At 36.4% G+C, this 72,089-nt stretch overlaps 1 protein-coding gene, 1 non-coding gene and 1 pseudogene across 6 annotated transcripts; all 3 read right to left on the bottom strand.

Annotated features, from left to right (window-relative positions):
- Nucleotides 1–11,461: 11,461 nt before the first annotated feature.
- LOC132275705 (small nucleolar RNA R71) lies at nucleotides 11,462–11,568 on the bottom strand. The gene has a single exon (XR_009470712.1). It is a non-coding gene; the product is annotated as a small nucleolar RNA R71 (small nucleolar RNA).
- Nucleotides 11,569–20,730: 9,162 nt separating this feature from the next.
- On the bottom strand, nucleotides 20,731–20,829 carry LOC132275633 (small nucleolar RNA R71; annotated as a pseudogene).
- Nucleotides 20,830–33,859: 13,030 nt separating this feature from the next.
- Nucleotides 33,860–53,557, bottom strand: LOC132273626 (protein DETOXIFICATION 16-like). 5 transcript variants are annotated; one of them, XM_059774607.1, is made up of 18 exons: nucleotides 53,303–53,556; nucleotides 51,736–51,987; nucleotides 50,483–51,027; nucleotides 50,157–50,243; nucleotides 49,985–50,041; nucleotides 49,482–49,720; nucleotides 48,988–49,106; nucleotides 48,808–48,894; nucleotides 47,744–48,740; nucleotides 47,487–47,567; nucleotides 46,897–46,964; nucleotides 45,257–45,476; nucleotides 45,044–45,111; nucleotides 38,009–38,216; nucleotides 37,671–37,922; nucleotides 37,049–37,141; nucleotides 36,827–36,976; nucleotides 33,860–34,662 (listed from the first exon to the last, which is right to left on the bottom strand). In XM_059774607.1, the coding sequence occupies exons 2-9, from the start codon at nucleotides 51,934–51,936 to the stop codon at nucleotides 48,672–48,674; spliced, it is 1,404 nt and encodes a 467-aa protein (XP_059630590.1). In that variant the 5' UTR covers nucleotides 51,937–51,987; nucleotides 53,303–53,556; the 3' UTR covers nucleotides 33,860–34,662; nucleotides 36,827–36,976; nucleotides 37,049–37,141; nucleotides 37,671–37,922; nucleotides 38,009–38,216; nucleotides 45,044–45,111; nucleotides 45,257–45,476; nucleotides 46,897–46,964; nucleotides 47,487–47,567; nucleotides 47,744–48,671. The 5 variants fall into 5 exon arrangements, with proteins under 5 accessions (XP_059630590.1, XP_059630588.1, XP_059630591.1 ...); XM_059774605.1 differs by lacking the exon at nucleotides 37,049–37,141; XM_059774608.1 differs by lacking the exon at nucleotides 37,049–37,141 and having other exon boundaries at nucleotides 36,827–36,960.
- Between the last annotated feature and the right edge of the window lie 18,532 nt (nucleotides 53,558–72,089).

Raw genomic sequence — 72,089 nt, 5'->3', positions numbered from 1 at the left:
ATGTCATTTGTATAAAAAAGTTCCCTTCTGGGGCATGTTATGAACTAGTGCCTTATACTGTCATGCTACCTTACTAACAAGTAAGTGTGGGCGGGTTCTGGTTGCTGTTCGTACTGCCTTGTCACTCTTTTCTTTCACCGCGTTTGACGTTTCATTGTCTTGGGATTCTCTCGGTGGTTGACGTTGAGTTAACGTGCCGATTCGTATAAGGTGTTGCCTCAATTCTTGGTTTCGCGTTCCTTCAGTTGATCTTGAGACTTCTGTACTTGTTCTTCTGTGCTTTATGAGCTGTCTTTCGTTTGACCTTTTGTTTGGTCCTTGTCCTGTTCTTCTTCTGGTGTGTTCTGAATTTCGTCCCGGGGATGAAATTCCTTTAAGGAGGGTAGGTTGTAACGACCAGGTCATTTACCTGCCTTTCCTTTTTCCTGAAATTTTACGAATGAATTTTTTTCGTTTAATTTTCCTTTCTAAAACTCTGTTTTTTGTCGCTTAGTGTCGTCTCGAGTGCTTGGAAATGATTTCTGAGACTCTTTTCCGTGGATTGACAACTTCCTTTGAGGACCGAGTCATTTTTGCATTTTTACTTTTTGGACACTATGGGCTATTTCGTCATTTTCCCTATTCTGTCTTATCTCCGTTTGTCACTTGTTTGGTAAAACCTCACTTTTCGTGCTCGGAGTTAGTTTTTGATTTCATGTACCTTCATCTTCAGTGGTTTCCTCGAAATACACATCTTTACTTTTGCAAAAAGTACTTTGGTTGCTCCCGGTGTCCATAGGGGCATAGATGCACAATTCTTCAGAATCTTTTTCACTTCTTGGGGTGTTTTTCAAAAATATCTTTTGAAGATACTTTATTTCAGGGGAATTTAAGAAAATATCTTTTGGAAGATATTTTCATTCTAGGGCAGTTTCGCAGTTAACCCTTTTTGTAGGGGCCATCGTGCAATTAACGAAAGTTATTGCAAAATGTCTCGTCTGGAACCTGGATCCTCGTATGGGATTCATTTTCACATTTTGTTGAGTCATGGACTCTTGGAATTTCTTTCTGGTCGTTTTTTTTTCAGTTTCAGAGTTTCTAGACCCGGTTGCAGCCGAACTTGTTCGGGGTATAACTTTCTGCTCGAGGCTCGGTTTATGACGCTGTTTCTTCTGTTGTTCATCTTTTCTCATTTTGAATCTTTTTTGTTCACGGAGTTTTGCTGTTTGAGCGCGTTTGCTCAAAATCCACTTTTCTTTCAGGGCACTTTTTGAGACTTACTATAAATAGAAAGTCTTAAAGTGAAAAATCACTTTTTCACTCATCTTCTTTACCTCTTGGCTGGAAGCCATGGGGGCTCCTTGGCTGCCACCCTTTCTCCTTCTCCTCCACTTGATCTACTTGGTAGAAATCCTTCGGCCTTTACATTTATTGTTCCCCTCGACGTGTTCTACCATTCTCCCTTATTAGAATTCATTTCTGACCATTTCTTGAGTTTGGGTTTGAAGTCAAGTTGTGATTTTCATAGGGCTTCCTTAGAATTCATGTAGATCGTGTTGTCCCCGACAAAGCCCTTCGGTTTCGGTGAATTCGGAACACTTTTTTTTTTTCAGTGGGGATTTGAGATTTTCATCTCAAATTGAGGTAGGGGGTGTTATAATTTAAATTCTTACTATATTACATGCTTGTGATGCTTATACAACTTGATTACGTGCTTGGATGTAAAATCTAGAGATTTTATTATTTATTTTTCTTGTGAAGGATTTAATTTTTCCAGTTGTCCATACCTTTGTTTAATCATGTGGCATGATAGAATATTATCCCTTAATATGTAGATTGACATATATTAAATCTGGATTATTTGGATAAGTAATGAAGATTTTATTTAATATTTATCTTGAATAAAATATTAAATTATGTGGCTTTATCTAACTTTAAATCAACATGTGATAGCACATTATAATAGGCCTTAGCATGCTCTTCAACATAGATTAATTTGAGAGTAATCGGTGAAGTTTTGATATCTAGTAATATTTAATTAATTAGATTAATTAAATTGCTCCGAGTATACTATTCACTCCACTGGAATTCCGACTTGAAATTCTTGATGTGCATGGCATATACTTTCACATATATTAAATCTAGAATATTTGATTAGGTTTTGAAACTTTTCATTTATTATTTTTCTTGTATTAAAGTTTAATACTCAAGGCTGTAACTTGCATGAAATGTACTTGTATTGTGTTCTTAAATCAAGTTATGACATGTTGTATAACATATGTTAAATTGAGGTCATTTGGAGGACTTTCAAAATCTAGAGATTTTAATTAAATAAAATAATTAAAATCCATTTAATAGTTCTATGCACTTGATTAAGTTTCTAACCTTGTATTCATGATTTCCTTGATAAGTTCCTTCACGTGTATTACATTGAGCATAATCGGATAAGTTTTGAAACTTATATTTATTCATTTCCTTTGTATGGAACTGATCGGTTGGTCAATCATACATCAACCTTCGCAATAGCACGAATCATTGTAAAATAGGGCTATTGGTCGGGTAAGTCGAACCACTGGGACTGCGCTAGTCTAAGGCAACCTAAATGTCTAGAATCGTTCTTAGAATGATGAAGGGGAAATAAGGAGTTGTTTGTTTGTCACTAAATTGAATATGTGAAGTGCATGAAATAGAAACTTACAATAATTGAAGCGAGATAAGATACGAGTAAGAAAAACTAAGGAAGTGAATCCGTCTCCATCCCTATACACATGCTAGGCTAAATTTAAATTCGGGAAATCAACATAAACGATGGTCATGATATATAACAACCCTTGGTTGCTATAATATCCTCAAGAGGGTCATTGAATCAAAAACAAGAATAATCCATCAAAGAAATACATGCTTAAACTACCTAAACTAGGGTGTAGTCTTCAACATGCTCCCTAAGCCAAAGATTATCAAGTCCTTAATTGAATGATAAAAGCACATAAAGTTAGGAATCAAGAATAGACCATCAAAGGGGGAACCTAAGCAATGGACTATCAAATTTCTCTAACTTCATGCCATTAAAACTATTCCATGATCTCACTACCATTGTCACCATGAGAGTGCAAGCACTATGATTAAAAGAATAAACCATCTAAGATAGATAATTAATTCAACAATAATCATTAAAATACATGAAGATCCATTACAAAAAGCAAAATGCTCTAGACCATGAAAAGACCATAGGTTATACATTGAAATCCCAAAATAAAATCTACACTAGAACATGCTTACAAGGGAGGGACTTCATCACCTCCCTAGAAGAAGAGTTAGTTACCCATTGGAGCCTTAGAATGAAGAAGAAGCTTGAAGACCTCCTCCATTTTCGTGCTCCCTTCTTCAAGCTTGGAGAACTCTCTTTCTTGCTCCCTTCTCTCTCCTCTAATCTTGTAGAATATGAAGCTCTTCCCTATTGTGTGGCTCATATCCCTCTTATCTACCACCAAAAGGCCACCAACCAACATCTCCAACCACTTCATTAAAGAGGAAAGCAAAATGAAGAAACCAAGGTGTAAGTGGGCTGAAATGAGCCATTTCTGAAGGGCATTCTGCCCAAAATTCGAGCACTCTAAGCAAGGCCTCGAGCACTCAAATTTAGTGTAAAAATGCCCATGCTTCACTTGCTCCGCCCAGACCTACTTTGGTTAAACAGCCATAACTTTGCGCTCCAAACTCCGAATGATGAACCGTTTGAAGATTTAGAAAGATAATTCAGAGCTCTAAATATTTTATGTTTTGGTGGAGATCCAATTCTCAAGGATGGTTGGTAGAAAATGAAGATCAAGGCAGAATTTCATTGCTGTCAGGCAGTTCTGCACGCCTCTGGTAACAAGGCCATAACTCTCTTCTCTGAGCTCCGAATGACAAACCGTTTGAAGATTTAGAAAGATGATTCAGAGCTCTAAATCTTTCATGTTATGAGGGAAGTCCAGTTCTCGAGTTTAGAAGGTCAAAATGGCGAGCAAAGTCCAGGTTCTACTGCTGCCAGAATTCAGCATTGGCACCTTTTGTTGCTCAAGATTCCACAAGGCCTTATTCTTGTTCCATTTTGGCCAATGAACCTGAAAATGCATAAAAACATATAAATAAAGATAATCTACATAAATTAACATACAACGGACTTTACTAATGCAATTTAGGGCGCTTGAATATACAATATTCGGCGCTTATCAGGAACTTAACTCACATGGTTGTGTCGTGTATGAAATGAACTTGAAACTTGACATTGAACTTGGCCTTGACATGATCCTTGACATAATTTGTTCGTAGAACATTTGGACTTGCTATGTAACCTTGATAATTTAATCCCTTAAGTAAGTTAATTTCCTTTTATGTCTCCCTCGAGTCAATCATGCCTTGATATCATGTATCTAAACTTCTTGTATCTTAGTTTCATTAATGTGCTTAATGAACATGCTCATTTGTTTCGGAATGGTTTATTCACACATGTGTTATTTAGTATACTATTGAATCATGTATCTTATCCTTATGGTATATTTGCTTCGATGGATTCCATGTGTTATTTATCTTGGTTGTGGTCTATATAAATGCACACATTGATTTCTTGACATTTCACATGCCATCATAGTTAAGAACTTAGGACATGACTTGTGTGTTCCAAAATCTTGGTTGTGCATGATATGTGGTTAATGCATTTCTTGTATTTTGATACAATCTTGATTTGCACAACTTGTTGATTTTGGGACTTGGGATATCAATCAAGAATTGACATGGCTAGGACTCGGTTCTAGTAAGGGGGAATGTCCCTCTACACTATAGTGCGCACTAGGGGAAAGGTACCCATGGGTTAGTAGCCCTAAAGTGATCTCAAGAGTACGGTTTTAATCCGGACGATATCCAAGTTTCTATATCGGTTGATTTCACTCTTTAAATTTCAAGTTGTTATCCTTGAAGATTTAAACTTGTCGTGTATGTGAAATGCACCAATTTTGTCTCATTGCATAGATTTTATGCTTCATTCGTGATTTAACTCCTGAAATTTTAAGTGTCATATTCCTTGAAGATTTAAGACTCTTTTCGTGTTATGTGGTAGATTCTACCCATGTTTAAATGCATAGATATTATACCTTGCTCCTGACTCCATGTATCTTCCTTTTCGTTTTTTATGGAATATCCCATCTTTGTTTAATTGCGTAGATATTATGCATTATCCTTGATGTCATGTGTAACTCTTTTCGTGTTATGTGAATGGTTCCAACTTTGTCTAATAGCATAGATATTATGCCATGTTCTTGATTTCGTGTATTAACCCTTTCGTATTAATTGGAATGCTCCAATCATGTTAATTGTATTGATAATGCAATTCATATTAATCTATGTTCTAGTATCCTTTTGTTGTGTTGTATGGAATTATTCCAAGCCTTGCTTAATTGTATTGATAATGCAATTCATGTTAATTTATGTTCAAGTAACCTTCTTGTCATGTTCTTGGATTATCCCAACTTTGACTTGTTTTATATATGTATATATATGTTGATTCTTGTTGCTTATACTCCATGGTAGCTTAGGATGATCCCTGAGTCTAATATTTGACATAGACGTTAGGTGGAATGATCCCTTTTGAACTATATCATGTTAGTCGTAAAAATCTCTAAAGAAATCGAGTCGATGCATGCTCATCCCCTATGAATAAACTTGTTAGTCTTGTTTATTCACCCCGAAGTTACTGGTTGTTTTGCAGGTAAAGAAGCTTTGTTGTGGAATACACAACACTTTTAGACATGCTAGAAGTCTTGAAGTATTTTTGATGACATTGAATATGCACATGTTATCATATCATGTTTGCTTTTGTTTATTTTGACAAAGCTTGTATCTTTTAATTCCATGTATGTAATGTGTACCTAAGTACAGTCTTTACAATGTATTTGATATGTATGAGACAAGGCCAGAGGCCATTGACATGTATATTGAATTCTATGTATATTTTAACTTCATGAAATATTATGAAAACATTGAAAAATGCCAAGTCATTGTCTCACCATGGTTGCATCGGGTGTGGGATTCCATTTTCATTCTTTTATAGGGTCTCATAAATCATGTTTGAAGTGTGGCCAAGGGCCAAATGGTAATTTGAAATCATTTGTTAATTTTGGTTTTCATTTTTCCCATTTCAAGTCCAATTTTGTCTTTTTGGCCGTTGGGGGTTCGGATTTTGCATCGGTGGTATTTTTGAGCCGTGGACCACTGTAGCACGTCCAAATAGGTAAGTTACGTTTGCGTGCATGATCGTTTTCATGAAAAATCTCATCCTTGGTGATTTGAGCCTCTTGTGGACTTATTTTTCAACTTTGTTGCATAATCTGATTTTAGGGCATCCTGGGGTCTTCCTTCGAGAAATAAATTCCGGTCTTTACATGGTCGCTTAGAAAACGTGATTTTAGGGGGGGGGGGGGGTTTCTTCTTTGTGTTTTTAAAGAAAATGTTGTCTTGGTGCTGGAAATCCATCGTAAAGTTCAGCTTCTAGTTTTCATTTAGCTACTTTTTGGACTCTCATGATCAGATTTCTTGGAGGGGCATTTTGGGCATCTATCAGTGAGTTTTTTTTTTTATTTTCTCTCACTAGGTTGGGTAGAAAACTTAATTTTAGGGAGGGTTTCTTTTTTGTGTTTTTCCAAAAAAATTCGTTTGGCAGCCTGTTTTCGCTCTCAGTTGTGGGTAGATTCTGAAAAAATTCATGTAGTAGTTTTTTGGGTCCATATTGACCTATGCTGTTCAAGGGGCATTTTATGGACTTTACATCGTGTTTTTTTTTTGGTTTCTTCCATGCTGTAGGGTAGAAAAAGTGATTTTAAGGGGGGTTTCTTCTTCGTGTTTTTCCAGAAAAACTCGTTTAAGGGTCCGTTCTTAGCCTCAGTTCTGGGAAAAAAATCAAATGTTGCTTGCTGTAAAAAAACTATTCCTGCCCAAATTTCTTACCCGGAAAATAAGTTGATTTTTTTTATTATAAAACTTTGAGGCTTCATATCTTCATCATCTGGACTCCAAATCAAGTGATTTTTGAGTCTAAGTTTATTAATTTTTGCTTGTCTATCCAACGGTATGTACGATTACATTCAATTCTCTCTGGAAAGTCCATTTTACCCCTCGCCAAGTACCCTTGCCGTATTGATTTGAAACCCAAAAGTCTAGTTTTTTTGTAACTTTGACGTTTCATATCTTCTTCATCCAGACTCCAAATCAAGAGATTCTTGAGTCTAGATTTATTAGTTTTTCCTTGTCTATCTAATGGTATTCTCAGTTGGATCTGGTTTTGTCTAAAAATACTAGTTTACCCCTTGTAAAGTACCATTGCCGCACTTGTTTTAAAAACCCAAAAGTTTGATTTTATGAAACTTTGGAGTTTTATATCTTCTTCAACCGGACCCCAAATCATGTGACTCTTGAGTCCATCTTAGTTAGTTTTTTGTTGTCTTTCCAGTGGTGTGCTCGGTGGCACCGGAATCCATACTTTTAAAAATGACTATTTTGCCCCTGGGGGCTTAGTTGTCATATTTTTGATCTTTTGCTTCTACATCAGTTCTCATTGAGTTCCACAACCTCATGGAAGGTCACTTTGACTTCTTAGAGTCTTGTTTTCTGTTTTTGCTTCCACATATCGGATCCATTATCGGGTCAATCTTCGGTTCATCATAAGACACGCTGGCCCAAAAAACCAGGGTCGTCATAGTGGGAGCAAAAGGAAGCAAGTGGTGGAAATTCAGTAAGTTCGATCGATCTCCGGAAATAGTCGATCGATCGAAAGTTCATTGATCTAGATATTTCAAGATGGATCCAAGCTATTTTGTCCTTATCCAAAGATCCTACAAAGTTCGATCGGTCTAACTTTCTTTCGATCGATCGAAAAGATTCCATCTTATCCAGTTGTACTACCCTACCTACCACTTTTGTCTCATTCCCTAAAATATCTCAGATTTGTCTTTATCCAAAAAGGCACCGCCATAGAGGATCGATCCAGCTTAAATTCGATATATCTCAGCCATGATCGATCAATCTCACCACAAGTTCGATCGATCGAACTTCCCCAAGTGCAAGAAAATTTAATTTCTAGCTCATTAAAAGTTGTCTCATATCAATCATTGGGGGGAATATTGGTGTACGAGCCCAGGTCATTAGGGGTGACATTTAACCTACCTATATAAGGAATATGAGCCATTCTTGAGATATACACATATATACACTAGAGACACAAGCTTGGAGTTCTTCCATCAACTAAGAAGAGGAGCAATCTCTACCATGGAGTTAGCCCTTGAGGGTTGGAGGACGCCATCTATGAGTGGTGATGAGCACTGAAAAATGCGTGTTTAAACCCATTAAGCTTAGGTATTCTAGTACCTTTATCTATCTTACTTTACCGTTTTAGATTGATTTCGTGTTATTTCCATTTTTAGGCACTTATCCCGAAAATAAGCTAACTCAGCCAAATAAGAGCAGAAATGAAGCAATTCTGGGATGAATCAAAGAAAGGAGTCAAGTGGAAGCAAAAGGAAGCAAAATGTGGAAATCAACATCTTCGATCGATCTCAGATCAAAGTTCGATCGATCCAACATGATCGATCTTAGCACTTCAAGATGGATCAGAGCCATGATGACATTTTTAGAGATCTCAAAAGTTTGATCGATCCAACATCATTCTTCGATTGATCGAACTACCTTATCCTTATCCAAATGATTGATCTTATCCAGTTGTACCACCCTACCAACCACTTTTGTCCTTTTCCCAAAAATATCTTCGAAATATCTCAAATTTGTTTTTATCCAAAAAGGCGCCGCCATTGAGGATCGATCCAACTTTAGTTCGGTAGATCTCAACTATGTTCGATCGATCCAAGTCCAAGGTTCGATCGATCGAACTTCCTTCAGTGGGAAAAAGTTTAATTTCCAGCTCATAAAAGTTGTCCTTTATCCAATCATTGGGGAATATTTTGTGCACGACCCAAGCTCATTTTTTGTGTCACTTGACCTACCTATATATAGAATATGATACACTTTTTGAGAATGATCCATTTGTCACAATAGAGGTTATTCTTAGGGAGGAAGAAAAGAGGAGAAGGCTAGAGACACAAGCTTGGGAGCTCTTCATCAACCAAGGAGTAGATTTCTTCCATGGAGTTTACCCTTGAGGGTTGGAGAAGCATTACCATGAGTGGCTAGACATCCTCTTGCGCCCCAAGCATGCTTTCTACATCTTGATTTTGTGTATTATTGAGGGATTAGTGTTGTAATACATGTTTTGACACTTTTATATATATAGATCTTGTTTATTCAATGATTTATGTGGTTTAATGCTTCCAATTGATCATTTCATTCTATCCATATATCTATGTATGCTAGATTTGATGTTTATATGTTTGTCTCTATTTCTTGTGTTATTGATGCATGTCTATGTGTATTAATGTCATAAATCTAGAGATTGTCAAAACATAGTGCTTAATAGAATGCTCTTGTAATTTTCTTGATGGTTCATGCTCATTGCTTGATGGATTGTGCCTCTCCCTTAGTTTAATTAGTTTAATTTCATGTCATTAGCTTAATTGTAGTGTAGTGGTAATATAGTTGTTAGATGGGAGGATAATCCATGCTTGTTGTTTGATGTTCCATACTTTTGAATACAAGTAGCATATGTCTCTAACCTTATGGTGTATTTGGCTTGTGAGCTTAATGAAATGATTAATGACTTGCTAGATATATTGTGCTTTTCACATGCTATTTAGACAATATATACTTAATTGTTAGATATATTGTGCTTTTCACATGTTGCTTAGACAATATATACTTAATTGGTCATCCTTGCTAATTGAATCAACCAAACACACACACACATTAATATTGCAACACACATTTCCCTCATTAGTCACTTGTTAAGGGTGTAGAAAAGTATTGTTTGGTGGTGACCTCTAAACCCCAAGATCTCTCTCTCTTATTTACTCTTTATTGCATTCAATTATTTAGTTTAATTTGCTCTCTAGTTTAATCAACCAACTATTTGTTTGATCACTCGACCTACTAACCCTAATTATGATTCCTCAAGCTAGTACGACAACTCAATCCCTTAGGACGATCCCTTCTCACTCATACTACATAGCATAGGTGTTAAGCAGTTTATAAATTTAAATTATGGTGTCCACTTGACATTAATTTCCAAACTCAAAGTTTTATGCATTGTTTTGTGCGATCACCGACAAAGCCACCATAGTTTTTGGCACCGTTGCCGGGGATTGATTGATTGGCAACGTCGTATTTGTGGAATCAATTAGGAATTAGTACTCTTTTGATCGTGTCTTTACTTTGTTTTCAATTTTTGTTACTTATTGTATTTGTTCATCTTTGACGAAGTGCATTGAGCTAGGAGGTAAGCAAAGGAGCTACCAAGCAAAGCAAAAAAGGAGAAAGCTAAAAAAAAAAAAAAAAAATTGCTAAGCTAAGCTAAATTTGGCGTTGAAGTGCTAAAGGACCTTTGTGAGACTTTCTTTACTCAATCCCTTAGTTAAATCGTCGGCCCACGTGGAGGCTTGTTTTTAAATTCTTAGATAAATCGTGTGCCCACATGAAGGCATTCTTAATTGTTCTTTGCATCATTGTTGTTAAAGCATAGGAGTATGGGTTAAGTGTTTGTGGAGGAAGTTTCATTGAATTGTTGTGAAGTCGAAGTGTTTATTCATTCATTGTGCTTGTGTGTTTTACATTGTGCATGCATGGTCGTAGATCACTAAGACCAACTTTTGTCCCTCTTGATTTACATCTTGAATCCATAGTTATAAATCCTAGGGGAAGAGGAAATTCTAGTTCCAACCAATCCATTACATCAATGGAAGGCCTTAATGAAGAGCATGTAGAGGACCTTGGTCACATCGACCAACAAGGTATCCTCCATCCAAATGTGCATCATGAGAACATTCAAGTACCATTAGATATGCCTAGGCCATTCATTCACCAACCACAACAACAACAAGGCCAAGTTCCATTTGGAATGCCAAGGCCAATGTATGCTCCACAACCTCCCATCATTCAAGGAAATCAAAATCAAGGTGTCCATGTTGCACCTCAAATTGCTAATCCTCCACTTGCTTTAAGAGATCACTATGTGCCCAATGAATATAATACACCCATATGCATTCAATTGCCACCATTTAGAGCACACCACTATGAAATCAAGCCGTAAACTATTCAAATGCTTCCTAACTATCATGGACTTCCAAGTGAAGAACCCTATAAGCATTTGGATGAGTTTCTTGAAATATGTTCCACTGTAAAATATACGGACATGCCGGAAGAGGTCTTAAGGCTTAAACTTTTATCATTTACCCTTAAAGACAAGGAAAAATACTGGTTTAACAATCTTAGGCCTTTTTTAATAACTTCTTGGGCGAAAATGCAACAAGAGTTCTTAAAGAAGTACTATCCGGTTTCTAAGACAAATGCCATGAGAACCTCAATTCGAGAATTTTCACATGGGGATGGAGAAACATTTTATGAGGCATGGGAACGCTTTAATGAATTACTTAGGAAGTGTCCACATCACCACATGCCCAAATGACAATTAGTTCAATATTTCTTTGAGAGCTTATCGGACAATTACAAAGGCATGGTTGATGCTTCCATGGGTGGCTCTTGCATTGATAGGCATGAGGATGACGTGTGGCATCTTTATGAGAGCATGAGTGAAAATTCTTTGCATAGAACATTATCATCCAAAAATGGTAGAAATTCACAAGGTAGGAAGAGTGTTGGGTTACATCAAGTCAACCATTCAAATGAAATAGCCGCCGAAATGAAGTCTTTATCTAAAAGGTTTGATCAATTTTTGATTAACCAAAACTCGGCAAACCAAGTGTCTTCCTTCCCTAACCATTCTCATCGTGCATCGAATGAATCATGTATGACTTGTTCTAGTGTTCTTCATTCTACTTCTCATTGTCCTCACGGACAAGTGCAAAATAAACCTAATGAACAAGTCAATGCAGCTTTTGTGAACCAAGGGAACAATCCTTATGGTACTCATTATAATCCAAGTTGGAGAAATCATCCGAACTTCTCTTGGAAAAACAAAGGAGAGGGCTTAAACCCTTCCCAAGGCAGTTTTCAAGGGAAGTACATTCCACCTCCACTTCAAAGCCAAGGATCCCAAGGTTATAGATCTTATCAATCACAAGGGAATCAATTTGCTAACTTTCATTTTCCCAACCAATCTTATTCCCAAGGAAATGCTCGAAGTCCCGCCTTTGAAGAAAAAGTTTTGAATGCTTTAGGCACTCTTGAGGCAAACACACAATTGCTTCATTCCCACTCTCAATCTATTGCGAAGCTAAAAACCCAAGTAGGACAAATAACAAGCACTCTAAATGCAAGAGAGAAGGGAAAGATGCCTATGAATGCCCCACCTAAGCAACAATGTGTTGTGGAAACCCATTCCTTATTGAAAGGCCATACCATTGAGCATCTTAATGCAGTGACTACCTTGAGAAGTGAAAAGATTGTGGACAACCAAGTGGGTATATCCAATGAAAAGAGTGAACCGGTGCAATCACGAGTTGACACCCGTCCTGTTTCATATCATATTCTCCTTCATTGTATGTGCATGACCATATAAATGAGAATATGTTGAAAAGTGATTTTGAAAAGAAAGATGTGCAAAATGATTTGAAAACTTCTTGTATTGAAGAGACTTCAAAGAAAAATTCTGAAAAAGGTTTTTGAACCAAAAACTCCATTTTCAGATGCCTTAAAAGGATCCATTTCAAATGACAAGCAAAATGCCAAAGTCAATGAAATCATGGACGTGTTTAGGCAAGTAAAAGTTAATCTTCTACTTTTGGATGCAATCAAGCAAATTTCGGCTTATGCCAAATTCTTGAAAGACTTGTACACCTAAAAGCGGAAGAACAAAAGCTAAGCGCCTAGAAAAGTGGTCTTAACCGAGCAAGCGAGCTCAATTTTGCAGCATAACACTCTCCCTAAGTTTAAGGACCCTGGTTCACCTACTACTGCATACATCATTGGTGATCATGTCATTAATCGGGCTCTTCTTGACCTAGGAGCTAGTGTTAATCTTCTTCCATACTCGATTTATGTCAAATTAGGCTTAGGAGACTTAAAACCAACATCGGTAGTTTTACAACTTGCCGACCGATCAATCAAAAAGCCTAGGGGTATCATCGAGGATGTATTGATTAAAATTGATAAATTCTTCTTTCTCGTTGATTTCGTTATCATTGACACGGAACCGGTCCCAAATCCTAAGAGTCAAATTCCCGTTATCCTTGGCCGTCCTTTCTTGGCAACCGTGAATGCCAAAATCAATTGTAGGACGGGGATAATGAAAATCTCATTTGGTCATATGAAGGTAAAGTTGAATAATTTTAATCCAACCCCCAATTCATTTGACAAGCATGAAGAGATTAATATTGTAGAGAAATGTCATGACCTTAAAAGTGAAGGAATTGAGTTTTTGTGTGAGACCAAGGTTTCAAAAATTTCATCTTCAACCTTAAAATCAAAGAAAGTTGTTTCAAAATCCTATTTTGAAAGGACATGGAAGCCCAAAGATTGCATTGACCAAGGACCGAAAACATCTTTTGAGCTTAATCCAACAAGTTCCTTAAAGAACCATTTGTTGGGTGGAGTTCAAAGCACTTATCACTCCATTAAGGAGAGGATGCACTACAAGATGTTTGATCCAGGCTAAAAAAGCCCAACATCTTGCTAGAGACGTTAAAGACTAGCAAGACATTTCGTAGGGTGTCAAAACCCTATTCCTCCCTCATTTCTATCTTTAATTTCATTTCTTGAGAAGTCTAGATACTTGTTTTTGGTTTATATGCATTGCTAGGAACTGTGATTAGGATTGCTTGCACTTTTATTTTAAATTGAGCATTTTGCATAAGTTCGATCGATCTCAAATGAGAGTTCGATCGATCGAACTTCTACTTGCATCCAACACTTAGAAATTTTTTTGACCTGCATCCACCGGCATCCAAATCACCTCTTTGTCCCATCGTTCGAATTTGTTCTCAGATCAATCATAACTTTTTCGATCGATCCAAACCTCAAGTTCGATCGATCTTGAGTTTCAATACTTAGCCAAATTTCTGAACCCAAAAACCTGCATACTTTTGCTCTTTGTCAGATCGATCGAACATTTTGTTTAGATCAATCTCTGTTCTTCATCTCACCATCTTTGACTCTATTTGACTTTTTAATTTTCAAAAATCCAAAAATATTTTTATTTTATTTTAAAAAAAATCCCCAAAATATTCTTCTTTTATTTTATTCTATTTTATTTTATTTTCAAAAAAATCCCCAAAATATTCTTCTTTTCTTTTCTTTTCTTTTCTTTTATTTCCTTTTATCTTATTTCCAAAAAAAATATATATATTTTTCAGTTCGATCGATTTGAGGTTTCAGTTCGATCGATCGAACTGGTTTGGGAAAGTTTTTAAAAAATGAAACCGAGGGTTTCAAGATTGATTTCAAAGATCGATCCAACCCTCTTCCAAACCCTATCCCTTGTCGCCACTGTGCACTCATCCATCTTCTCCATCTCTGGCGAATCTCCAGCGAGATCCAGTGAGCGTTGACTTCTCTCTTCTCTCGGATCTCTTACCGCTTTGCATCTCATCTTTTCTCCTCGATTTTGGGTAAGATTCGAGATCCACTTTGTGATTTGAGCTTCGAATTGATGCATAAATGTTTTACATGCTTGATTTAGGTTGCTTAGATGCTTAATACCTCCATTGATGAAGCTTGAAGCATGTTATATATATGTGTATATAGATTTGTATATATGTGTATATATTTTATGTTTTGATTCGATTTGTGGGAGTATGGGCTTTGTAAAGTGAATAGGATTGTTGATTTGTTGTGTTGATGGGCCCACGACCATGTCGTGAAGGCCCCGTGCCATCCACGTCACAGATCTGTGACTTTTCGATTTTCACATTGCAGAGTTCGATCGATCGAACATATTTCTCAGATCGATCTAGTGAGATCGATCGAACTTAGTTTCTCAATTTCTCAGATTGATCGAGTGAGATCGATCTCACAATTTTTGTGATCGATTGAACTTCACAGATTTCATACACACATTCCATGCATCTTATCTTGTGTCCATGCTATCTCATTCATGCCCAATGCCTGTGATTTTCCACATTGGATGCATTTTACACTTATACTGCTTAGCATGTTCACCTCCTATCACTTGTATAGATTCATGTCATATATGTTTTGTCTATCTTATTTGACATGCATGTTTCTATTTTGTGCTTTCAATTCTTTATTCTGGCACTGACTCCCCTTGCAAGTTTTAAATTATTTTTCAGGCCATGCTTAGGACAAAGACTGTTGCCAGGAGGCGACACGGGCCTCAGAGACATATCAGACCTAGGATAGAGGAGCCAGCAAAGCCCTCTCATATATAGGATGAGCCAGTAGAGACTAGTCCACCTTAGTCACATTCTCATGAGGCTGAGGCTGATCATATTCCATCTACTTCATAGGCTCAGGCTGCGTTTACTCCATCTCCATCACAGGATGAGGCTGCGGTTGAGCATTCACCATCACTATCTCCACCACACCAGCCACCTCAGCCAGCTTGAGAGTGTGACAGGCCATTGCCTAGATATACACAGATAATAGTGGCTCATGAGTCAGTTTTTGATGTCGACTTCTTCTCCAAATCGGTGCTGACCCGATCCGCTTATGATGACATTATCCGGAGGGGCCTTGTAGCTATTCTTGCGCCAGTTACTAGCCCTGTGTATCCGAGGCTCGTACGGGTGTTCTTCCAGAACCTCTGACCATCCCCGCGTACCACGGCAGAGATGATTACCACCATTGATGGCCACCAGATCTCTATTACTGTAGACACATTATCCCGATCATGCCATTGTCCACATCGATGCCCTCTGGAGCTTCAGGAGATATATCCGAGGCTATACAGGCCTTCTTATGCCAACATGGCAGTATTTCTGACAGGTCACTATGCCGCTGGCGAGACCTTCGCCACCTGCACTTATTTTCCAGATGACCTGTGGTTCATTGACTCTGTCTTGTTTCGTAACATATACATGGCCGGGCACAAGATTCAGAGGCGAGGAGATTATCTGACAGTCCTATACGCATTCTATACAGGGCACTGGGTGTCTATCCCCATGCTCATCTGGAGCGTGATGAGGAAGCTCTACGATGAGTATATCAGCAAGGACAGGCCCAAAAGGGCTAAGTCTCTCCTATTTGGCCACCTCATCACCCAGATCCTGCTAGACCAGCGATATCCTTTCTATCCTTGGGAGCACTCTGAGAGAGGATCCTGTCATTTCCTGAAGAAGGATTGGGATAAGAGATATAATGCTATTATTGCAGGATTACAGGAGGACGCCGCACAGGCGGCAGAGGATTTAGAGGCTAAGGGGCCAGCAGTAGCAGGGGCAGACCCGGCAGCGGACGACGCACCAGTTGATCCGGTTGTCGAGCGTATGGACATTGATTTAGAGTGACCTGCAGATGACACAGAGTAGCACTCTCCAACTGGATCACCCATTCATGCAGATGAGCAGACTTAGGATCTTTCTTCTGATTTATCTGTACCTGAGGCTCCTAGTCAGATCCCCAGCTTTGGAGAGCATCTTCAGGCTCTGGAGGATGCAATGGTTGCTATCAGAGCTGATACTGCTGCCATTCGAGCCGATACTGTGGCCCACCGAGCTGATTTTGCTACATTCCACACGGATGTCATGACTGCACTTCGAGACTTATCTCACGATGTCCGCGGAGCTCGCCCTGCCAGTCTTGCCCCACCTACCTGAGATTCTCACTACTTCTATCTCTCTATACTCTATCTCTCTGATTCATATTTGTTACTTTCATCACTGTATATTATTTGTAGCCGGATATGTCGGCTTTAATCTTTGATGTACTCTATACTTTATTTTATATATATATGTTTTTGCTATGGATATCATCTATTATATTCTCATATCTGTCTGTTTGACTCCATCCGGTGCATTACAGTGACTTCAGTGAGAGAGAGTGCTGCCCAATTTTCAGGACCACCCTTATACCTCTCTCACTGCTTTATTTCATTTACACTTGCATGTCCACTGTGCACTGATTATCCCGTTTTGTTATTTGATAAGTTTATCCAAGTGCCATCTTTTCAGGACCACATTTAATCCCAAGTTTGGGGGGGCCATGCCACCCAATTTGGATACTTCTGTCTCGATCATTCTTGCTACTTGCACTGGTATACTCTTTCCCTTTATTCTTTTTGCACATTGAGGACACTATGCCGTTTAAGTTTGGGGGTAATGGTGCTTTGCAGTGTTTGTTTTTAAATTCAAAATTTTGAACATGACTGGTGTATTTGAGAGATTTTATATGATTGGTCCATGATAGCGATGATTTGGATCTTTTGAGGACTATATTGCTTAAAATTAAAAAATTACATGACTTGAGAGTCCAATACTCCTTGTATGCCTTGTGGATGCCATTTATGAGTAAATTTTTTAAAAGATTGATATCTTGCTTGCATTTGTGGTCCACATCATCTTGATTTTGTGATTGTTTTGAGATTCATTCTAGGATTCTACATTACCATAGGCACACACTAGCATTCATTTGTAGGTACATGCTTTGTTGATTATTGAATTGGTTATATCCCAATTGGGCTAGTAGTGCATTGAAAGTTTTCATTCTTAATAAAGGTGGATAACAACCCTTTTTCACTAAGTAGCCAGGATTCTAGCCTCATCAAGCACTGAACTTCTCACGCCGAAAGGTGGAGGGCCCAAACTCTAGGTTAATAATGAACTTAAAAAAAAAAAAAAAAAAGTTGTTGCAAAAGCAAATAAAAAAGTTAGGACTTCTCCCAAAAGGTGAGAAGTGGGAAATGATTAGATGGAGGTTGTTTTGATTTGTAGCCTAGTTGATTCGAGCTTGTAAGTCCGTAGGGGTGTTTGAATGCCTAATGCCTTAAAGCCGTCTGGTTTGGGAGTCATTGACCTAATGCTCGACCTCATGAATCATTAGAAAGCTTAATAGATCAACACATTGCACCATGCTTCCATCTTTGATCCTATAAAAAAAAAAAAAAAAAAATTCGAGTGAAAAGAATAAGTGCACCTAGAACAATAAAGCTTCAATAAAAGGTCCACTTTTTGTCTTAATGATCGATACTAGATTTGTGTGCTAGTTTGAGGGTAAGGATGTGATTAATTCTTTAGTTGGCTTAGATAGCAACACATTTGATGCCGGTCCACTCATAAGGATTCTAGAGTTGTTTTGATTTGCATGATCATTTTCTTGATGTGTGGAGGACCATATTTGTTTGCTTAATGTTGAAATTTTGGGAGATTGCTCGAAAATGTTTGAAAAATTACATACTTGAGGTAGTTTTCTCTTAATGCTTGTTTGCAATATTGGTGCCTCTTTAGAAAGAATAAGCTTAATGTTTGTGGGTATCATTTCTGGAAACCCTCACGAGACTTCACTCGTCCACTAGGGGTAATCTAGGGGTTTAAAAGGCTTGTTGCATATGTTTAATGTAATCGTGTTTCCTACGAAAGTGGCGTTATCCATTTATTACTTTCTAGTACATAGTTGTATAGTTGTTCATTTCATTCCTTTACTTTCTAGTTCATTATTAGGGACTAGCAATATTTAAGTTTGGGGGTGTGATGAGTGTTGAAAAGTGCGTGTTTAAACCCCTTAAGCTTAGGTATTATAGTACCTTTATCTATCTTACTTTATCGTTTTAAATTGATTTCGTGTTATTTCCATTTTCAGGCACTTATCCCGAAAATAAGCTAACTCAGCCAAATAAGAGCAGAAATGAAGCAATTCTAGGATGAATCAAAGAAAGGAGTCAAGTGGAAGCAAAAGGTGGAATTCATCATCTTCGATCGATCTCAGATCAAAGTTCGATCGATCTAACATGATTGATCTCAGCACTTCAAGATGGATCTGAGCCATGATGACATTTTCAGAGATCTCAAAAGTTCAATCGATCCAACATCATTCTTCGATTGATCAAACTACCATGTCCTTATCTAAATGATTGATCTTATCCAGTTGTATCACCCTACCAACCACTTTTGTCCTTCTCCCAAAAATATCTTCGAAATATCTCAGATTTGTTTTCATCCAAAAAGGCGCCGCCATTGAGGATTGTGCGCCGCCATTGAGGATTGATCTAACTTTAGTTCGATAGATCTCAGCTATGTTTGATCGATCCAAGTCCAAGGTTCGATCGATCGAACTTCCTCCAGTGCGAAAAAGTTTAATTTCCAGCTCACAAAAGTTGTCTTTTATCCAATCATTGGGGAATATTTTGTACACGACCCCAGCTCATTTTATGTGTCACTTGACCTACCTATATATAGAATATGATACACTTTTGGAGAGGCTCCATCTATCATAATAGAGGCTATTCTTAGGGAGGAAGAAAGGAGGAGAAGGCTAGAGACACAAGCTTGTGAGCTCTTCATCAACCAAGGAGTAGATTTCTTCCATGGAGTTTGCCCTTGAGGGTTGGAGAAGCATTACCATGAGTGGCTAGACATCCTCTTGGAGCTAGAGTTAGCCCCAAGCATGCTTTTTACATCTTGACTTTGTGTATTATTGAGGGATTAGTGTTGTAATACATGTTTTGGCACTTTTGTATATATATATCTTGTTTATTCAATGATTTATGTGGTTTAATGCTTCCAATTGATCATTTCATTCTATCCATATGTCTATGTATGCTAGAATAGATGTTCATATGTTTGTCTCTATTTCTTGTGTTATTGATGCATGTCTATGTGTATTAATGCCATAGATCTAGAGATTGTCAAAACATAGTACTTAATGGAATGCTCTTGTAATTTTCTTGATGGTTTATGCTCATTGCTTGATGGATTGTGCCTTTCCCTTAGTTTAATTAGTTTAATTTCATGTCATTAGCTTAATTGTAATGTAGTGTTGCATTGTGCATGCATGGTCGTAGATCATTGAGACCTACTCTTGTCCCTTTAAATTTTCATCTTGAATCCATTGTTCGAAACCCTAGGGGGAGAGGTAGTTCTAGTTAATCCATTTCATCAATGGAAGGACACAATGAGGACCATGTGGAGGACCTTGGTCACATAGACCAACAAGGCATCCTCCACCCCAATGTGCATCATGATAACATGCAAGTTCCATTAGGCATGCCAAGGCCATATGTTCATCCACCACAACAACAAGGCCAAGTTCCATTGGGAATGCCAAGGCCAATCTATGCTCCACCACCTCCCATCGTTCAAGGCAACCAAGGTGCCCATGTTGCACCTCCAATTACTAATCCTCCCCTTGCTTTACGAGATCACTATGTGCCTAATGAATATCATGCACCCACATGCATTCAATTGCCACCATTTAGAGCACACCACTATGAAATTAAGCCACAAACCATTCAAATGCTTCCTAACTATCATGGACTTCCAAGTGAAGAACCTTACAAGCATTTGGATGAGTTTCATGAATAGGTTCCACTATAAAATATACGAACATGCTGGAAGAGGTCTTAAGGCTTAAACTTTATCCATTTACCCTTAAAGACAAGGCAAAATATTGGTTTAACAATCTTATGCCTTTTTCAATAACTTTTTGGGTAGAAATGCAACAAGAGTTCTTGAAGAAGTACTATCCGGTTTTTAAGACCAATGCCATGAGAACCTCAATTCGAGAATTTTCACATGGGGATGGAGAAACATTTCATGAGGCATGGGAACGCTTTAATGAATTGCTTAGGAAGTGTCCACATCATGACATGCCCATATGGTAATTAGTTCAATATTTCTTTGAGAGCTTATCGGACAATTACAAAGGCATGGTTGATGCTTCCATGGGTGGCTCTTACATTGATAGGCATGAGGATGACGTGTGGCATCTTTATGAGAGTATGAGTGAAAATTCTTTGCATCGTACTTTATCTTTGAAGAATGGTAGAAATTCTAGTGGTAGGAAGAGTGTTGGCTTATGTTAAGTTCACCACTCCAATGAAATTGCCGCCGAAATGAAATCATTATCTTAAAGGTTTGATCAACTTTTGATCAACCAAACTCGGTGAATCAAGTATCTTCCTTCCCTAACCATTCTTATCATGCATCTAATGAAACATATGTGACTTGTTCAAGTGTTTTACATTCTACTTCCAATTGTCCCCATGGACATGTGCAAAGTGAGCATCATGAACAAGTAAATGTTTTTTTTGCTGATCAAGGGAACAATCCTTATGGAAATCATTACAATCCTAGTTGGAGGAATCACCCGAATTTCTCTTGGAAAAACCAAGGGGAGGGCTCAAACCCTTCCCAAGGCGGTTTTCAAGGAAAATACATTCCACCTCCACTACAAGGCCAAGGTTCCCAAGGTTTTAGATCATCATATCAATTACAAGGAAACTAATTTTCAAATTCTCATTTTCCTAATCAACCATCATATTCCCAAGGAAATGTTAGAAGTCCCGCTTTTGAAGAGAAAGTTTTAACTGCTTTGGGCACTTTGGAGGCAAACACACAATTGCTTCATTCTCTCTCTCAATCCATTGCTAAGCTAGAAACCCAAGTAGGGCAAATAGCTAGTACTTTGAATGCAAGAGAGAAGGGGAAAATGCCTTTGAATGCCCCACAAAAGCAACAATGTGTTGTGGAGGCTCATTCCTCATCGGAAGGTCACACAATAGAGCATGTCAATGCGGTGACTACCTTGAGAAGTGGAAAGATTGTGGATAACCCAGTGGGTATGTCCAATGAAGAGAGTGAATTGGTGCAACCACGAGTTAACACCCGTCCTGTTTCATATCATATTCCTCCTTCATTGCATGTGCATGACCATATAAATGAGAATATGTTGAAAATTGATTTTGAAAAGAAAGATGTGCAAAATGATTTGAAAACTTCTTGTGTTGAAGAGACTTCAAAAAAAAATTCTGAAAAGGTTTTTGAACCAAAAGCTCCATTTTCGGATGCCTTAAAAGGATCCATTTCAAATGACAAGCAAAATGCCAAAGTCAATGAAATCATGGACGTGTTTAGGCAAGTAAAAGTCAATCTTCTACTTTTGGATGCAATCAAGCAAATTCCGGCTTATGCCAAATTCTTGAAAGACTTGTACACCCAAAAGCGGAAGAACAAAAGCTAAGCGCCTAGAAAAGTGGTCTTAACCGAGCAATCGAGCTCAATTTTGCAGCATAACACTCTCCCCAAGTTTAAGGACCCCGGTTCACGTACTACTGCATGCATCATTGGTGATCATGTCATTAATCGGGCTCTTCTTGACCTAGGAGCTAGTGTTAATCTTCTTTCATACTCGATTTATGTCAAATTAGGCTTAGGAGACTTAAAACCAACATCGGTAGTTTTACAACTTGCCGACCGATCAATCAAAAAGCCTAGGGGTATCATCGAGGATGTATTGATTAAAATTGATAAATTCTTCTTTCCCGTTGATTTCGTTATCATTGACACGGAACCGGTCCCAAATCCTAAGAGTCAAATTCCCGTTATCCTTGGCCGTCCTTTCTTGGCAACCGCGAATGCCAACATCAATTGTAAGACGGGGATAATAAAGATCTCTTTTGGCCATATGAAGGTAAAGTTGAATATTTTTAATCCAACCCCCAATTCATTTGACAAGCATGAAGAGATTAATGTTGTAGATAAATGTCATGACCTTAAAAGTGAAGGTATTGAGCTTTTATGTGAGACCAAGGTTTCAAAAAGTCCATCTTCAACCTTGAAACCAAAGAAAGTTGTTTCAAACTCCTATTTTGAAAGGACGTGGAAGCCCAAAGATTGCATTGACCAAGGACCGAAAACATCTTTGAGCTTAACCCAACAAGTTCCTTAAAGAACCATTTGTTGGGTGGAGTTCAAAGCACTTATCACCCCATTGAGGAGGGGTTGCACTACAAGATGTTTGATCCGGCTAAAAGAGCCCAACGTCTTGCTAGAGACGTTAAAGACTAGCATGACATTTCGTAGGGTGTCAAAACCCTATTCCTCCCTCATTTCTATCTTTAATTTCATTTCTTGTGAAGTCTAGATACTTGTTTTTGGTTCATATGCATTGCCAGGAACTGTGATTAGGATTGCATGCACTTTTATGTTGAAATTGAGCATTTTGCATAAGTTCAATCGATCTCAAATAAGAGTTCGATTGATCGAACTTCTACTTGCATCCAACACTTAAAAAAATTTTCAACCTGCATCAACCTGCATCCAAATCATCTCTCTGTCCCATCGTTCGAACTTATTCTCTGATCGATCATAAGTCCTTAGATCGATCCAAACCTCAAGTTCAATAGATCTTGAGTTCCAACACTTAGACAAATTTCTGAACCCAAAAACCTGCATATTTTTGCTCTCTGTTAGATCGATCGAACATTTTGTTCAGATCGATCTCTGTTCTTCATCTCACCATCTTTGACTTTATTTGACTTTTTAATTTTAAAAATCCAAAAATATTTTTATTTTATTTTATTTTCCAAAAATCCCAAAAAAAGATTTTATTTTATTTTAAAAATCCAAAAACTTTTATTTTTATTTTTAATTTTCAGTTTTTAATTTAAAAAAAAAAAAAAAATTCAGTTCGATCGATCTGAGGTCTCAGTTTGATTAATTGAGCTAGTTCGGGAAAGTTTTTAAAAAAATGAAACTAAGGGTTTCAAGATCGATTTCAAAGATCGATCTAACCCTCTTCCAAACCCTATCCCTCATCGCCGCTGCACCCATCTTCCCCATCTCCGGCGAGCTTCATCTCATCTCGGATCTCTCTCTCTCCTTTTGGATTTCGCATCTCACTCCTTTGAGTTTCCACTTCTCTCTTCATTTTTAGGTGAGATCTGAATCCATCCTTTAGATTCAAGCTTCGATTTGATATATACTTGCTTTAAATGTTAGATCCATGCTCTTTTAATGTTGAAAATTACCATTGATGAGGCTTGAAGCTTTTTGTATATATATGTATATATGTGTATCTATGATTATATATATGGTTGATTTTTGATTTGATTTTGGGAGTGTGGGCCTCGTATAGGTGAATAGGATTGTTGATTTGTGTGTTGATCGGCCCACGACCCAGTTCATGAAGGCCCCGTGTCATCCACATCACAGATCTGTAACTGTCCACGTTCTTCACAAAGTTCGATCGATCGAACATATTTCTCAAATCGATCTAGTAAGATCGATCGAACTTAGTTTCTCAATTTCTTAGATCGATCGAGTGAGATCGATCTCAAACTTTCTTGTGATCGATCGAACTTCACAGATTTCATATACACATTCCATGCATCTTATCTTATGTCCATGCTATCTCATTCATGCCCAATGCCTGTGATTTTCCACATTGGATGTATTTTACACTTATACTGCTTAACATGTTCACATCCTATCACTTTCATAGATTCATGTCATTTATCTGTTTTATTTATCTTATTTGGCATACATGTTTCTATTTTGTGCTTTTAATTCTTTATTCTGGCACTGACTCCCCTTGTAAGTTTTAAATTATTTTTCAGGCTATGACTAAGCGCAAGACTATAGCCCGCAGACACTATCACCGCCGGGGCAGGCACACTTTCGATGACGAGGCTGGTCCTTCTCATGCATAGGACCCTATACAGGAGGAGCCATTAGATCCTACTCCACCTCAGTCACCTTCTCATGCGGTTGAGGCTGAACATTCTCCATCTCCTTCTCAGGCCCAGGTTGAGTTTACACCATCTCCATCTCCTTCACCAGCTCAGCCAGCCCAGGAGCTTGACAGGTATACACAGATGTCAGTGGCCCATGAGTCAGTTTTTGATATACATTATTTCTCCAGATCGGTGCTGACCCGATCCGTTTATGATGACATTATCCGGAGGGGCCTTGCAGCTATTCTTGCGCCAGTTACTAGCCCTGTGTATCTGAGGCTCATATGGGTGTTCTTCCAGAACCTCCGGCCATCCCCGCGTACCACGGCAGAGATGATTACCACCATTGATGGCCACCAGATCTCTATCATAGTGGACACATTATCCATATCTTGCCACTGCCTACATTTATGCCCTCCGAAGCTTCAGGAGATATATCCGAGGCTATACAAGCCTTCTTATGCCGATATGGCAGTTGCTTTAACAGGTCACTATGCCATTGGCGAGACATTCACCACCTGCACATATCTTCCAGATAACCTGTGGTTTATTGACTCTGTTTTATTCTGCAACATATATATGGCCAGGCACAAGATTCAGAGGCGAGGAGATTATTTGACAGCCCTATACGCATTCTATACAGGGCATTGGGTGTCTATCCCTGCGCTCATCTGGAGCGTGATGAGGCAGCTTTATGATACCTACATTAGCAAGGAGCGGCCCAAAAGGGCCAAGTTCCTTCCATTTGGCCACCTCATCACCCAAATCCTACTTAATCAGGGATGCTATTTCCAGCCACGGGAGCGCCCAGAGAAAGGTACCTGCAACTTCCGGAAGAAGGATTGGGACAAGAGCTATAATGCTATTATTGCCCGATTATAGGAGGATGCCGCATATGCAGCAGAGGATTTAGAGGCCGAGGCCCCAGCAGCAGCAGCAGACTCGGCAGCAGATGACGCACCAGTTGATCCGGTTGTCGAGTGCATGGATATTGATTTAGAGTGACCTGCAGATAATGCAAAGCAACACTCTCCAGCTGGGTCGCCAGTACACGAGGAGGACAGACTCAGGATTCTCATTCTTCAGATTCTTATGTACCTGAGGCTCCCAGTCAGACCCCTAGCTTTAGAGAGCGCCTTCAGGCTCTTGAGGATGCAGTAGGTGCTATGCGAGCTAATATTACCGCCCTTAGAGCTTATACTGTTGCCCACAGAGCTGATTTTGCTACAACTCCGCACGGATATCACGACTATGTTCCGAGATTTATCTACGGATGTCTGCGGAGCACGCCCTGCCCGTCCTGCCTCGTCTACCTGAGATTCCCAGTTTTTCTATCTTTTCATACTACATCTCTATCATTTATACTTTATTTTTGTCACTGTATATTATTTTTGCAGCTGGGTTTGTCGGCTTTGACATTTTTATGTCCCTGTACTTTATTTTCTTTATATATGCTTTCTTTATGGATGCCATTATATATATATATATATATATATTCTCATATGTGTCTATTTGACTCCATCAGGTGCATCATAGTGACTTCAGTGAGAGAGAGTGCTGCCTAATTTTCAGGACCACCCTTATACCTCTCTCTATTTTCAGTTGTTATCCCATTTACACTTGCATGACCACTGTGCACTGTATTATCCCTTTTGTTATCTGATAAGTTTATCCAAGTGCCAAATTTCAGGACCACAGTTAATCCCAAGTTTTTTTTTTTTTTTGCGCGGCGGGGGGGGGGGGGGGGGCTATGCCACCCACTTTGGATACTTCATTCCTAGCCATTCTTTGCCTTAATTGCACTGGTATACTCTTTCCCTTTGTTCTCTTTGCACATTGAGGACATTATGCTGTTTAAGTTTGGGGGTAATAGTGTATGTTACAGTGTTTGCTTTTAATTTTAACAATTTTGAGCATGACTTGTGTATTTGAAGGATTTTCCATGATTGGTCCATCTCTAGCTATGATTTTGATCTTTTGAGGACTATATTGCTTAGAATTTAAAAATTGCATGACTTGAGAGTCCAATACTCCTTGTATGCCTTGTGGATGCCATTTAGGAATAAATTTTTCGAAAGATTGATATCTTGCTTGCACTTGTGGTCCATATCATCCTGATTTTGTGATTGTTTTGAGATTCACTCTAGTTTTCTATACTAGCACAGACGCACACTAGCATTCATTTGTGGGGTACATGCTTTGTTGATTATTGAATTGGTTACATCCCAATTGAGCTAGTAGTGCATTGAAAGCTTTCATTCTTGATAAAGGTGGATAACAACCCCTTTTCACTAAGTAGCCGGGATTCTAGCTTCATCAAGCACTAAACTTCTCGCGCCGAAAGGTGGAGGGCCCAAACTCTAGGTTAATAATTGAACTTGCTTAAAAAAAGAAAAAAAAAAAGAAAAAAAAGAGCAAAAGCAAAAGCAATAAAAAGTGAGGACTTCTCCCAAAAGGTGAGAAGTGGGAAATGATTAGATGGGGGTTGTCTTGATTTGTAGCCTAGTTGATTTAAGCTTGTAAGTCCGTAGGGGTGTTTGAACGCCTAATGCCCTAAAGCCGTCTGGTTTGGGAGTCATTGACCTAACGCTCGACCACATGAATCGCTAGAAAGCTTAATAGATCAACACATCGCACCATGCTTCCATCTTTGATCCTTTAAAAAAAAAAAAAAAAAAAAATCGAGTGAAAAGAATAAGCGCACCTAGAACAATAAAGCTTTAATAAAAAGTCTACTTTTGTCTTGATGATCGGTGCTAGATTTGTGTACTAGTTTGAAGGTAAGGATGTGATTAATTCTTTAGTTGGCTTATATAGCAACACATTTGATGACGGTTCACTCAAAAATGATTCTAGAGTTGTTTTGATTTGCATGATCATTTTCTTGATGTATGGAGGAACATATTTGCTTGCTTGATGTTGAAATTCTGGGAGATTGCTTGGAAATATTTGAAAAATTGCATACTTGAGGTAGTTTTTTCTCAATGCTTGTTTGCAATATTGGTGCATCTTTAGAAAGAATGAGCTTAATGTTTGTGGGTATCATTTCTGGAAACCCTCACGAGACTTCACTCGTCCACTAGGGGTAACCTAAGGGTTTAAAAGGCTTGTTACATATGCTAAGTGCAATCATGTTCCCTACGAAAGTGGCGTTATCCATTTATTGCTTTCTAGTTCATAGTTATATAGTTGTTCATTTCATTCCTTTATTTTGTAGTTCACTGCTAGGGACTAGCAATATTTAAGTTTGGGGGTGTGATGAGCGCTGAAAAGTGCGTATTTAAACCCCTTAAGCTTAAGTATTCTAGAACCTTTATCTACTTTATTTTACCGTTTTGTATTAATTTCGTGTTATTTCCATTTTCAGGTATTTATTCCCAAAATAAGCTAACTCAGCTAAATAAGAGCATAATTGAAGCAATTCTGGGATTAATCAAAGAAAGGAGCAAATAGAGCAAAGGGAAGCAAAGGGTGGAATTTCAGCAACTTTGATCGATCTCAAGAAAAGTTTGATCGATCCAACTTTCATCGATCCCAGCACTTCAAGATAGATTTGAGCCATGTTTGTCCCTGTTCAAAGATCTCAAAAGTTCGATCGATCCAACTTCCTTCTTCGATCGATAAAATATTCTTGTTCTTATCCAAATGATTGATCTTGTCCAGTTGTACTACCCTACCAACCACTTTTGTCCTTTTCCCAAAAATATCTTCAAAATATCTCAGATTTATTTTTATCTAAAAAGGCGCCGCCATTAAGGATCAATCCAACTTCAGTTCGATAGATTTCAGCCATGTTCGATCAATCCAAGTCCAAAGTTCTATCGATCGAACTTCCTCCAGTGCAAAAAAGTTAATTTCCAGCTCACAAAAGTTGTCTTTTATCCAATCATTGGGGAATATTTGTTGTACGACCCCAGATCATTTTGGGTGTCATTTGACCTACCTATATAAGGATAAGCATTACTTTTTCTAACATAGAATATAGAGGATCATATTGTATTATCTCATATCATACCATACCTTAGAGAACTCTTAGGGAGGAAAAAAAGAAGAGGAGGAGGCTAGAGACTCCATTGGAGACTCTTCATCAACCAATGAGCAAATTTCTTCCATGGAGCTTACCCTTGAGGGTTAGAAGACATCATCCATGAGTGGCTAGACATCCTCTTGGGGATAGAGTTAGTCCTAAGTATGCTTTCTACTTCTTGATTTATGTATTTTTGAGGGGATTTGTATTGTAATTCATGTCTTGACACTTTTGTATATATAGATCTTGTTTCTTCAATGATTTATATGGTTTAATACTTCCAATTGATCATTTCATTTTATCCATTTGTCTATGTATGCTAGAATAGATGTTCATGTGTTTGTCTCTATTTCTTGTGTTATTGATACATGTCTATGTATGTTGATGCTTTGGATCTAGAGATTGTCAAGACATAATGCTTAAATGTCATGTTCTTGTGGTTTATTTGATGGTTCATACTCATTTTTTAATGGATTGTGCCTCTCTATTAGTTTAATTAGTTTAATTTCATGCCATTAGCTTAGTTGTTGTGTAGTTGTTAAATGTGAGGACAATCCATACTTGTTGTTGATGTTCCATACTTATGAAAAACAAGTAACATATATCTTTAACCTTGTGATGTGTTTGGATTGTGAGCTTAAAGAAATGATTAATGGCTTAATTTGATATGTTGTGCTATCCACCATGTTGTTTAGACAATATATGCTTAATTTGTCATCCATGCTTGTTGAAACAACCACACACACACACTACATTGCAATACATGTTCTTCCCCTCAGTAATCATTCATTAAAGGTGTAGAAAAGTTATGCTTAGTGGTGATCTCTAAACTCCAAGATCTCTCTCTATCTTTTATTCTCTCTATTGCATTATTGCATACTTTAGTTTAATTTGCATCTAGTTTAATTCAACCAACCAATCACTATTTTGATCACTCGACCTACTAACCCTAATTTTGATTCCTCAAGTTAGTACGACAACTCAATCCCTTGGGACGATCCCTTCTCACTCATACTATATAGTATATGTGTTAAGCGGTTTATAAATTTAAATTATGATGCCCACTTGGCACTAATTTCCAAACTCAAAGTTTTGTGTATTGTTTTGCGCGATCACCGAGACCGCACCAAAAGGATCCAAAACCCACCGGGTATCAAAATGAAATTGACAAGCTTTCTTAGAAAAAGCCGGTGAAAGTTGAAGAAACAATGCACAATGATCAGACCCAGCAACCGTTAAATGATGTAGACAAGCTTGGGGAAACAACCAACACCAATGTTTAGTAGCTAAGGCACGGTCCAATCGTTCTTGAATATGAGCTCGCCCACTTCGATGGTTGCTCCATGTGAAGGGATACCCTCAAATCCCAAATCTATTAGCTCACAATCATGCACCAGGGATAGAAAATTCTTCAACACCCAAGATGGTTTTGGATTTGCCCCTCATTTTTCTAGAGGTAATAATAGATCATTAAAATCACCGAGGAGAAGCCATCGATCTCCCCCCTATTGTTGCATAGGCTTAAGATAGGCCCATTGAGCCGCCCGAATACCATCATCAGTACTAGCATAAATGAAGGTAAGAAACCATGAACCTTTACCGGTGACAAAAAATTCCACCGTAATTTGATACTCACAGTAATCCATAAGGCGGAATAAATGTTAAAAGTTCCAAAAAACAACAATCCCTCCGGCTGCCCCAACCGAGTCCACATTCCATACAAAATTCACTTTTAACCGCCGTTATAGCCGCTGCAATTTTCTTAAGTTCGTTTTCGTTTCAAGTAGAACAACAAAATCCGGACAATGCTTGCTATTAAGGTGCAATAGTTGTCTAACAGCAAGAGGATTACCTACCCCTTGGCAATTCCAAACTAAAACCCGTAAAGGAGGATGAGGTAGAAGGCCGGAAAACGCCACGCCAAGATGAAGAGGAGCACCAATTGCCTTCGTACCCGAAGGGGAACCTTGAACAATATCACTGAACCGGGGTAGCATAACACTGTACTGTGGGGTTGGCAAAACCGTCAGAGCTGCACCACCACACAACCCACCAACCAGATGAAAACAGAACAAAACAAAAAAATTGGAGAAACAGTCACCAAAATCGAACCGAAACGCAAGAAGGAAATCAAAGAACAACGATTGATGCAAACAAAAATGCCCCAGTGGAGCAGACCTGAAAACAAGACCCCACAATACCCACCAACCACAACCAATTTCAGCAATCAATTGCAAGAACACAAAATTGGCAAAACAAGAGCAACTGAGAAGCAAAAAAGCAGCCAGAAATCACACACCAAGCAACCATCAAGCAAGCGGAAAAATAAGCTTCAACCATCAACACCAACAACAAATCCATCCCCAAACACAAGATCATGGGACACCACTTCTCGATAAAACGAGCAAAGCACATATCACAAAGAAACCTCAACGGCAGCGAGGAACAATTACTCGGCTGAACAAGTTGGGGAAGGAAAGCCAATCACCAACAACAGCCACAAAATCATCCGCAAACAGAGGATCAAATAACACAAAGCTCAACGAAACGAGCCAACCTCTGAATCACAGAGGAACGTCGACGGCGACGAGGAAAGGTTATTGTTTAAGGTGAGAGAAAAAGGGAAAGTTCTAGAGAGCGCCACGTAATGATGATATTCAGGAGCACGAAAAACGTTACATAAATAGTTACATAACACTAAAATTATTATGTAACGATGAGACGCACAAATACTCAAAATTCCTACTCAAATTGGCCCATTGGGAACATTAAAAAGAAACAAGGAGCATCTAATTGTTGAATTAAATAAGGCCTATTAATTTGTAGGGTTTTATAGTAACTTCACCTCATAATATATATATATATATATATATATATATATATATATATTTAATTCAACGAATTGTATAAAACTCATTTCACTTCGTAACGTTTTAAACTACATGGAAACAATTTATTTATTTTTGGTACTACATCAATATCACTTTTTTTTTTTTTATTACACTATATCCTAATAAAAATAGTAAAGATAATTATCTATTAGCTTGAATTTAGGCTGGGTTGTTAACTCTTTTAATCCAAACCAATTTAAGTCAAAATTCAACTGTCCAAACCCAACCTCGTTTTGGGCATGGAGTTGAAACCAAAGGTGAAAATAATATAATACTATATGATAATGTCAAGTTTTGACATCACTTGAAAGTAATACCATAGTGGAATGTCAATGAAATAAGCAATGTTGAGTAATAACATGAAAAAGGAGCTGATCAAAATTTAAAATTTTGAACATGAAAGATGCGTTTAAATAAATCTTTCATATCCTAAATTAACTAAATGATCATGCCAAGTGTTATTATGCAAAATACATTCATGGCTCAGGTCAAGATTTTGGTTTTATGACAGCCTTTTTTTAATATTTAGAAACGACATTTAAAAAAAAAAAAAAATTGTGAAAATTGGAGTATTTACTTTGCTTCTTTTTATTATTATTGTTTTTTTTTCACAAACTGTTTTTTCAAACTTTTATTTCTTAAATTAAATCTACAGGAATAAAAAATAGAACATGGATTTCTCTGTATATACATAAATATATTTGTGTAATAGAGCGTGGCCGGGTGCTATGATTGGCTAGAAATCCAATCACGGTTGGCACAATTTTTTATTTACTTTTTTTTTTTAATATTTTTTTGAACTTTTGTATAGTACTATATATGTCCTTCATTTAACAAAAATTTACATTCGGTGTCATTACAAAAGTGAGGTATATTACCCTACTTTTATAATGACACTAACTGTAATTTCATGAAAGGCTATAATTTCATGAAAGGGTGATGACTTAGATATAACAACACCAATTTTTTTACCTAAATAATATAACAACGCCATTTTAAAATACATTTGACACTTTTTTTTTTTTTTTTTTTTTTGGCAGTTAGTGCTAACTGCTATTGTAAAATTCAATCAAATTGTGATCAGCTTGGAATCAAATTTGGCCAATATTACTTACTAAAGTTACCATAGTATGGGTAAGACTAAGGTTGATCCTTTAATATGTTCCAATTGTCACCTTTAATTAAATTTTTAAAATTGACATTTCCATGTTGTTTTTAGGAATTCTAGCTTATAAATTTTGTTTTTTGTTTTATTTTTTTGGTTAACGAGAAATCCAGACGTCACTTTTGTCAAATTTAGCATCATATTCTATTTTGCAATAAAACAAACTTTCTAAAAACCTGCCTAAATTATAAAAGTATTCAATAATACCCCTATGTGATGATTTTTGGAGCATGTCTAGTCAGTCGAACATATTCGTACTTAAAATAGTTAGGGTTAAGTGCAAGAAACACCCTCCTCAAATACAAAAGGTATAATTTTTTTTTTGTGCAAATTGCCCCATAAGAGCAGGTCCAATGGTTGGCCTGTTGGCGATTTGGGCCTATTTTGACGACCCAATCTGCTCCATTGTGGGTCGCCAAAATTGGGCCACGTCATGCAAATTGGGGAATGGGTTGCCCTTTTCGGCAACCCTGTTAGCAAGCGCGGGCCTACCATTATTAATTTTTACCTTCTTACATTGATGATTAAACTTATAAACATTACAAGAAATTAGGTTTTTAGTAACGGTCGAATCTATCCCTAAAAGCCCTAAGACCGTCCCTAATGATCAAATTCGACCGTCCCTAATAGTTGTGCCACAAAAGATTTTTAGGGACAGTAAAAGTTGTCCGTCCCTAAAAATATCAACCTTTAGGGACTGACTTACTGCTGCAAATAGGACTATCCCCGTTTGATTTATTAGGGACGAACTTACTGTCCCAAATAGGTCGATTTATTAGGGACAGACTTACTGTCCCAAATAGGACTGTCCCCCTTTGATTTATTGGGGACGATATTTACTGTCCCTAATAGTTGACGTATTAGAGACGGATTTGTTGTCCGTCCCTAATACAATACTTATTAGGCACAATTTGTACTGTCCCTAATATGATTTTATTATTATTATTATTTTTAAATTTGTGACAATTATAAACTGTCCCTAATACTTGATTATTTTTATTATTTTATTTATTCTTTTTTCTGGTGGATTTGTGTTCTAAAAAAACTTATTAAACCAAAACATCCGAACTAAAAAGTACATACACCAACAATATCATTCTAGAAAGAAAAAAATAGATTATCACCACAATATGGTGCGAACAAACAAACTCTTAATCTCATGATGAAACTACAAATTCTCCAATTTTGTAAACAAGAACTAAAAGTATCTACTAGCTGCTTTAACATCAAATGGTTCCAAACATCCTCAAAAATTAAAACATCATTTTAAACTGAATGCAATCATGAAAATGCAGGCCAAAAAATACACGTACCAAAATAGTTAGAAATCAGCTAGATAGCCATCAAAAAGCTCCAAAATATATCTACCAAAATAATTATCTTTATAGTTCATTCAGGTGATTGTTGTGGTGGTGCTGGTGGGTGGTGCTGAAATTGCCACCATGTTGGTGGCCGCTGACACCAGCTTGGCGGGGCATGCTGCTGTTAGGAATGTGATGGAGAATGTTGATTTTGGTGGAACCGTGGTGGCGGCTGTTGGTGCTGTTGTTGCTCAAGGAGCTATTATTGCTGCTGTTGTTGCTGCTCAAGGAGGTGTTGTTGCTACTAAAGCAGCTTCTGAATTGTATCCAACTTCTCCTCCAAATTTGTAACTTTCTACGTAAGTTGTGCATTTTTTTCTTCAACATTTTTCACCCTTTTTCTAGAAGCCTCTTCGAAAGATGAGGATGCACGTTGATGGCTTGGAGCTACAAAACCATTGCCGAACCCACAACGATATCCCTTTCTGATACCTAATTGGTTTTCCACTATCTCAACATCATTTATCATAGGACTGGTACGATCAGAATTGTGAAAAACGTGAAAACTTCTCTTTCATTACATCCTGAAATTAAGATTAATGTAGTGTTACCATCAGTAGGTCAATAAAAAATTAATATTGCAATCAATAACTGAAACTTTTTTCATTTTAGACTAAAAGAAGGGTTCTCAGTTCTATGGTCACCTTCTCTTCACTTTTCTTCTGATTTTTTGCATTTATTCACTGTACTGATATTTCCTGCTTATTTTCATCATTTGTAGTATTCTGTTTTCATTTCAATACTGATAATAGGGGGAATATTAGGTGCAGCATTAAGTGGGCGAATAACAGATTTCTTTAGTTAGAGAAACTTAAGTTCTTTTTTGCCTTTCAATTATCTATAGGCTTATTTCAATTTCCATCAACACAATTGTGCCAACATCAAGCTTATATCAGTCTTGATTGAAATTTTATGGCAGGCAATGTCGTTTTCAGAAATTTTCTGCCTCATGGAATGGCTTGCAATATTATTTTATGAGGTTTGTGATCTTCTAATTTCCTACACAAGGTTTTCTATTTAAGTTCTGCTTTATCCAATCACCAAGGAGAACCAAAAAATAAAATAATTAAATTGTGATGCATACCTTCTAACATATCTTTATGAGCTGTACACTCTCTATGAATCAGCTTTAGGAAGAATGGTTCCTAGATAAACTTTAGGAAGAATAAGATTTTAATATAATCTTTCACAAATATTTAGTAAGAGATTGCTAAAATGACAAAAATAATATCTAGAAATTACAGTTTAAGCAGAAGTCGCCTTAATATGTTTTTATGGATTTTTAAAACTTGTTAAAAGGATGGTATGTGGCTAGACAGTGGTTTTCAGAAATGTGATACATCTTTTGTCAATGTTGTAGGAGCATATATATAGATGCCTCGTTATCATGCTTAGCATATATATATATATATATATGTATCTTCCCCCCATGAGTGTGTTTCTGTGTGTAAAAAGTGGTGGCCCTGGACGGCTCTAGCTGTGTAATCTTCCCATTTATTCGACAAAAAAAAAAAAAAAAAGGGTAGCTAGGTTGATACTTAGCTTATATTTCTGGTTTAAATTTAAAGGTGGAAAAGGGAATGGGCCTGATGCATGCTTGTCTTTATGATTCCAACCTACAAGTTTTATATATTGTATAGTGGTTAGCATGTGTTCACTGTCATTGAGAAATCTTAGGGGGCTCTCTCCAATCAAAATCTAATTATCATCTTTACACACTTATAATGCCAATGGGTCCCTTTGCTTCATCCATCATCTCCATTTATATATATATATATATATATATATATATATATATATATATATATATATACACATATTTAAATCGAAAGGTAGTTTTGATTATTCTTTCCAAATGTAATATATCTCATCTATCTAATGTCTTTATGATTTGTGCAACTTGGGTACTTCTTGGTGGGAGGACACAAATATGGTAGATGTACACGTACGCTACACACTAGATAGTGATTGCATTATATATATATATATATATATATGGATTAATTAATTAATTAACTTAATCCCTACACATGCATGTATGGGTCAGGTGAATGATGTTGCAAGGCGGCTTTGTTCCTTTGCTTTTGTAGTCCATCAATTCATCGAGTATATATATATACATATATATAATATACAGCACAAAAAAATGTGACACCGTGCAATGAACAAATAAATAAAAAACCTAAAAGGGAAAAAAAAAGGACTGAAAAAGAATAGCATGGCTGCATGACATCATAAAACCAGCTGTAGGGTCCAGCAGCCATGCATGTAGATTAAATGGGGAATTTCCAATACATGAAATAATCAAGTACACGATGAAGTAAACGTTTACTAAACTGACATATCATCTATGATATCAAAACCAGTTTAGTAACATCCAAAAAAATTCCTAAAAATAGACTGAAGTAAACTGATTTAACAGCTTTCAAATTAAGTTTTAAGAACACAAAAAAAATTTCAACATGTTGGTTCATTTATATATGCAGGAAACATATTAACTAAGACCCCGCTCCTGCTATTTTTTTTAATGTATTGGAGTGGAAAATTCATATATACTTCTACATGTGAGTATATATACTATAACTAATTTACTACACATACACACACAATCTTATTATCAAACAAGATGGCAATAATAACATATTAAGAAAAACAAAAAGAAAGTAAAATGGGGGGAAAAAAACTTACGTAGTTCTGCTTAGCTATCTCATTTACCCATCCAGTTTGTTCCCTAAAATGCATGTCCTCGTACATGCGAATAGCAGGACCCTCCTCAGGACTTTCAACTTCCTCATCTTCTTCATTTTGCCTTTCTTGCCTTTCTTGACTTTCTTTCAGCTGCAACACAAAATATGATTTAGATGGATAATAAATTGAAATTTTATAATTATTATTTTAAATATTACGTACATAAACATCATAGCGTCTGGCAAAAGACATCAATCCAGAAACATGAGGAATCTTATTCTTCAAGCGGTTGCCTTTATTTTTGTCACTTATTTTCTACATATCAATTCAAACAATAATACAAGTTAAGAAACCTAAATAGCTAGTCAATCAATGTATTATAATCAATGATTTCAAGTAAATAATTTAAAGCAAGTGGTTAAAAATCCGAACTTGAAATTCTAGTGACATCCACCAATCGCACGTTTTTCCCCAAACATCAATATCAATAATACCATAAGGATGCAAGCGTGCATTCTCAATTGGAAGATGCTTGTCAAAATGATTCTTCAATTTATATATATATTTCCTCAAACATTTAGACATTTCCTTAGTTACTTGCTTGAAATCAGTTTCATTGTCATGTGCATCCACTCTAAAGGTCACCTTTATAATAGACATTTAATTTAAGTTAAAAAGAGCCCAATAATTCACACAACAAATAGCATTGAAAATGTGAAAAATAAAGAGCAAGTCAACAAAACAAGTATTTTAACAGAGTGGTATCTCACTGCGAAAATACATAGGAAAATTAAAAATGATATAGTATTCCCTTTATGATATAGAATATAAAAGAACTCATTACCTTAAAATGGTCATAGCAGACCTGTCTCTCATAATCTAGAATTTTCCTCCACATTTTATATTTCAATAATGCTTCTTTATCTCTCTCTCGCATGGATGCCAACCTCAGCCGTCCATAAATTGTGATTTTTGCCAACGGGTTTAATATAACCCATCCCAAACTCTACCGAAACTGGAACATCCTTTCCATAGAGTTCCTTAGGTTTGTGTAGGGCTATATTCTTTGCTTTTCCACGCCCTTTTCGTACTGGGCCTGAAAACAAAATTATCAACTTAATTAAAACATAGTCATTCTACAAAAATGCTTGCAGTTAATTAATGATGAAGCATAATTATCACCTCCACTTGGTTGTGGCCTTGTCTGCAAAGTATTACCATCACCTTCCATAAAAAGTTGTTGACTTATTGAATTACTACCATCAGCTTCTCCACTCGGTTGTGTGGCAGTTGAACTTGTAGATGGTGTCTCAGTTCGAGTTTGAGCCACGCTTGACCTTAATATTCTACGCATTGGTGCCTCAGAATTGTCCATAATTCTGTTTACAAGCTAAAACGAAGAATCAAGTAATATTAAATCAAAATAAACAAGCATATGCAAAATACATTCTGAGTCATCATTTGATATTGGCTACTTTAGAACATAAACAGAAAATAAATCAAGTGACCTAAGATTAGTTTAAATAAATAAAAAAAGTAATGAAGCACACAACTAAACAAGGCTAATTAATTTCCAGCACTCAACAAATACTAAAAGATAAATATATTGAAAAAGAGAAGGAACTCAATTCTAGATAAAGTTCACATAATGTATTAATCATAATTCCAAAAAAATACGGCACATGCTCAACAATACAAATCTTTATATGTCATCCAAATCAGTATCATCTTCGGACAACAGTTCTGGTTCCTCATTTGAACTATATTCAATGTCATCTCCATCATCATCCTCATTAACCCAAAAGTCGCCATTAATTGCTGCTTCACCACTACATTTTTCAATCACTTCAGCATCAAGGTTTTCACCCTCTAAATCGTCCCTGTTCAAAGAGGGTGGATCATGTCCAAGTCCACTTCAACAATCCTATCCTCGATGCTTGGTTTGTTCTCTTGGTACGCTGCAGTGTTAAGCATTTCATCCTCTACTACTACTTCGCCCTCTTTTTCAAGTACATCAAATGAGTTTCTATTTGTTATATCTTGAACTACCTCCCATGTCCCTTGAAATTTGTTGTCTTTGACGTAGAAGCATTGTTTTGCTTGATTTACTAACACAAATGGCTCATTTTTGTAAGCTCTACTGGCTACATTTATGCTCTTAAAATAGGTATCCTCATGTATACCAATCCTAACATCAAACCAATCACATTTGAAAAGGAAGATTTGTTTACCCAGTTGATATCGTAACTCAATGATATCTGTTAGTTTACCATAGTAATCTTCGCATTCTCCTTTCACTAACACACCATAATTCTGTGTTCATCAATTTTGTTCCCTTTCCTTAGTATGGAATCTAATCCCATCTACAATACAAGCAGAATATCGACTTACTAGAGATCCAGGTCCACACACTAGGGAATACAGATCATCACAAGCTGTATCCTTTTGATGATGACGCATTTTCAAGATCTATTGAAAAAATTGTAGTGTTAAATAAATGATGACACATCATTTTCATTAAATAAAAGAATTTGATTAATTAAGTCCAATATATACATGACAGACTTACTTGTGTTTCGAACTATCTAGAAAATTCGTTTGCATGTCTTTGAGGAACATTTCGCGGATCTAATCTCTCAAGTTCCACCTTGTGTTTTCAAAACAATTAGATGGTGTTAAGATAAAATTATGTACATGTATTAAGAAATAGACTATATATTCACATAAGATGACAAGTAATAAGTTATCTTCGTATGACTCAACTACTGCAGAATTTTGTAACACGTACAATCGGGCCATCTCCATGTCCTCACGAAACAATATCTCCAAACTTTGCGACCCTAGAGGTCGAACTACTTCCTTTAGATCTGAAATAGTGGTCCAATTATTATTGCAATCCCCCTCACTATTTCTTTCTTCTCAATTGAACCGTGTCTCAATCCCTCCGAGAAATTTTGAACAAAATGTCAAGCATTCATTGTCTAAGTAAGCTTCAGCAATGGACCCTTCAAGACGTGCTTTGTTACACACGTATAGTTTGAGGGTATGCAAAAATCTACATAAGCATTAAAATTATTACAAATATTTAAATATAACAGACCATTAGAACTTGTCATAAAAATAATGTTTGTGTATTAAAAAAAATACAGTACCTTTCAATGGGGTACATCCACTGATATTGTGCGGGGCCAGCAATAATGGCTTCACGCGGCAAATGCAGAGCCAAGTGCACCATAATGTCAAAAAATGACGAAGGAAATATCATCTCCAACTTGCACAGTATAATAGCAATGTCCCTTTCCATTGCCTCTAAGACATCCACTTTAACAGTTCGACAACACAATTCCTTGAAGAATATACCAAGCTCTACTATTGCGTTACAAATATCCGAATCTAAGAAACTTCGTATAGTTATGGGGTGGAGGTGCTATAAGAGAATGTGTGAATCACGACTTTTCAATCCAAATATCTTATAGTTATTAACATTCACACACCGACTTATGTTCGAGGCATAGCCATCTGGGAACTTAACTGATTTTAACCATTCACACAATTGCTTTTTATCATTCTTTGACAATGTGTAGCGCGCTCGTGGCATCTCAAATTTTTCACCATTACGCTTGACGTGTAGTTCTTTTTGAATCTTCATTCCTTCTAAATCCAACCAACTTTTGAATGTACCCTTCGTTTTTCCTTCAATGTCCAATAATGTCCCCAACACATTATCGCATATGTTTTTCTCTATATGCACAACGCCTAGGTTGTGCCGCAACAAAAGGGTTTGCCAATAAGGTAGTTCAAAGAAACTACTCTTCTTTGTCCAGTTAAGTTCAAATGTTTCACGAGTTCACTTCTTGTTATTTGGTCCCTTTCCGAAACTAACCTCGGGTATGCAGTTAAGTTGTTCCAAAATATCATCTCCTGTCAACTGCTTTGGTGGCCCTTTCTCTTGCTTCTCACCATGAAACTGCTTGTACCACTTCTTAAAAACGTGATCTAACGACAAAAACATACGACTTCCCAAATAACATAACTTCCGACCGTGTTTCAAATAACAAGAACATATTTCTTCGTTACAATTTGGACATGCTAGATAACCCTTCGTCATCCATCCAGAAGCCATCACATAGGCAGGAAAGTCAGTAATGGTCCAAATCATTGCCACATGCATTTTAAAGTTACATTTACTGTAGACATCATACGTCATCACACAATCCCTCCACAATTCTTTTAACTCTTCAACCGAAGGCCACAGGTACACATCAATATCATTACCAGGCGAGGTTGGACCAAGAATAAGCAACGACATGAACACATATGGTTCCTTTATACATATCCAAGCTGGCAAATTATAAGGCATAATCATCACAAGCGACATACTATAGGAATTGCTCATGTTACCAAATGAATTGAATCCATCAGTTGCTAATCCAACACGAACATTACGAGGATTAGCAGCAAACTAACTATGCTTATTATCAAAATCCTCCCAAGCTTTTGAATCAGCCGGATGTCTTAACTCATTTGTCTCCTTCACACGTTTCTCCTTATGCCACTACATATCTAAGGCTGTATCCTTCGACATAAACAACCGTTGAAGTCTTGATTTCAAAGGGAAGTACCGAAGAACTTTTTGAGGGACTTTCTTACCCTCACCTTTGTGAGGTTTATACCTCGACTCACTACATTGTGAACAATTTTCCTTACTAGCATTCTCTTTCCAAAATAGAACACAATCATGTTTACATGCATGGATACACTCATATCCGAGACCCAAATCTCGCTTGTTTCAAAAATCATTGCCACATGCATTTTAAAGTTACATTTACTGTAGGCATCATACGTCATCACACCATCCCTCTACAATTCTTTTAACTCTTCCACCAAAGGCCGCAGGTACACATCAATATCATTACCAGGCGAGGTTAGACCAGGAATAAGCAACGACGTGAACACATATGGTTCCTTCATACATATCCAAGCTGGCAAATTGTAAGGCACAATCATCACAAGTGACATACTATAGGAATTGCTCATGTTACCAAATGAATTGAATCCATCAGTTGCTAATCCAACACGAACATTACGAGGATCAGCAGCAAACCAACTATGCTTATTATCAAAATCCTCCCAAGCTTTTGAATCAGCTGGATGTCTTAACTCATTTGTCTCCTTCACACGTTTCTCCTTATGCCACCGCATATCTAAGGCTGTATCCTTCGACATAAACAACTGTTGAAGTCTTGATTTCAAAGGGAAGTACCGAAGAACTTTTTGAGGGACTTTCTTACCCTTACCTTTGTGAGGTTTATACCTCGACTCACTACATTGTGAACAATTTTCCTTACTTGCATTCTCTTTCCAGAATAGAACACAATCATGTTTACATGCATGGATACACTCATATCCGAGACCTAAATCTCGCAACAAGCTTTTAGTCTCATAATGAGACTTTAGTAACACATTGTTGTCGGGAAGCATCTCCTTAAATGCCATAAGCATCATGTCAAATGCTTTGTTGCTCATTCGAGTCATAACCTTCACACGGAATAACTTTAATATCGCTGACAGCTTCGAGAATTTTTGACAACCTAGCCACAATTCACATTGTGTACCCTTTAACAATCTAGCAAAATTTCCTCCTCCTACATCAACTTAAGGCGAATCTTCTTCTTGTTGTGCATTATTGAAGTTTCCCATTTGTACGTTATCCAACAACTCAAATACATTATCTACATTTCCATCTTCATCATGGGCACTTTCCCCACTAACATTAGCATCAATATTAACATTATTGCTGGCTTGAGGAACCTCCCCGTGATATATCCAATTGGTATACCCCTTATCCATCCCATCACTCAAGAGATGTTGCTTAACCTGTTTAATTTTAAGATATTCCTTGTTTTTGCAACGACGACATGGATATCGGGTAATACCGCCTATCTGTGTATGACGACTAGCTACCTTAATGAAGTTTTCTATGCCATCAAAATAGGTTCGACTACGACATGGATATCGGGTAATACCGCCTATCTGTGTATGACGACTAGCCACCTTAATGAAGTTTTCTATGCCATCAAAATAGGTTCGACTACCCCTAGTGTGATGATGAATCCAAGACTTATCCATGTAACTGGCATTTTACATAAAATAAAATAAAATAAAATAAAATAAAAAAAATTAGCATGTAGACGGCGAATGCATTTTCTAATACACTTAAAGACTGGCCTTCAAAACCAAAGTAGTTAATGCATGTAAAGAAACCAAGAGAAACTAAAAATCTGTGTATATTAAGTACCTCTCTTCAAAACCAAAGTTATTTTTATTTTCCAAATTTTTCTTATTTACAATGCTTTTTCGTATAAGTAATAAATCCTAACACTCTTCCAACTAACATAAAAAATAAAATGAAAAATCAATCCAAACTTTTCCAAAGAAGAAACTAAATGTTAACAAACATAATCTGTAAGTGGAAAACTGTAGACCAAAAATTCAGCATAAAAGAGATTAAATGAACATTTGGCATATCATGCATGCAAGAGTTCGATCATAATCAAGTTTAGGACTTGTATAATATAAACTTTGATTAATTTAGTCATATTTTCATACTTCGTTATCTTCTTTTGAAGATGAGACTCATGAGAGAGTTTTAAATGGAACAACAATAATGCCATTTCTTAGTTTACATAAAATAAAATAAAATAAAACTTAGAAATTAATCTAAATAGAATGTAGCATTATTATTGATCTAAACTTAAATGTAAATGAAATTATTGTAGGTGCCACAATTTTAAATTATAAACTTATAAACTTTTAATAATTTCAAACATTCAATATATTAAAAATATAAGATATGTTGTGTCTATTACAAGAACAAACTAGTTAGGTAGGATGAGGAGACGATCACAGCTGTAGTGGGGGAGTAGTGACTAATATAAAATGTTTTAAAAAAGTTAAAATAAGGTGCATTACATTGTAACATTTATTGAGTTCTCCGGCTTTTTTTTTTTTTTTTTTTTTTTTTTTTTTTTTTTTTCCTTTTTTTTTTTGGTGGGAGGGGGGCGGGGGGGGGGTACAACTACTGAGAGGACCCGATCCTATGATAAAGACTATAACTCGGCGGGGTAAACCCAAAGCCCAATCCAAAAAAATTCGGGTTTTGGCAATGTTATTTGGAATTTGATCTAGGCTTGGATTCATCCATGTTTAGCAACCCAAAATCCAACCCGAACCTGTCATGAATTAGCTAACATTTTTTTTTTTCAAGGTAAAAGTGTTAGATGAGTTAGAAAGTTAAGCTAGATTCTATTATTTTCCTACATTAATGCATATTCCTACATACATGGTTGAGTGTGGTGAATGTATTTTTTACCTTCATTTGCTTTGTGATTTGTGGTCAAGAGATCAAGTTGGAAGTTCTCCACCTGGTTTAAGAACTCTCTAGGACTCTGTCATGTAGAATCTAATCCATTGGAAATTTTCCAACCTTGTTTTGAGATTTTTGAAAGGTTTTGAAGTTCAATCGGTTGAAATTAATCGGTTGCACATGTCATGTTGTAGAGACACATTATTTTTGGATATATTTTATATTCTTTTTCAAATAAAATTAGTTGAGGTGTCCAATAGAATTTTGACAATACCTTTTAACTTTGACTTGAACAACGAGAAAGTATTAAATATCTAGAGACCGGGGTCATTCCAACCCTTGAATGTTAGTTTGCAATAATTCAATGAATATAGAATGTTAATACGAATTTTTAATAGCCTGTTGCGTGAATTATATATGGATTAATTGTTGTAGCCTTTTTCCTATCTAAACCCTGTTAACCACACACCCTTGGCATTAATATCAAATACAACGAAAACTAGACAAATCTTTCAAATTAAGTGTAGTCCTTATCATTTATCCCCTGATCTTGTTAGTTGGAGTGTATGAAGAAATCATAGAATTAACATTAGCACAGTATACAAACAATTTAGCATAAATTTGTGCACGAGAGTTCCTAAATCAATACGAATCATTAAAAAAAAAAAAAAGTCATAGACATTATCCATCTATTAGATACAGAGGTTCTTGCTAAAATCCAATATCCAAAGCATAGAGTATTTATGAATTTTCTGTTTTAATCCTATAAAAAACATAGCAACAAAAACAAATATACAGATCTAAGAAGCAATGGAAAAAAAAATTAAATATAAAAAATAAAAAACACTTACAACACCAGTAAAAGAATAAGTAGAGACACTGAACTTCTGGTCGCTCTGGTAGTCCTAGCAGAGAAGATCTGCGGCATGAAACCAACAAGCAATTCATAGAAAACATTCCAAACTATCAATCCAAACAACTAAGACAAATGAACGGGATATTCCAAAAATATAAAGGACTGGCACTTTACGTGTTCAACTAAACATTGTGAGAAGATGACGGACCTGTTGCAGGGAGTGTCTAGGGTGGGAAAGTGGGTGAGATCAGAAGAAAAAGAAGCCAGATGATCGCAAGTTGTTCAGGCTTCGACCCAAGCCGATTTGTACCACAAAAACAAGGAAGACGAAGAAGAATCTTTGTCCACCATTGATGGACTAACGTTACTGCCTCTCAATTGAATTGAATTAGATGTTCACCCAATTAGACAAAGAAGAAGCCAATAAGCTGCAAATTATATACTACTAAGATCAATCAACAAAACTCACAAAAAAAAGGACTTTCTAGCAAGAAAATTAAAAAAGAACCTTAAATATGAATACAAATTTTGATTGGATCTCAAAAAAAAGAAAAAAACTTTTCGGCGTAAAGAAAAAGAAAAATACTTGGCAAGAATAGCAAAGAAAAGCTACAAAGACCTTAATTACCAAAAATACAAAAAGACATACGAATAAATTTTAACAATTTTCAAAAGCAAAGGGTCACTAATGTCTTTTGACCAAAAACAGGTCCAGTACAACAGAAAGGCTACTAAGACTTAGCTGTCACAGAATCTTTGTATAAACCCTAAAACTGTGTTTATCTTCAACTAATTAACAATTTATTCATATATTAATTAAAAAATATATAATGAATTTATAAAAAAACAAAAACATTTGCTCGTACAAAAAATAATTAAATAAACGATCATAAATCGATACCACATTCACATAATCAAACCTGGCTCAAACAAAAACAATATCGCCAATAACATTTATATTAATAGATTAATATATATATATATATATATATATATATCGAACGCAAAAAATTGACGAAACAGAAATGGAGGTTGGATTTTTTATTTTATTTTATAAACTTCAACGCAAAAAATTGTTATCCCTAAAGGACTATCACCAATACCCTTAATGCTAAATCTTAGATTTTACAGTGATCATTTATGCTTTAAAATGAACTTTCTCTAAAATCAATCACACGTTCGTTTTCAAAAACTCGTAGCATGCTTGTTCTAGCCGTTAGAAAGACAAAAGTTTCCAAATATCAGACAATGGATTAGTTTGAAATTCATTAGTTGTCCCAGCACTAAGCTCTGCTCTCTCAAATATTTGCTAGAGCCTAAGCATAAACAACATGAATGTTCAATCAATTTCAAAAAGTTTACTGTATCAGAATGATCAAAATAATGTGGTTGGACGTGTAGGTATATAACAAGCTCTATAAAAAGAAATAAAAATCAAATAAATAAACCACAACGATATATTACACAAAACAAAATGGCATCAAAAGTGACAAGAATGCAGATTCCCTTTAGAAATTGTTCACTATATGCAATGTATAAAACCACATAGCATGCGCACACACACACATGTTTTAAGTCCATAATGCATTAATCACATAGACCAAAAGTTGAAAGTGTAACAAAGATCAGAGAGGGTATAAGTATCAAATCTATTGAACTGATTTCTTTTAATTTTTGAACAAAACACATTGAGTCAGATATAAAAATACTCTACAAATAACACCACACACACAAAATAATAAATAGAGAAATAACTGTAGCCTCACCAAGCAACTAAGCAAATATACAGATCTAAGAAGCAACGGAAAAAATATATATATATATATATCAAAAATAAATAACACTTACAACACTAGTAGAAGAGTAAGTAGTGACACTGAACTTCTGGTCGCTCTGGTAGTCCTTGTAGAGAGGATCTGCAGCACGAAACAAACAAGCAATTCATAGAAAACATTCCAAACTATCAGTCCAATCAACCAAGATAAATGAATAGGATATTCCAAAAATATAAAGGACTGTCACTTTACGTGTTCAACTAAACATTTTGAGCTAATGCAAAATTTACAAATCCATTAAATTGACAACATTTTTGGCTACTCAAGTGGATCAGTAATGTTGGTGATTAGAGATTTTCTTAATTACACAATACACAAGTGTTGCATTCTATAACAATTGCTTCCAAAAAAACCATTGCCCTTCTGTTTTCTTGCCCAATAAAACGTTTTGAAAATTTAGTTCCAAAAGAAGATGGATACAACTTAGGCCAATAAATTATAATAATACTAAATTTAGTTTGTTATGATTTTTTTTTTCCCAAAAAAAAAGAGAGGTTAAAACCCATCAATATCATTTAGGTTAATGCAAAATTAGAATATTTCTAGAGCCATAAGAAGAATATTCAAAAATGAAAAAGCAGGGTTTGTGAGAAGATGACAGACCTGTTGATAGACTGACTTAGCTACCTCTCAATTGAATTGAATTAGATGTTCACCCAATTAGATGAAGAAGAAGCCAATAAACTGCAAATTATATACTACTAAGATCAATCAACAAAACCCACAAAAAACAAACACTCAAGTTTTATGCGTCTGAAGCATTCATGTTAATTTTATGTGTATATGTGTGTATATAGTGAATGTATAAGCAGTTAGGGTTCATTAATTGGGAAATAAGGGAATTGAGGAGTGAAAATTACCGGCGGTGGGATTAATGTTGAAGACGACTGAGAGTGTGTGGACTCGTCGATAGGAGAGTAAAGGAAGTCAGGAAAGATCATTTTTGGCTGCTGCTGTTTGGGGCTCTTCAAGACCTCCATGTTGATACCCACCTTGAGAAAGAGAAAACCTAGGGCTACGACTTCAATTTAAAAGAAATAGATCGATTGGGGAAGACCAAACCAGTTTGAGAGAGAGGACGGAAGGAGAAGATTGAGCTAGGGGAGCGCATCGAATAACAAATTTAGCAGAGTTATCCCTCGTGGATTACATATACAAATATATACTTAATTGAAAAGAAAGAGATCGGTTGGGGAAGATTAGACCAGTATGAGAGAGAGGACGGAAGGAGAAGATCGAGCTAGGGCAAGAAACAGTATTCAGACAAAGAGCACATCGAATAAGAAATACATATACAGATATATACTTAATTGACTAAAACTACATTGTTTTGATAGGGTAGTCTTGTAAAATTACTAGTAGTTAATTAAGGACGGTAACTTTACCATTCCAAAAGCCAATTTTGATAATTTTTTATTAAAAAAAATTATAATTTCACTAAATAGCCTTTTGGAAGGCTATTTTGATAATTTTTTTATTAAAAAAATTTATAATTTCACTAAAAATGGCGCTATGTTTTGCCGCCACCAGATTGGAGGGCGCGTTTATTTTTTTTGGTCTTTTAGGGATGAAAAGGTTAGGACTGTCACCAAAAAGAGTGTCTTTACGGATAGTTTTTCTATTGTCTCTAAGGGACTATCACCAATACCCTTTATTCTTGTAGTGAAAAAGTAAATCATCACATTATGTGAATATATTTAATACAATAAAAAAAAATTAAAACCATTATAATATATATAACACATCACTTTTTCTCCTATCTCTACCCTCGCTGTGGTGATTTAAGCTTCATGACGCTACATCCGCTACATCCACGGGGAGCATAGACTCATAGACTCCGGTTGTAGCCTTCTTTGCCTAAAGAAGAGGAAAGAGGATCGAAATGAGATGACGAAAGGGAGGTTGAAAAGGGTAAAGTGTTTACCTCTAGTTCCCAGTTAGTCCGTGTTGTAATGGTAAGAAGAGATAACACTTGCACAAAAAGTGCACATATAAGCCCCAACCAAAGACCCTAAAAGAAACAGTTTCGACAGAAGTGCATAAAAAAATTAGTGGAGACGAAAAGTAATAGATGCCACTAAAAAGTAAATCCACAAACAATTACCTTTCCTCCAATGTGGAAAACAAATGCTAAAAGAATAGCAGAAGGAATGCCCACAAGATAATATGACCCGAGATTGACAAAAGCACCCATTTTCTGCCATCCACATCCTCTAACAGAACCTAAATGTTAACAAAAACACATAAATTTAACTTCAATTTAAGAAACCAGTTGACCGGATTGACAATATATTTACAAGGCTTTATCTTTAGATTATTGGTTGAGTATCAGAGGCAACAAAATAATTTTTCTAATATTCTCTACTCTCCATAATTACAAGGTGAACTCTTTTTCAAAATTTTGTAAATATTATCTCTCCCATAGGGATCCATAAAAATATTTCTAACAGAATGAGAAGCAGCACATGAATCACCCCTTATGGTATTGCCATTTGAAACCTATTTGCAACCCTATCTATATATTTCTTTGCCTATAAATAATTTCACAAATTTGCCTAGTAAAGATAATTTAAATGATATTATAAATGTATAACAGACCTGAAAGAACACATTGGAGTCCATCCATGAAGTTGGATGTTGCAATAATTGGCATCATTATAGCTACATATCTAACCACTTCTTTTTCTCTACTGTAAGCATAGCCCAAGATGTTACGTGTCAATATTAGGACCGATCCAACCAAAATGCCCTCGGTAATAGCCACCACTAAGACGACACGCACTGCCAAACGTGCAGCTTGAGGATTCCCAGCCCCCAACTCATTTGAGACTCGTGTGCTATATAAGAAAAGATTATTGCATTGGAAGGTACAGATTTAATTAAGGAAAATGGGAGGCATGGTTTTAAATTCCAATTGCATAATCCAATTCAACCTGGTCCAACTCACACTAGAACAAGTGGTTGACAAAAAATTCCAAAGAAGAATTTGAAACGGTTCCAAATTGGAATCCATTGCCAAAATTTTAAAAATGATGTCAAAAATTCAAAGCCTTGGCACAGAGGAAAGAGAGATTCACTACATTCAGTATGGCATAACTGACCTCACGGCACCACTGAGTCCAACTGGGATCATCCAAACCGTCATAGATGTATTAAGGCTGGGGATGTAAATTAACATTATATTAGTAATTAAGATCATAGAGTATGTTCGAAAACAATTCTTCTCAATTGAGTGTTCTAAAAATTCAAGGAAGATAAATGGATAATTTTTACCAGATAGATAGAACTGAAGTTTCTAACCGGGGATTGGGTAGAAGACCAGATAATAGAACCATCATCTCAAATGACCACAACTCCATGCTGTTCTAAGTAATAGTAGAGATCACATTAATAGTCTATGAACAAGGTGACAGAATAAGGATCAGCATGACTATATACTTATGTAACATCCAATTGCTGAAAAAAAAAAATTTAAATAGAGGAAACTTGTCTGAAACTAAAAAGTAATTGTAACATTGCAATTATTGATGTATATTTTAGAGTTTTTTTTATTTTCCAGTCTTTGTAATGAAATGGACCACTAAGAAGTAGAAACTTACCAGACCATGACAGCTGAAGGGACTGAAAGTCTAAGAAAAGTGAGGATATTTTGCAGGGCCTCCTTCGAAAAACCAGTCCAAGTATTTGCACATGAAGGAGAGAACTTGACATAAAGTGCTAAAAATAACACATTGATCCAATATGAGATTGAATTTGCCAAGGCAGCTCCTCTATTACCGAGGCCAGATTTGAACACCAGGACCCAACATACAAGGATGTGGAGCAGAGTTGTAATTCCGGAGCTTAGCATCATAGGAAAGACATTGTTTTGAGTTTGCAAGAACCGGACGAGACATTGAAGAAGGCCGTATGCAGAAAGGCTGGGAATCATGAAATTTGCATAAAGTCCGGCTTCATCTGATATGGTAGGATCTTGGCCCAAGGCCTTGAGAATGGGGCCAGTGTATGCCCAGATGAATGCAAGGGGTATGCTCACAAGTAAAAGAATAAGCATAGCTCTTTGCATGTGTATGCCAAGCATATGATATTGCTTTGCTCCATAGGACTGGCCACAAAATGTTTCCAATGCACTTGCCATTCCCATCTACTCAAATAGGAAGGGAAAAAGAAAAAAAAAAGAGTGATGGGACAAACAATTCATAAACAATTTAATGCAAAATTAGTTTTTTCAAATGAATGGATTTCAAACAATAAAAAATCAATGCATTAAAATGGTGAAAGATCAAATTATTACACTTAAAAGATGATGTTACAATCAGGTAAATGAACCCACTAGCCCATTTCACTGAGAAACCTTTTAGCCAAACAATAGTGGAACACATTTTTTTATATACAGAAGAAACTATAAGATCACAAATTCACATCCAGACAAGCAAGTACGATATTACTAAAATTATCAAGTTTCCCACTTTTTTGAATATTTTATTTAGAAATAAAGAAAAATTCAACTTATTTTTCCAAACTGTAGAGAATCCTTTAAGAGAAATTCAACTTATTTCCAAGTTGCAGAGCATTTTCACAATATAAGATGTGTACAAATACACACACACATATATATATTTATTTATGGTTATCAACATCAATAAGAGAAACAAATTCACAAACAAGCTACAAAAAATATGTAGAATTAATGGATTTACTACTCATATATTATATGCACAGATACAGACACACATATATATATAAAACCATTTCTGAAACCTAAATAAAACTCCAAAGGAACACACATCAAAGAATAGGAGAATATAGAAGCCATTTAATTACCAAAAATTGAAGAGAAACCCCAACTTACCAACACCGTAAAACCTGTAACGGTTGCGAAAGAAGTGGCCATTGAAGCACCAGAGAGAGCCAACTCCCCAAGATGGCCCACAAACATGAGAGAGATGAGCTGTAAGCAGAATTGTAATAGACTGACACATATGAGAGGCCCTGCCAACCATATTTGCTTCTTCACTTCTTCTACAATCTCCTTCCTATCAGGGCCAGCCATGAGATTCTAAATATTTTGAGAGGCCCTAGGCGAACTTTCAAATGTGAGGCCCTTGAGTTTCACATGCGCAAAAAAGAATTATAAGAGTGTGAAATTTTAACACGATGTTTTCAAATTCTATAGCTAATATAATTGTGCCCTTGTGCATTGTGCACAAGACAACTAACTAATAACTATAAATTTACCACCACCACCAAATAATTATGCACCTGTACATAAAACAACTAACTAATAAGTATAAATCTATCACCACTAATAAATAATTCTGCGTCTGTGCAGTGTGCTTAAGACAACTAACTAATAATAACTATAAATTTTTATCACCACCAATAAATAATTGTGCACATGTGCAGTGTGCATAAGACAGCTAACTAATAATAATAAATTTATTAATTAAAGTGTGCGAAATTTTCACAGGCACAAAATAAAAAATGAAGAGAACAGAAAACTGCAGCTTCATTTACATTCATTGTTTATATAGCAACTAAAATTTGATGATTATAGATAACAAACATATGTGAAGATGAGGTGACTATATATATATATATATATATGAGGCTGAACTTGTAGTACTGAAGAAGTAGTGGGACTTTTAGGTTATACGTGGCATCCACTATCATATATAGTTTTGTCTTTCACTCTTTATATTAACTACACTATAATTTGTGTGTTTCTTTTGGGAGCCAATTACCCGCAGTGATTGATTGATCATTGCTACAGAAGACCTGTGCAAATTAATAGAAAAAACCATTAACTTTTGTTTTGTTAAAGCCTTCTCTTGATTTTCCATGTGTTTGTACATTCTGATGGCAAGTGCTTTGACAGTATTATTAACTGAAATTCTAGCTGAGCCAACTTCATATAAAAATAAAAATAAAACTCTTAATTTGGCACTTTTAAGTATGAGCATAATTTAGAGATCGAAAAAGTTAATTATTACCTCAACCCACTAGAAGGCATCCTTAATTTTCGTCGGATTAAATGTGAAAATGCAAAAAATTATGAGGAAAAGGGGTATGGTTGCTACTGTTGTGAGATTGGAGTGGACTTAGGGAGAGGAAAAAAAAAACGTATCTGCAATAGATTATGGACTCGATCGCCATGAAAGACACATGTAGAAAGGCACACATTTATTAAAATACTAAGGGAACCATAATATTCATTCAGCTCTTGAAAGCCATCACACACAGTGACACACACAAAACCCTAGCTACTTTTCACTATTGGAATAAAGGTAAAGGCCCGAATCAAACGAACCAAAGTTAGAACAAATCAAATGATGAGATTAACGAAAGAAAGAAACATATATAAAAGATCGATTCATGCAAAAGGAGAGAGGAGAGAGAGAGAGAGAGGATGAACATACCTTGCGGAGTGTCGAAGGAGATTGTGCCGTCTGAAACTTGCCCTAACTTATTTTTATTTTTTATTTTTTATTTTTTATTTTTTATATACCCTATGAGGCCCTCTAAAATCTGAGGCCCTCTGAAAAGTTCATATTGGTAACAACTAAACAAGTCAACAACGATGATTATTTCTTTTATCGATAAACAAGGATGAAACTTTTGCATTTATCGACCTTTCAGTACATGAGCTAATATTCTGTGCTTCAATTTTGATTTGTTTTAAAAAACTGAGATTTGTTTTTTAGTAATAAAGCGACATTATAGGTATGTGTTGACTTTTTGAACTGCTACAACAATATTATTTGTTCACATAATAAACAAAGATTAAAAAAAATCTGTCATTGGTTCATTTGTAGTAAAAAACAAAGATGAAAGTGACGCGCGCGCGCACACATATATATTTATATATTTAAACATGTACTCTTCCAGTTTGGTCACCTTTGTATTGGTAAATCTAAAGATGTGATATCTGCGATGAGAGAGATTTTAATAATGTTATGCTAGTTTTGAAAAATATGAACAGTGATAAAACTTAATAATTTATGGGTTAAGTTGTAAAATTAGTATCTTCATATATTGATTAACCAATGACAAATGAAAAATAGGAGTAGTCACTGCGCCATATGAATGATCTTTGGTTACCTGTTCTATATATTTATCAGACTGAATTTATTAATTTACAGAAAAACATATATATATATATATATATGTTTTTCTGTAAATTAATAAATTCAGTCTGATAAATATATAGAACAGGTAACCATATATATATATATATATAAAACAATACAAATAGGAATGTTCGCCCATATCATGAATTATCCAAATATGGGTTTTTCATTAATATCTAATATAACTTGTTTTCAATAGGTGATATTGAACCTATTATAAGATTTAAATATCAATTTATTGTTCAAATTTGATAAAAAAGATTTTGAGAATAGATTTCTCATCAAATTCAATTTTATTTCATACTCAACTTGTAGACATTTACTTTTTCATATATATATATTATCTATTAAGGATCATATTGTGTAAGCCTTTTTTATAAAATTTTATTGTTATTTTCAATTTCTTTTAACATATTGCAAATGAATTATGCCCTAAACCGAAATGGTCAACCAAAGTGTTTGCATCCAATGCAAACACTTGTACTGTCTCCTATTTATTGACTTGCTTAAGCTATCTGGATATGTGGATTAATATTCAAAAATGAAAGTTTTATTATTTTTATTTATCAAACCACCTCTTGATGAAGCAGAAGCACCCAAAATTTTTTTAGACAGAATCATATATATATATATATATATTTTCGGTTCCACACGACAATATCTTCCACTTTCTTGTTTACTTGAGATGTGTGTTTGTTTTTTTTTTTTTTCCAACCATGCTAGATGTTTTAAACTACGCAGTATTCGTTATCACACTTTTCACTCGTGATGCAAAGGTTGTGAAAATTGTGATAACGAATACATGTCTACCGCATCATTTTGTTACAACTCCTACCCACGGACCTACACTAGATATGTCTAGGCAAGAGAGACACCAAACACACATTTTTCTCTTTCACATTTATGTGTAGACCCTTTGGGTCTCTTTTTTATAATTACATAAAATATATATATATATATATATATATATAATATTATGTTATAGATTATAACATGACAACTAATCAATGTCTTACATCACCTATTCCCAAGTAATTCAATCAACCTAAATATTTAATTCATGATTATTGATCAAGTGATGTCTCTTCTCCTTTCAAAGGAAAAGGTAAAGAGGGTTAGGGGTTTCCAATTTTCCTATAGACAAAGTTTCTTATCAAAAAATATAGGGTGAATTGTAAATAACCTCCCTGAACTATTACTCACTTGCAAAAAAAAAACTCCCTTATGAATACTTTTAGCAAGAAAACCCCCTCAACCATATGAGGGAGTATTTTAACTTAACACCGTCTAATGATTTTTTGAGGCAAATTTTTTTGACTAAATTACCCCCGGATTGGGTCATTGTTCAGTCCTCCAATAAATAACCCAAATGTTCAGTCCTCCTTCTTCAACAGATCCGTGGCAACTGTAAGAGAAGAGATCGCCGGAAAATGGGTGGAGTTTCGGCTCTCCGAATACCTCCCAAAACTCATTATATGGGCAATTGACTACTTGAATTGCTTTTCCCAGCAGAGAATGATTGATACTTTTCTTTTTACAATCTCAAACTTGACTAATCAAATGTGAAATGCAAACAAAGAACAGCAGATCCATCAGCGCCCCCAAGCGAGAGAAGTCAGAAAGAGATCTGAGATAACTATCTCGTGCCCAGAGGATCAGAATTTCTCTCAGCTAGAGAATGAAGTCAATTAATATATTCTGATCCCATCACGACATATGCAAAGCCCAACCACATGCCGCAACCGGTGACAAGCTCTTCGCCGAAGCCCGTGAATCCGGTCTCGACATCCGTTATGTCACTGTCAGCGACGGTCTTCCTCTGGAGTTCGACCGATCCATCAACTTAAATGAGGTACTGGAGGCATACCTCCATCTTTTCCCCGCCATGGTAGATGATCTCATCGGAAAGATAGTCCGGACGGCGGACTAGCCTATGAATTGCCTAATCGCCGACACGTTCTACGCTTGGCAGTCGACGATTGTAAATGTAACGACTCAAAATGATACCAAAATAATAATAATAATAATATATAAAATTTCAGCATGACCTCGGCAAAAAAAGTTCCTCTATAACCTGTTGAAATACATAAAAATGCAATGGCCTCATTGGCCTTAAAACTAATTTATCATGTCCCAACGCATAATGCAAATAATATACCACATTCCCAAATGATTACATACATATAAAAATGTCATGTTCCTCTATCTCATCCAAATAAGGAATCACCAGTTTACTATCTAGTCCCATAATCCTTTACAAGGAACACACTTTAATTACATCAAGTTATAACCCATGAAATATAACTAAAATTTAAAAGTCCATAACTTACAACATTATACTAACTAAACTAAAGTTTCACAAAATAGTTAAGATTACATTTACAAAATATTAACGTTCTAATACAAAAAATAGCAAAATAAGTAGATCTCCAATCCCGTCTAAACTTATGGTGGATCATCGTCCGCCACCTCTTTTTCCGTGACCTGAAAATATTAATATAAAGGGGTGAGCAAATTGCTCAGTAGGTGGGGCATAAGATACACCTTTTGTAACCCCATGAATCCAAATAATGAATAAGAACAAGGGAAAGCGGAATCAAGCCATGCCGGGAAAAATACAACACAATTTCCTGGCTATAAATAAACAATGTCGTGCCATGAAATGTAATGCCATGCTATATCGCTCCCCATTTAAAAATCCCTTTCATTCATCACTTTTCAAATCGTCAACATAACCCGTCCCATGGCAACTCCATGGCAGCATGAGAGAAGGATTGGCTGCTATCCTTAACCCATAGCCATAGCAACTCCATGGTGTTATTTGGGGCCCAGATGACTCAACCACGCTAGGGCGGTCTCCCTAGTTCCCTCAAAGTCACATTAACGCCACGGACCCTAGGCAACTCCTAGGTGACCGGGTTTTCGCAAACCCTTTTATCAAAACTTTTTTTCCAAAAATTCATTTTTCTTTCATTTCAAATCAACTTTCCCATTTCATTGCCCAATGTCATGCATGAATGTCTCATATATTTCAATGCCGTACAATTAGAGAAATTCATGCTCACCAAGTTAATATTCAACAATATACATGCTTTACAACAAAAGAAAAATTCTAAAATATATTTCATGTTTTCTAATCACAAAATTTAGCATTAAAGACACAATGGGCATAAATTCTCATCAATTAAGCATGCTTCAGTTTCAAATACCAAATAACACATAATCACATATTTTATATACAACATTTAAGCAACTTTACAAGGAATTTATACAAATTGAGCATGTTATAACACAAATTAAGGAGAATAATTCACAAAAATCAAAGAAAATATGGATTAGAAACCCCTACCTCACTTAGATGCAAAAACCCCCAAAATGATCCCAAATTTTGAAATTCAAGGGTTGGCCAAAATGGTGAATTGCTCCTATTAAAGTGAAGATCACAACGAGCTCTTCGATTCGCCATAAACAGCACCAACAAATTCTTAAAATTGAGGGAGTAATCAAGGATTGAAATTCATGAAGAAAGAAAAAGAAAAATAAGAAAAAAGAGGGAGGGTGAGCTTTACGGGAGAGAGAGAAAACTGAGGCCAAATATGGCCTCTTGGCCACTAAATCAAATAAGTGGTGGGTCCAACCACTTAAAAAAAATCTTTCACATTTTTACTATATATATATATAATAACAAAACATAAACATTACATTCTCCCCAACTTTAAAAGATTTCATCCCCAAAATCAAGCCATACCTGAGGGAGAAAACAAGTCTAGATACTTGGAGCGAACCTCCTGTTCGAGCTCCCAAGTAGCCTCCTTAACTCCGTAATGCCTCCAAAGAACCTTTACCATCGGTATCATCTTGTTCCTCAATACCTTCTGTCGTGTGTCAAGGATCTGAATTGGTCTCTCCTCGTAGGAAACATCCCCATCAATGTCAACCTCAACACAACTCAAAACGTGAAATGGATCCGGTTCGTACTTCCGTAACATCGATACATGGAAAATATTATGGACTTTATCCATCTGTGGTGACAATACCAGTCTATTGGTAACCTCTCCTATGCGGTCTAAGATCTCAAAAGGTCCAATGAACCGTGGCAACAACTTGCCACTTTTGATGAACCTCATTAACCCCTTCGTGGAAAAATTTGAAGAAAAATGTGGTCTCCCACCTCAAAGGATAGCGGCCATTGATGAGATCTGAAAAGTGCGCATTTAAATCCTTAAGTTCGAGTATTCTAGAACCTTTATCTATCTTACTTTCCCCGTTTTAGACTAATTTTATGTTATTGCCCTTTTCAGGTGGTTATTCCCAAAATAAGTCAATTCAGCCAAATTAGAGCATAAAAGAAGCAATCTTAAGCTGAATGGAAGAATGGAGAAAAGTGGTGGAAATCAGCAATCTTTGATCGATCAGGAATATTTTCGATCGATTTCACATTGATTGATCTCACTTCACCAAGATGGATCAGACCCCTTGTCCTTATCCTCAAAGAATTTCCATCTTCGATCGATCCAACTTTCTTCAGATTGATCGAACTTCTTTGATCTTATCCTTACCTACCACATTTATCTTTTTCCCAAAATATCCCAAAAATATCTCAGATTTTTCTTATTCCAAAAAGGCGCCACTAAGGATTGATCGATCTGGCCTAACTGCGATGGATCTGGCTACAGTTTGATCAATCTCATCTGAACTCGACCAATCGAACCTCCTCAAGTCCAAATTAAAATAAAGTCCAGCTCATTAAAAGATGGCTCATGGTGCAATCATTGAAGGGACCCTAGTGCACGAGACCTGACCATTGGGTGTCACACTTAAGTTACCTATAAAAGGATTTTGAGCCATTTTTACATCATAATCTTGATATCATCATATCTTCATATCTTGATAGAACATTCATTCACATACATACTGAGAGACTAAGAAAAAAGAGGAGGAGAGGCTAGAGACTAGAGACTAGAGACACATCATTTTGGGGAGTTTTTCCACTCTTCTAGGGTTTCAATCAAGGAGAAGAGCACTTCTACCATGGAGATGGCCCTTGAGGGTTGGATGACTACATCAATAAGTGGCTAAACATGTTCTTGGGACTAGAGTTAGTCATAAGCATGCCTTCTAAACCTTAATGCTTTTTATTTTGAGGGAATTTGTGTTGTAATGTTGTCTTAACACTTGATTTATATATGAATCTTGTTCTTACAATGATTTGTGTTCATTAATACTTCCAATTGATCATTTCATTCTATCCATATGTCTATGTATACTAGAGTAGATATTCATATGTTTATCTTTTGGTTTTTGTGATATTAATGCATGTCTATGTGTATTGATGCTATGAATCTAGAGATTGTCAAGGTATAGTGCTTAAATATAATACTCTTGTGGTTTATTTGATGGTTCATACTCATTTCTTGATGGATTGTGCCTCTACCTTAGTTTTATTAGTTTAATTTTCATGTTCTTAGCTTAGAAGTAATGTAGTTGCTTTACTTTCTTAGATGTGAGGATAATCCATGCTTATTGTTTGATGTTCCATACTTATGAATGCAAGTAGTATAATTAAGCATACATTATCTAGACAACATAGTGAATAGCACAATATATCAAACTAAGCATACAATCCATGCTTGTTGATTCAATTAATCACACCTCTTTAAATTGCAACACATGTTTCCCCTCATTCATTACACATTGAATGTCTAGAATGGTGATGCTTAGTGGTGACCTCTAGATCCCAAGACCTCTCTCTCTTGTTCTCTACCCTTTTATTTACTTTAGTTGTTTAGCATTGAATTCATTTACATCGTAGTTTAATTAACCAACAAATAATCTTTTGATCATTCGATCTACTAATCTGATCTTGTTTTCATATTAACATAGCCCTCAATCCCTTGGGACAATCCTTACTCACCCTAACTATATTAGTAGTTAGAGGTAGTAGTAGCTTTTTATAAATTTAAACTTGGCCACACTTTTATTACAATTTTGATGTTACGACATGACGACCGCACTAAGTTTTGGCGCCATTGCCGGGGATTTGAATTGGCAACACTGTGTTTTGAAAACAATTAAGAATTAGTACTCTTTTGATCGTGTCTTCATTTACTTTATTTTCTTTTTAGTTACTTATTGTGTTTGTTCTTATTTGGCTAGGTGAATTGAGCAAGGAAGTCAAGCAAAGGAGAATTGAAAAGCAAGGAGCTAAGCTAAGTACAAAAAGGTCTAAAATCTAAAAATTGCAAAGCTAAGCGGAAAATTGAAAAATGAATTGAAGTTACTTAAGGACCCTTTGTGAGATCTTTCTAACTTAATCTTTAGTTAAATCGTTGGCCCGCGTGGTGGTAAGTTCTTACATTCTTAGATAAATTGTGAGCCCGCGTGGAGGTAATTTACTTTTCTTTGCATATTGTTCAAGCATGGGAGTATGGGATCATCGTATGTGGAGATTTGTTGATTGATTTGTTGCGGGGGCGAAGTGTTTGCTTTGTTGATTTTGTGATGCTTGATTTTTGTGTGGTCATAATCAACCCTTCATCATTCTAATAGAAATCTAGCGGGTCATCTTGGTTATTTAGACACGAATTTCATGGAACATCCGCCTTTCAACCAATTTCCTCCCGGAGTTCAAGCTCCAATTCCTCCAATGATCCTTCGTGATCATCACAATCTTCATGAATATCATTCACCAACTTGCATCTTGCTTCCTAATTTTGGGGCTAATCATTATGAAATTAAGCCTGAAACTATTCAAATGTGTCCACTTTTCTATGGCTTAAATGATGAGGAACCTTACAAACATCTTGATGAATTTCTTGAGATATGTTCCACCGTGAAATACATGAATGTCCCGGAGGAAGTTCTTAGGTTACTTCTCTTCCCATTTACTTTTAAAAATAAGGCGAAACATTGGTTCAATAATTTGGGAGCAAATTCAATAACTTCTTGGATACAAATGCAAAATGAATTTTTAAAAAAATTTTACCTCATAAGTTTGACCAATTCAATGAGAACCGCCATTAGAGAATTTTCTCAAGGGGAAGGAGAACTTTTACATGAGGCTTGGGAAAGATTGAATGACTTGCTTAGGAAGTGTCCATACCCTGACATTCTTAAATGGCAAGTGGTTCAATATTTCTATGAAAGTCTATCCGACATTCATAAGGATATTGTTGATACATCATGTGGATGTTTATATTTTGGAAAACATGAGGATGATGTTTGGCACCTTTTTGAGAAAATGAGTGAAAATTCATTGCGTAAGTCTCACACTTCTCGGTTGAGTCATGATTCTAATAATAACAAGAGAAATTTGAAAGCATGTCAAATTGAGAGTCCAATGGAGATTGTTGCCGATGTCAAAACTCTCACTCAAAAACTTGATCAATTTCTATTGAGTCAAAAACTGGTAAATCAATCATCTTCTCTTCTTAATCATCATCTCCACCATTATTCTGAGCCATGCATGACTTATTCAAGTGTATTGCATACTTCTTCCAATTGTCCCCATAGACATATGCTTGATGAACACTATGAACAAGTCAATGCCGCATTTGCTCATCCTCTTCCAAATGTTTATGTTTCAGTGTGGAATGAACATTCAAATCCTTTTCAAACTAAAATTTTTTAAAACCGATATATTCCTCCTCATCAAAGAAATAAAGGCTCAAAAGGATTTGTTTCATCCTCTTCTTATCATCAAAGAATGAATCATTTCTCTCATCCTCAAGCTTATAATTCTCAAAGTAGCTCTAATCATTCTCATGCACTTTCTAGTAACTCTACATTTGAAGATAAGGTCTTAGTGGCTTTGGATAGTTTAGAAATGAACACCAATTTGTTGCATTCTCATTCTTAATTGATATCAAAGCTTGAGTCTCAAATCGGGATGATAGCTAATGCATTGAATGCGAGATAAATTGGTAAATTGCCTAGGAATCCAAAAACCCAATATCTTGTGGAAGCAAACTCTAAATCGGGATGTCTCTCCCAAGAATAAGTGTAAGCCATTACTACTTTGAGAAGTGGTAGGCAAGTTGACAATAAGGTTGAACAACCAATTGAAGATAGTGAACCGGTGCAATAAAAAGTTGACACCCATCCCGTTTCCAATCCTACTTCTACTTCCTTGGATGAAAGTGTCATCATCAAGAATTCTCAACCTTCTCCATCATCCCCTCAAGTTGCAAGGTTTTATGAGCCAAAAGCTCCATTTCCTCATGTTTTGAAAGAAACTTTGTATTTCGGAAGGCAAGAAGGAAAAATCCATGACATGATGGAGGTCTTTAAATAAGTTAACATAAATCTTCCTCTCTTAGATGCAATTAGGCAAATCCCGCCTTATGCAAATTTTTTGAAAGATCTTTGCACGCAAAAGAGGAAGAGCAAGGGACAAGGCTTAAAAAAGTGTTCCTAATGGAGCAAGTGAGCTCTATCATTCAACATAACACTCCACCTAAGTTCAAAAATCTTGGTGCTCCGACCATCTCATGTGTAATTGGAAACCATGAAATTTGTAGAGCTCTTCGTAACTTAGAGGCAAGTGTCAATTTGATTCCTTACTCCATGTATGTCCAACTAGGTTTGAATGAGTTGAAGCCAACCTCGGTGGTGCTTCAATTAGCCAATATATCTATTAAAACTCCTAGGGGCATGGTTGAGGACATTCTCATCAAGGTTGACAAGTTCTATTTCCCGGTTGATTTTATGGTCCTTGATACCGAACCGGTTGCTAATCCTACCAATTACATCCCAATCATCTTGGGAAGGCCATTTCTAGCCACCACAAATGCAACTATCAATTGTAGATCTGGGGTTATGGACCTTTCTTTTGGTAACATGATAGTTAAGCTTAATGTATTCAATGTAAGTCGACATCCCATAGATGAAGACGAGTGTTGTCTCATAGATGTTTTGGATGAGATTGTGGAGGAGTCCATTCCTTCCATGGTTATAAAAAAAACCAACCAAGGAAAATCTTTCATCTCTTCTATCCGAGGATCTTCTTGCATCTTGTCTCCTTGAAATGTATGAAAATTAGGGGTTTGATAATAAAGGATCAATAAACGAGGTTAATGACTTAATGGAATCCGTTGCAAGTTTGGATTTTCCACTTTGGAAAGCTCCAAAAGAACCTCTCCCTCCACTCTCTAACACTCCACCGATCCCATCCTTGGTGTCTCCACCCACTCTTGAGCTTAAAACCCTTCCTCCCAATCTTAAGTACGCCTTTCTAGGCCCGAAAGAGACTCTTTTGGTCATTATCTCTTCAAATCTTGAAAACGATCAAGAGAATTCTCTTTTGAATGTGCTTAAAGAAAATAAGGAAGCTATTGGATGGAGTGTGGCAGATCTAAAGGGAATTGACCTTTCCATTTGTATGCATCGCATTCTTATGGAAGAGGATGCAAAACCTTTTAGAGATGCCCAAAGAAGATTAAACCCAAAAATGAAAGTAGTGGTTAAGAAAGAAGTTGCTAAGCTTTTAGATGCCGGTATCATTTATCCAATCTCTGATAGCAAATGGGTGAGTCTAACTCAAGTAGTTCCCAAGAAATCGGGGATTACAGTGGTTGAAAATTCAAAAGGTCAGACAATTTCTAAGCATACCGCCAATTCATAGCGTATATGCATTGATTACTGCAAATTAAATGCCGCCACTAGAAAAGATCACTTTCTTTTGCCATTCATTGATCAAATTCTAGAGAGATTGGCCGAGCAACAATATTATTGCTTTCTTGATGGCTATTCAGGTTACAATCAAGTAGCCCTTGACCTTTTAGACCAAGAGAAAACCACATTTACTTGTCCTTTTGGCACATTTGCTTAAAGACGGATGCCATTTGGTTTGTGCAATGCTCCCGCAACATTTCAAAGGTGTATGATGTCAATTTTCTTGGACATGGTGGAAGAGTATCTAGAGGTCTTTATGCATGATTTTTCTGTCTTTGGGTCTTCATTTGATGCATGTTTAAAAAATCTAAATTTGGTGTTTAAAAGATGTTGTGAAACAAACCTTGTTCTTAGTTGGGAAAAGAGCCATTTTATGGTTCAAAAATGTACTGTTTTGGGTCATATCATCTCGAAAAGGGGAATTGAGGTTGATAAAGCGAAGGTTAAGCTCATTTCTGAATTGCCTCCACCTTCTACAGTGCGAGAAGTTCGCTCCTTTTTAGGTCATGCTAGCTTCTATCGCCATTTCATCAAAGACTTTAGCAAAATTGCTAGACCCTTGTGCAATCTTCTTGCCAAGGAAACTCCATTTGTCTTTGATGAAGCATGCCTTGATGTTTTTCATAAGTTGCACGACTTATTGTCATCTGCTCCGATTATGCAACCTCCCAATTGGTCCTTACCATTTGAAATCATGTGTGATGCCTTTGACTATGCCATGGCAGCAGGAATTACTTACTGTAGTGTATGCCCTTGATAAATTTCGATCCTATCTCTTAGGGTCAAAAGTCGTTGTCTATTCTGATCATGCTACTTTGAAACACCTTTTGACTAAGAAGGAAACAAAGCCTCGTTTGATAAGATGGATTTTGCTTCTTCAAGAATTTGATTTTGAAATCAAAGATAAGAAAGGCACCGAAAATGTGGTTGCCGGTCATCTTTCAAGATTAGTGGTAGAATTTTCCCCTAGCCCACCAATTCATGATTCATTTCTAGATGAACAACTATTCCAAGTTTCTAATGGACAAATGCCTTGGTTTGCCGACATCATGAATTTTTTTGCAATTGGCAAGCTTCCGACCAATTGGTCAAAGCAAGCAAAGAAGCATTTCTGTACTAACATCTGGAATTACTATTGGGAAGATCCTGTCTTGTTTTAATATTGTCCAGTTCAAATTATGAGAAGATGCATTCTAGAGAGTGAAATTCCAAGTGTGCTTGTGTTTTGCCATACCCTTGCATGTGGTGGGTACTTTAGTGCAAAGAAGACCACTTTGAAGGTTTTTCAAAGTGGACTATTTTGGCCCACCATCCATAGAGATGCCTACAACTTTTGCAAGGATTGTGAGAGATGTCAAAAAATGGGATCAATGTCGAGAAGAGACATGATGAACGCTGAAAAGTGCGTATTTAAACCCCTTAAGCTTAGGCATTCTAGTACCTTTATCTATCTTACTTTACCGTTTTAGATTGATTTCGAATTATTTCCATTTTCAGGCACTTATCCCGAAAATAAGCCAACTCAACCAAATAAGAGCTTAATTGAAGCAATTATGGGATTAAACAAAGAAAGGAGCAAAGTGGAGAAAGAAGGAAGCTAATGAAGCCAAAGGTGGGAAGCAGCAAAGTTCGATCGATCCAACTTCAAGGTTAGATCGATCGAACACTGATCGATCTCAGTACTTCAAGATAGATCCAAGCCTTGATCCAAAGCAAAAAGTCCAAAGTTCGATTGATCCAACACCACCCTTCAATCGATCGAACACTTTTGTCCTTATTCAAATGATTGATCTTATCCACAGCTGTCCACCCTACCAACCACTTTTGTCCTTTTCCCAAAAATATCTTCAAAATATCCCAGATTTGTCTTTTCCCAAAAAGCTTAACCAGTTGGATCAATCCAGCCTCAATTCGATGGATCTCAGCAAGTTCGATCGATCCAAGTCCAAGATTCGATCGATCGAACTTCCTCTAGTGCGAAAAAGTTAAAAAGCCAGCTTGTTCAATCCGTCCTCTATCCAATCATTAGAGAATATTCTTTGCACGACCCTAACTCATTTTGTGTGTCACTTGACCTACCTATAAAAGGAATATGATGCAATTTTTGAGATATAGATAATTCTAGGGATTATTCTCTTGGAGAGCAAGCTTAGAGGAGGAGGAGATTAGAGACACCATTGGAGACTCTTCATCAACCAAGGAGTAAATCTCTTCCATGGAGTTAGCCTTTGAGGGTTGGAGCAACATCACTATGAGTGGCTTGACAGCCTCTTGGGGCTAGAGTTAGCCCCAAGCATGCTTTCTATATCTTAATCTTGTGTATTATTGGGGGATTAGTGTTGTAATTAATGTTTTGACACTTTTACATGTATAGATCTTGTTTATTCAATGATTTGTATTGTTTAATGCTTCCAATTGACCATTTCATTCTATCCATATGTCTATGTATGCTAGAATAGATGTTCATGTGATTACCTCTATTTCTTATGTTATTGATGCATGTCTATGTGTATTAATGCTATAGATCTAGAGATTGTCAAAACATTGTGCTTAAAAGAATGCTCTTGTGATTTTCTAGATGGTCTATGCTCATTTCTTGATGGATTGTGCCTCTCCCTTAGCTTAATTAGTTTAATTTCATGTCATTAGCTTAATTATAGTGTAGTGGTAGCATAGTTGTTAGATAAAAGGACAATCCATGCTAGTTGTTTGATGTTCCATACTTTTGAATGCCAGTAACATATGTCTCTAACCTTGTGGTGTATTTGGCTTGTGAGCTTAATGAAAGGATTAATGACTTGCTAGATATGTTGTACTTTTCACATGCTATTTAGACAATATATACTTAATTGCTAGATATATTGTGCTTTTCACATGTTGATTAGACAATATATGCTTAATTGGTCACCTTTGCTAATTGAATCAACCAAACACACACACACACACCAATATTGCAACACACATTACCTTCATTAGTCACTAGTTAGAGGTGTAGAAAAGCATTGCTTGGTGGTGACCTCTAAACCCCAAGATTTCTCTCTCTCTTACTTACTCTTTATTGCACTCAATTATTTAGTTTAATTTGCTCCTAGCTTAATCAACCAACCAACCATTTGTTTGATCACTCGACCTACTAACCCTAATTACGATTCCATAACCAAGTACGACTCCAATCCCTTGGGACGATCCCTACTCACCCTAACTATATTTTTAGTGAAGTTAGTAGTGGCTTTTATAAATGTAAAACTTGGCCCTCACCTTAATTCACACTCTCCAAACTTGGTGGTAGTGCGGCCTCCGACCATCAGTTTTTGGCGCCATTGCCGGGGATTAGGCAATGTCGTATTTGTGGAATTCATTAGGAATAATACTCTTTTGATTGTGTCTTTATTTTGTTTTTATTTTTCTTTAGATTACTTATTGTGTTTGTTCATCTTTGACAAGGAGCATTGAGCTAGGAGGCAAGCAAAGGAGCCATCAAGTAAAGGTGCTAAGTAAGCAAGGAAAAGTGCTAAAAATTTAAAAAATTTGCTAAGCTAAGCTTTAAATTTGGAGTTGAAGTGCTAAAGGACCTTTGTAAGACTTTCTTACTCAATCCCTTAGTTAAATCGTCGGCCCGCGTGGAGGCTTGTTTTTAATTTCTTAGATAAATCGTGAGCCCGCGTGGAGGCAATTTACTTTTCTTTGCATTGTTATCAAAGCATGGGAGTATGGGATCATTGTATGTGGAGGAAGTTTGTTGATTGTTGATTTGTTGTGAAGGAGGAGTGCTTGCTTGTTTTGTGGTGATTTGTGTGTCATTTGTAGCCTTGTACAGACCTTGTCTTATTATACATTATAGGCATTCACATGGAAAATCTAGAGGGTAATCTTGGCTACTTAGGCCCACGCTTCATGCAAAACCTACCTCTCAATCAACATGACCCCGGAGTTCAAGCTCCAATTCCTCTAATGTTCCTTCGTGATCATTATAATCTTCATGCATACCAGGCACCTACTTGCATTGTGTTGCCTAATTTTAAGGCTAATCAATATCAAATCAAGCCCGAGACCATTCAAATGTGTCCACTCTTTTATGGCTTGGGTGAATAGGAACCATATGGGCATCTTAATGAATTTCTTGAACTATGCTCCACCGAGAGGTACATGGATGTCTCGGAGGAAGTTTTTAAATTACTCCTCTTCCCTTTCACACTTAAATATAAAGCAAAGCATTGGTTCAATACTTTAGGGGTAAATTCAATAACATATTGGGCACAAATGCAAAATGAGTTTTTAAAAAAATTTTACCTCGTAAGTTTGACCAATGTAATGTGCCTTCAATTAGAGAATTTTCTTAAAGAGAAGGAGAGTTGTTGCATGAGGCTTGGGAGAGATTGAGTGACTTGCTAAGAAAGTGTCCGCATCATGGTATTCCAAAATGGCAAGTTATCCAATACTTCTATGAAAGCCTATTCGACATGTAAAAGGACATAGTTGATACCTCATGTGGAGGTTCATATTTTGGAAAACATGAAGATGACATTTGGCACCTTTTTGAAAAAATGAGTGAAAATTCTTTGCATAAATATTACACTTCTCGGTTTGATTGTGGTTTTAATAAAAAGGAGAAAAGTGTAACACTGTGTCAAATTGAAAGTTCAAGGGAAATTGTAGCCGAGGTTAAAACTCTTTCTCAAAAACTTGATCAATTCTTGTTGAATCAAAAACCGGCTATCAATGTATCTCCTTTTCATCATACAACTCATCTTTATGAGCCTTACATGACATGTTCAAGTGTTTTGCATACTACTTTCGATTGTCCCCATAGACATGTTGTTAATAAACACTTTGAACAAGTTAATGCTATATTTGCTCACCCTTATTCGAATGCATATGTTCCATTGTGGAATGAAAGCCTTTATCAAGTCAAAAATCTTCAAGGAAAATACATTCCACCTCATAAAAGAAATGGAGGTTCTTAAGGGTTCGTCTCTTCTTCTTCTTTCCATCATCAAAGGATGAATGACCTCTCACCTTCTCAAATGTATGATTCCCAAGTTGGCTTTCATTATCCTCAAGCACTTTCTTGTAATTCTACATTTGAAGATAAGGTTTTGATGGCCTTGGGTAGCTTAGAAAAGGATACCAACTTGTTGCATTCCCACTCTCAATCTATATCAAAGCTTGAATCCCAAATTGGGACCATAGCTAATGCATTGAATACAAGAGAAATTGGGAAATTACCTAATCAACCCGAGAGGAATCCAAAGGCCCAATTTTGTGTGGAAGCAAACCCTACATCGGGGTATTCTTCCCAAGCTCAAGCGTAAGCCATCACCACCTTGAGAAGTGGTAAGCAAGTGGACAATAGGGTTGAACTACCAAAGGAAGATAGTGAATCAGTGCAACCTAAAGTTGTCACCCATCCAATACCCAATTCCACTCCTACTCCTTTGGATAAAAATGTTCCTAACCAGAATTCTCAATCTTCTCTATCATCCTCTCAAATTATAAAGTCTTGTGAGCCAAAAGCTCCATTCCCTTATGCTTTAAAAGAAACTTCGCTTTATGGGAGGCAAGAAGGGAAAACACATGACATGATGGAAGTTTTTAAGCAAGTCAATATCAATCTTCCTCTTTTAGATGCCATTAAGCAAATTCCACCTTATGCAAAATTCTTGAAAGATCTTTGCACACAAAAGAGGAAGAGCAAGGGACCAAGCCCTAAAAAAGTGTTCCTCACAGAGCAAGTGAGCTCCATTCTTCAACAAAACACTCCACTTAAGTTCAAAGATCCCGGTGCTCCGACTATTTCTTGTGTAATTGGAACTCATAAAATTCGTAGAGCTCTTCTTGACTTAGGTGCGAGTGTCAATTTGATTCTTTACTCCGTATATGTCCAATTAGGGTTGAATGAGTTGAAGCCAACCTCGGTGGTGCTTCAAATAGCCGATAGATCCGTTAAAACACCTAGGGGCATGGTTGAGGACATTCTTGTCAAGGTAGATAAATTCTACTTTCTGGTTGATTTTGTAGTTCTTGATACCAAACCGGTTGTTAATCCCTCCAACCACATCCCAATCATATTGAGAAGACCATTCCTTGCCACGACAAATGCAACAATTAATTGTAGATCCGGGATTATGGACCTCTCTTTTGGCAATATGATGATCAAACTTAATATTTTCCATGCAAGTCGACATCCCATAGATGAAGATGAGTGTTGCCTTGTAGATGTGTTAGATGAGGTTGTTGAGGAATCAATTCCAATGATGCTAATGAAACAACCAATTGAGGATAATCTTTCATCTCTCTTATTCGATGATCCTCTAGCTTCTTGCCTTCTTGAAATGTATGGAAGTTGTGGATTTGATGATGAAAAATCAATGGATGAAGTGAGCAATCTCATGGAATCTATTGCAAGCTTAGATTTTTCATCTTGGAAAACCCCAATAGAACCTCTTCCTCCACTCTCTAGCACTCCACCGGTTTCATCTTTAGTCTCTCCACCAATTCTTGAGCTTAAAACTCTACCTTCTAATCTCAAGTATGCATTCTTAGGACCAAAAGAGACTCTTCCGATTATCATTTCTTCAAGTCTTGAAAAAAACCAAGAAGATGCTCTCTTAAGTGTGCTTAAAGAAAATAAGGAAGCCATAGGATGGAGTGTGGCGGACCTTAAGGGAATTGACCCTTCTATTTGTATGCATCGCATACTTATAGAAGATGATGCAAAACCCTTTAGAGATGCCCAAAGGAGACTTAATCCAAACATGAATGAGGTAGTTAAGAAGGAAGTTGTCAAACTCTTAGATGCTGGAATCATTTACCTAATCTCCGATAGCAAATGGGTGAGTCCAACTTAAGTAGTTCCCAAAAAATCAGGGATTACGGTGGTGGAAAATGCAAAGGGTGAGGAAATCTCTAAGTGTACCGCCAATTCATAGCGTGTATTACCGTAAATTGAATGCCGCCACTAGGAAGGATCACTTCCCTTTGCCTTTGATTGATCAAATTCTAGAGAGATTGGCCGGGCAACAATATTATTGCTTCCTTAATGGCTATTCGGGGTACAATCCAGTAGCCCTCGACCCATTAGACCAAGAGAAAACCACCTTTATATGTCCATTCAGCACATTTGCTTATAGACGGATGCCTTTTGGTTTGTGCAATGCACCCGGCACATTCCAAAGGTGTATGATGTTAATTTTCTCAGCTATGGTGGAAGAGTATCTCTTAGGGTCCAAGGTTGTTGTTTATTCTGACTATGCCGCCTTGATACATCTATTGACAAAAGGGAAACAAAACTTAGGCTAATTAGATGGATTTTGCTTCTTTAGGAATTTGATTTTGAAATCAAGAACAAAAAAGGCACCGAAAATGTGGTTGTCGATCATCTTTCTAGGTTATCGATAGAGCCTTTCCCTAGTCTACCAATTTGTGACTCTTTTCCGGATGAACAACTCTTTCAAATTTCTAATGGAAAAATGCCTTGGTTTGCCTACATTGTGAATTATTTGGCAGTAGGCAAGCTACCGAATTCTTGGTCGAAGAATGAAAATAATCGTTTCTTTGGTGACATCCGGAATTACTATTAGGAAGACCCTGTTTTATACCGATATTGTCCGGATCAAATTATGAGAAGATGCATTCCGGAGAGTGAAATTCCAAGCGTCCTAGTGTTTTGTCACACTCTTGCATGTGGTGGGCATTTTAGTGCAAAGAAGACCGCCTTGAAGGTTCTTCAAAGTGGGCTCTTTTAGCCCACTATTCATAGAGATGCCTACAATTTTTGTAAATCATGTGAGAGATGTCAAAAGATGGGGACAATGTCTAGAAGAGATATGATGCCCTTGACCAATATACTTGTTATTGAGATCTTTGATATATGGGGCATTGATTTTATGGGTCCATTTCCCATGTCTTATGGTTTTTAATACATTCTTCTTGCCGTTGATTATGTTTCCAAGTGGGTGGAAGTATATGCTACCAAAACAAATGACCACTCCGTGGTCATTCAATTCATTAAATCCAATATCTTTGCTCGTTTTGGTATGCCAAGGGCTATAATAAGTGATGGAGGAAAACATTTTTGCAATCAATTCTTGAGGCACTTATTTCTTAAGTACTCTGTCACTCATAAGGTAGCCACTCCCTACCATCCTCAAACAAGTGGGCAAGTTAAAGTATCTAACCGGGAAATTAAGCATATTCTTGAGAAAACGGTTAACACCACCCGGAAAGATTGGTCAAGGAGCTAAATGATGCTTTGTGGGCTTATCGGACAGCATACAAGACTCCCATTGGCATGTCTCCTTATAGACTTGTATATGGAAAACCTTGCCATCTTCCGGTTGAGCTAGAGCATAAAGCCTTGTGAGCGGTTAAAAAGCTCAATTTTGACCTTGATAAAGCCGAAGAG

Source organism: Cornus florida, unplaced genomic scaffold (genome assembly GCF_030987335.1).
Source record: "Cornus florida cultivar Cherokee Brave unplaced genomic scaffold, ASM3098733v1 CherokeeBrave_3.0.0_Hap2_Chr09, whole genome shotgun sequence".
NCBI classification, from domain to species: Eukaryota; Viridiplantae; Streptophyta; class Magnoliopsida; order Cornales; family Cornaceae; genus Cornus; species Cornus florida.
The sequence above is the reverse complement of the archived record's forward strand: the minus strand, read 5'-3'. Positions and strand labels throughout refer to the sequence as shown.

What these genes read in the sequence shown, in the direction of transcription:
- LOC132273626 (XM_059774607.1), bottom strand. Translation starts at nt 51,936, where the DNA reads ATGGCTGGCCCTGATAGGAAGGAGATTGTAGAAGAAGTGAAGAAGCAA. An exon ending in CCTTCAGCTGTCATGGTCTG is followed by an intron (nt 50,244 to 50,482) that starts GTAAGTTTCTAC and finishes TACTTAGAACAG; the next exon opens with CATGGAGTTGTGGTCATTTG. An exon ending in GGACTAACTGGGAACTAGAG is followed by an intron (nt 48,741 to 48,807) that starts GTAAACACTTTA and finishes CCTCTTCTTTAG; the next exon opens with GCAAAGAAGGCTACAACCGG.